At 43.6% G+C, this 62,752-nt stretch overlaps 3 long non-coding RNA genes across 4 annotated transcripts in view; 1 reads left to right on the forward strand and 2 right to left on the reverse strand.

The window, feature by feature from the left end:
- The window catches only part of LOC121817088 (uncharacterized), an 18,439-nt gene extending 9,856 nt beyond the window's left edge, over positions 1–8,583 (forward strand). Inside the window, exon 3 of the long non-coding RNA XR_006056826.2 lies at positions 8,170–8,583. This is a non-coding gene — a long non-coding RNA (uncharacterized LOC121817088). The remainder of the gene's footprint in view (positions 1–8,169) is intronic.
- The window catches only part of LOC121817086 (uncharacterized), a 9,392-nt gene extending 721 nt beyond the window's left edge, over positions 1–8,671 (reverse strand). Inside the window, exons 1-2 of the long non-coding RNA XR_006056824.2 lie at positions 2,883–8,671; positions 572–747 (exon numbers count right to left, since the gene is read on the reverse strand). This is a non-coding gene — a long non-coding RNA (uncharacterized LOC121817086). The remainder of the gene's footprint in view (positions 1–571; positions 748–2,882) is intronic.
- Positions 8,672–16,055: 7,384 nt separating this feature from the next.
- LOC121817045 (uncharacterized) lies at positions 16,056–55,487 on the reverse strand. 2 transcript variants are annotated; one of them, XR_006056772.2, is made up of 6 exons: positions 55,329–55,487; positions 29,354–29,518; positions 27,375–27,448; positions 25,842–25,957; positions 24,639–24,743; positions 16,056–16,566 (listed from the first exon to the last, which is right to left on the reverse strand). It is a non-coding gene; the product is annotated as an uncharacterized LOC121817045 (long non-coding RNA). The 2 variants fall into 2 exon arrangements; XR_006056773.2 differs by lacking the exons at positions 27,375–27,448; positions 29,354–29,518; positions 55,329–55,487 and adding an exon at positions 26,552–26,663.
- Between the last annotated feature and the right edge of the window lie 7,265 nt (positions 55,488–62,752).

The following is a 62,752-nucleotide window of genomic DNA, read 5'->3' on the forward strand; positions in this document are numbered from 1 at the left end:
TCCTTGTAGTGACCGATGTCATAATTTCAGTGGTGGCTTTTCAGGGCTGAGCAATAGTCCACTGTACACAAGTACCACTTTTTCTTTAATCTGTCAGTGGACATTTGCTTGGATCTGTTTCTTGGCTCCTGTAAGTAGTGCTGAAGTGAGTGTGGGGGTGTATGTGTCTTTTTGAATATATGGGCAGATGTGGGTATGTCAGATCCCAGGATTAGCTCCTTTGAAAGGTTTTTTTTTTTCCCCCTGGCATGCAGATACTCTCCTTTCAGTGGCTGTTGCCAGTGTCCATCTCACTGACTGTCGGGTAGGGGAGGCAGCTGTTACATCTCTTTCCAGCTGTCTACTGCATTTATTGTCGGTGGACTTCTTAGAATGGCCATTCTGACAGTGTGATTGGATTTCTTGCTATTTTGATTGACTTTCCTCCTGTAATAATTAGAGATGCTGAGCATCTTGTCCTGCGGCTGTTTGGGAATTGTTTTTCTTCCTTAAATTGTGTGAAGAAAATGTCTTTGTTGCAACTGGCTTCTTAAAAGTCAGTTACGTTTGGAATTTTTTCTACAATACTCACCCCAGGACCTTTCCTGAGGGCAGTTGTCATAAGCAACCTCACAGAACTTGTCAGTTGGAGTTGTCAGTAAGCAAGATGTTTTAAGTTGTAGTTACACGCAAAGGAGGCAGCACTGTTTCATGTCCAACTCTGGTTCTTCAGGCAAACTGAGCCTTCAGGAAAGTTGGCTTCTTGGGCTGAGAATTAGAGTGGAACTCACCTGAGCAAACACTCAATGCCTTGTGTCTCACTACTACTTTCCTCCCCTTAAGGCTTCACCCCTCCCTTTCACACTCATCCCAACCTGGGGCACTGCTCCCTGCTGAAACACCTAAGAGGCTGCACTCTCAGAAAAGAGGCTTCAGCTAGAGACCCCAGCACCAGCGGACCTGGAGGCCAGGTGACTTTTCAAAAGTTCTCGTGGTCAGAGGCTCAGGCTACCATTTTCGATGCACTAGGGTCTATAGTCCAAGCTAGGGAAAACCAGATAGTACAGGTTTAAGAGGGGGCTCAAAATTAAGGATACCCAGCCCTACTGTGTCAGCCCCTCTCCAGTCCAGTCATGGGACCCAAGTCTGCTCAGGGTCCAGGTATGGCAAACAGCACATGTCGGGGAGATCAGAGGGAATAAAAGAGGCATCACTCTTTTCTGTTCTTTAACCTCATGCTGATACAATGTAGCCCTATATTTGATTTGCAGTTTTGTCCTTACTGTCAGTATGCAGGCTCCTTATTCTGTTATGCCATATACATACCGCATATCTGTTCTTTTTTCAATTATTTGCCAGAGAGGTTATTACACAAGGTCCAATAAGCTCCCTGTGCTGAACATTATGTCCTTCTGAAGAATCTATTCTGATTCTATGGGACCCAAGGGCTAAAGCCCACTGGAATCCTCTTTCCATGAAGTCTCCAGGCAAGAACAGGCCTCTACGTAACAGGCCTCAACCCTCAGCTCGTGTGTGACTATGAGGCCTTGAGGCAGACTTTCAGCTCCTTGTGTCCGTGACACCTCCAGGCAGACGCTCAGTTTGTGTCTCTCTAGAGGCCTCTAAGCAGATGCTTAGCTCGTGTCTGACTATAGGGCTTGTATGAAGACTCTCAGTTAGGGTGTATCTAGAGGGCTCAAGGCTGAGGCTCCTCTTGTGTGTGTCTATGAGGTGGATGCTCAGTTCCTGTCTCTCTAGAGGCCTCAAGGCTGACGTTCAGCTCATGTGAGACCATGGGCATCTAGAAAGACTCTCAGCTCTTATCTACATTTTGTCCTATGGCTCTTTGGATTCTTTTTATCTCTTTTCTTTTTATTAAAGGTTGTGAGGCAAATTGACCTCTTAAATTGGCTTTTTGAAAGTCAGTTGTGTTTGGAATTCCTTTCTGCAATACCTGTGACAGGACCTTTTTCTGATAGCAACTGTCATTAACTGCCCCACAGGCCTTTTGAATTGGAGGTGCCAGTAACCGCTGATACACAAGTTGTAGTTTCATAAAATGGCCACAAGGTGGCAGCACCTCTTCATGCCCAACTCTGGTTCCACCTGCAACGAGAGCCTTAGGGAAAGTAGGCTTCCTGGGTTGTGAATTTGGGTGGAATGTGCCTGAGCAAACACCCAAGGGCTTGTATCTCAGGACTCCTTCCCAGGTGAAGCTTTACCCCTCCCCTCTAGGCTCATGCATACCTGAGGCACCACTCCCTGCTGAGGTGCCTAGGAGGCTGCACTCTCAGGAAGAAGTCTTGAACTGGGGACCCCAGCACCAGGGCGCTGGGGTCTGGGTGATTTTCCATGTTCCTCCAAGTCAGAGCATCAGTCCATTAGGATTTGGGTTCACTAGGATTCTGGCCCCAGCCAGGGCAAACCAGACAGTACAGGTTTAAGAGGGGTTATCTAAGATGGGCACCCTGCTCAGCTGTCTCGACCCCACCCCAATCCAGCCCTGGAACTGAAGCCAACTCAGGTTCCACGATTCAGATAGCATCCTAAGTCAAGCAGGTTTCATGGAACAAACTAGGCATTGCTTTCCTTTCGTTTAATTTCAGGCCGATGCTATGTTGAAGTCTAGTTGGTCTGCAGTTTTGTCCTTGTCTACTCGTGTATGTCTCTGAGGGCTCTCAGCAGGTGCTTAGCTCGTGTGTGTCTGTGAGCCCCCTAGGCCGATGCTCAGCTTGTGTCTGTGAGGCCCCAGGCCGTGCACACAGCTCGTGTGAGTCTATGTGGCCTCTAGACAGATGCTCAGCTCATGTGTCCAAAATCGAGCCTGTCAGCTCTTAACACACAGAAAGGACACACAAAACATCATTACTGGCTGAACTAGCTATCGAATTACATATACTTACCCTACAAACAAAATTGAGTCCTTTGACTCTAGAAGATTGTCGTTTCCTTGTCCCAACTGCCAAGTGCTGGGGGTAGCCAGTGCCACTTCAGGGAAGCAGAGGTGGATTCTAGAACAGGATCCAAACGAACTTCTTTACAAACAGAAACAGCTTTACAACATAGCAAAGCCCCTTATAGTTACCAAAAGGGAAAGGTGGTGCACAGTGAGAAACGAGCTGGTGGAGATGTACATACACACACTACTCTTTGAAATAATCAATGCGGACCCCTAGTCACATCGCATAATAAACTCTATGGAAAGAGAACCCAAAAAGGACGTGTACATACCTATGCACAAGTGAATCATATTGCTGTCCACCTAAAACTAAAAAACAAAAACAACACCCTCTTATAACCATGGGTTCTGGGAAACAAACTCACTCAGGACAATGCAGATAGTGGAGTACAGTTTATTACACCAGCGGGCCCAAGGCAGAGTCTCCTCTTAGCCAAGGACCCAGACCAGTTTTTGTGAAAACCTTATACCCTAAGCATATGTGCCCAAACCCACCTCCCTAAATTCCCTGAAACTAGTCTGAACAAAGGAAAAAGAAAGATACAATCAAAGTTAACCCGTAATTCATATGCCTTAAGCCTATGTAGTTAACAGTGGACAATTATCAATAGGCTTGTGGTCATACCAATAAAGCATAATGGAATGTATGATTCTATTCGGTTACACAGATAATTAGAGTATTCTTTTAGGTGATGGAGAGCCCTGGGGCTCTTCCATCCAGGGGGCCTGGTTTTCCAGTTGGTATGTCGTTTCCATAGATAGTGGGCATACAGCTCAGAGTCCACAGTCCGACCCAAGATGGAGTCCTGCTTTCAAGATAGAGCCTGTTCTGTATCTTCCTTCATTCCCCCCTCTTGATGCTCTTAACTCATAGTATGAGCAGAATTCATAAGGATATATTGCACCCTGGCTCTCCGACTGCCAATTTGGGAGAACGACCCCAACCTTTGGTTTACAAAGTTCATAATACATTGTAAAATGCAGGGTCCACAGAGTAGAACTATCAAGGCAACTATTACAGTGGTAAATATAGTTTTTCACCAGTCACCCTTCACCCAAGATAGTACCAAAGTCCAGAAAGGAATGTTTTCATTTGACAAACCTGGTTTTTCATGATGTCGAAAGCAGCTGATACATTGCCAGATGAATCAGGAATGTATACACAGCATTCGACCTTAACTATAGCACAGGTCCCTCCTTGAGCAGTTGTGAGCATGTGCAAAACCATTTTATTTGAATTACCGCTTCTGTTACTTTTATGAACTGGTGTTTACACAATATGTGAGTGACCCCGTGACCTGAGTCTATTGACTGTTAGGTCTGGCTAAAACCAAGAGAGCAGGGAGAGATTATGATTGACAAGAGAAAGCAAAGTCTCTTTTTGTTGTCCCAGAAAATGCAGAGTGGTTTAAAATTTCCTTGGCAGAGTGGTGACACCCACCAGGGAACTCCATCCATCACAGGAAGAAGCATAGCCCCGCGTACCCAACAGTTGGAGGTATTGTGGAAGTCCACGTAGGAATGTGCACGTTGATGAGACCAAGCAGCAGGAGTTGATCATGTGGCTTCATCCTCAAGGGGCTCGTCCGGGATCTTCTTTCCTTCTTCTTATAGATGATCTTGGTCTCTCGACGGTCAGCGGGGTCCCTCTGTGCAGTCCACTCAGCATTTTCTGGGTCTGTGTGGTATGTTCACTTCACCCTCGTATGATGGATCCAAGGGGCAGTACCTGCAACTTTAACTGCAGTAGGGGTAATTAGAATAACAGTATAAGGGCCCTTCCACTGAGGGGCTAGTGAATCACATTTCCAATCTTTGACCCATATTTGGTCACCAAGAGTAAACTCATGAATCTCTTCCCCAAGGGGGAATGGCACCCTTTCTTGTACAGACTTAGTTACCTGATTTATTACCTTACCCAGTTCTATCTGCTGCGAAATCCTATCCCCCCCTTACCTGAGGCAGATTTGTTGACACCCGTATTATTATGGGAGGGGGCCTCACATACGCAATTTCGTGCGGAGAACAGCCTTGGGACTGCGGGGTCATCCTGAGTCTGAGCAGCGCCGTCGGAAGCAAGTCCACCCAGGAGCAGTCAGTCTCTATGATCCACTTGGAGAGTGCCTCTGTAAGTGTCCGGTTGGTCCGTGCCACCACCCCAGAACTCTGTGTGCAGTTTCCGTTTGATGCTTAAAGTTTTGCTTACTTCTTGTACTATATCAGCTACGAAATCCGGACCATTGTCTGATCCAGTGCTGGAAGGAAATCCAAATCTGGGAACTATTTCCCTAAGCAGGCACAGGGCTACTTCTGATGCTCTTTCAGTCCGGGTAGGAAAAGCTTCTACCCATCCCTAAAACGTACATACCATGACCAGCAGGTAACAGTAGTGTTGGTGAGGTTTCATTTCAGTGAAGTCCACTCCCAGGTGTTCAAAGGGCAGCGTGCCTTTCAGCTGAATCCCCAGAGGTTTTTGTCTGTGCTGAGAGGCAGCATTGACCTGTGAACAAGCAGTGCAGTTCTGAGATTCTGTCCTACATAGGGAAGAGGTGGGGAATCAAGAAATATTTTCAAATTAGTTCTTTTAGTTTAACATGGCCTAGGTGGGTCGCTTGGTGTATTTGGCTTACCAGAGTGGGTACCAGCTCCTCCGGTACCAATAATTTGCCACTTGGCAATTCCCACAATCCCTTTTCAATTTTGATGGCCCCTTCCGCTTTGGCTAGTTGGTTTTAGGCTTCGCTGTATTTTGGAGACTCCAGCGTTAGCTCAGGCAGCTCCACCAACATGAGAACTTTAATAGGGGACTCACTTGTCACCCCCAAGCCCTCGGCTGCTTGTTTAGCGGTCCATCTGCCAGTATGTTCCCCTGAGCCTGGGGGGTATCCTCTTTTTGATGTCCTCAGCAGTATATGACTGATGTCGACAGCCATTTATGGGGGTCCCCTTGCAGGGGAGTGTTGATCGAATACAGGACTTTTATCATCAAATCTTGGCCCAAATTTAGCTTGGTTGCCTCCCAGACTAGTAAGGCAACCACCGCAATTGCCTGTAAGCATCCTGGCCACCCAGTGGCAACACTGTCCGGCCATTTCAGGAGATAAGCCACGGGTCTGTCCCATGTCACCACAACACTCCCATAGCCACCTTGTCCTTTTCAGTCACGTAAAGAGTAAACGGCTTAGCAAGGTCTGGCAGGCCCAAGGCGAGTGCTGACGTAATTGCACCAGGTTTGAGTTCTATTACCACTGGGACTTGTTTTGCAAGCCTGGGGTGGGAGGGCGGGGGGATTGTCTTCTGCCCAGACCTCAGGGAATATGTTGACTTAACTCTTTCTCTACACTGTTTAGCCCGGCCGATTTCCCTTCTGGGAGATCATGCAGCCTCCATTCATCTTGAGGCGTTACCGAGAGAAAGAGTAAATAGGTGGTTGAGCCCACTTGAAGAGTAGGTCTTTCGTGGGGGGACAGGTCACTTCTGCCCCCAATTTACACAGCAAGTCTCTTCCCAACAAAGGTACTGGGCATTCAGGGATGTATAAAAATTCATGAATCACTTGGTGCCCCGCCCATCTGACATTTTTGGGGTAGGCTTGAGACGCAAAGGCTGCATGTAATCACCATCTGAGACCCAGCAGCCTCCGTCTGATTCCAGGGTCTCCTTTCCCCTTCCAGTCAGTCCTCACGGGAGAGGCAGGTATAGCTTGGGTGGTTCGGCTGAGCCAGATCCTGGAAGTGTTGGCCAGAGGCTTCTGCCACCGGGATTGGAGCCTGCGGAGGGGGTGGCTTGACGACCTCCGGCAGAGCTGGCAGAGGAGCAGTGGCTGTTGCAGGACTTCACCTGGCCCTGGACTGGGCATTAAGGCAGCCTCCAGTCCTAGTGGAGCACTGGGCCGGTGGGCGCGTCGTCATCCAGTATGGGGGTGGGGGGCAGGTCATCTTCATCCAAATCCTGCCAGATCCCAGAGAGAGAAGGGGGATTGGCGTGCCTTCACCTGCCAGTCAGCACAGCTGAACCAGAAACCACGTGGTCCAAGACTGTTTCTCCCTTAAAGTCCATTCTGCCTTGGTGGCTTGATCAGGTGCGGATGAAAACACAGATGGGTTAAATACCCCATGTCCCAAGCCATCTCCAGAAGAGCCTCTTCATACTCACTTATGTATCTCCCTCCTTCTAGCCCGACAATTCCGAGGGGGGTCAAGAATTTCACAGCAGATGGGATACCTCCTGGGGGAGGGGAGAATATGAGCATACAAGGACCAGTTTCTTTTCCTAAAAATCCCCTGGGGATCACTTGGTAATAATTCCTCCCCAGATGGCACACCTCCTAAATGACCTTCATAAATTCCCTTCCTAAGCCCTAGCATGCTCGTCGACCTATGTACCAAGAAATGGCTGCCTGCCTATTCCAGGCCCCTGTGGATCCGTGCCCCTTCTAGTCCCTCCCGGGGGGTGATCAGGCCCCCTCTTCCACCCTGCCGGGTGGGTTCCTCCTCACCTGAGCACTCAGTTCCCCTGCTGCTGTCCACTACCTGCTAAGGTGAAAGTTCCCAGCGTTGAGACGCAGAATCCTTCCAGAAGGGCAAGGCACCTTCCGCCCTCTAGAAGATTCAAGCCGCAAAGCCTCGGAGTCGTCCCAAATGGAACTTGTCTCAAAGTGAGGAGTTTCCCGGCCAATGCACCAAATGTAGCCACGCCTTCCGGGAAACAAACTCACTCAGAAGGACAATGCAGATAGTGGAATGCAGTTTATTACGCCGGCAGGCCCACTTTTTGTGAAAACCTTATGTACCCTAACCGTACGTGCCCCCTCCCCCAAGTTCCCTGAAACTAGTCTGAACAAAGGAGAAAGATACAATCAAAGCTAACCCGTGATTCATATGCCTTAAGTCTAGGCAGTTAACAGTGGACAGTTACCAACAGGCTTGTGGTCATACCCCAATAAGAACAGAATGTATGATTCTATTCGGTTACACAGATAATTAGAGGATTCTTTTAGGTGATGGAAAGCCCTGGGGCTCTTCCTTCCAGGGGCCTGGTTTTCCACTTGGTAGGTTGTTTCCATAGATACTGGGGTATAGCTCAAAGTCCACAGTTCGGCTCAAGATGGAGTCCTGCTTTCAAGACAAAGCCTGTTCTGTTTCTTCCTTCAACCCTACACCATTGTAAGTCACCTATACACCAATACAAAATACAAATTATAAAGAGAATTCTGACTCTATTCCCCTCAGGCCTTGGTGAGCTGGGCTGCTGTCACATCCCTGAAGCCTGGGCAGGCTGGTTTCCCAAGGATGGACTGTCACGGGGCTGACAGAGCTGGGGAGGATGTGCCAGACAATGAGCCCTGCCCCGTGGACCTAGCCAGCCTCTTCCCCTCTGCATCAGCCCACAACCTCCAAATCCAGGAGGATCCTCCTGCAGTGAAACTACGCCTACTGCACCCAAAGGATGTGGAGCCTCTGGGCTGGAAGAGCTCTGATAAGCCCCGTGGGCTCCATGTCTCCTGGTGGTGGGGTTCCCACCTCCAGCCTCCTTCCTTAGGATCGCCCCACCTATGGATGAAAGCACCTTCCCCAGAGGGGTGGTGCAAGAACTGGGATGTGTCCAGGGGATGGGGTAAGAAAGGAAGAAGGGATGGGATACAAGCCTTGGGTGTTTCTTCTGGCACATTCCTGACAGTCCAGGAACAGGACTTTCCCCAAGGCTCTGATTCCCCCAGGAACCAGAGTTGGTTATAAAGATATGCTCCCATCCTGTGGCTATTTTGCATAGCAACAACTTTAAAACCAAAGCTCAAGAGCACTTAATATTCATAAGGCCTGAGGGGCTGTAAGTAAAAAAATCACCTGCCCTAAAGAAATATTCTAGGCAAGTCATCGGAAAATGGAAAACTATTAAATATAGGTCAGGGTTCAAGAAGTCAACTTCAATAAGTAAGTTTAACTCACATTGTTTAAAAAAAATCACATGAAAAGATGTCAGCATCATTAATATGAGAAAAATGCAAATCAAAACTTCAATGACGTATCACCTCACACAGGTGAGAGTGGCCATAGGCAGAAACTCTACGAACAATAAATGCTGGAGAGGGTGTAGAGCCAAGGGAACCCCCTCACACTGATTCTGGGAATGGAAATTGGGAGCAGCCACTGTGGAGGACAAGGGGCAGGCTCCTTCGCATGAAGGTGAGCATGAAATTAAAAGACTCCCTAACACCATACACAAAATAAACGGCAAATAGATTTAAAAGGTCTAAATAAAAGGACAGATACAATGGGACTCCTCAGGAAAAAAAGCAGAAGGCAGTTTTGACATGAAGTGCAGCAAGTTCTGTTTTGATTCACCACTTAGAATCAGGACAAATAAAAATAAACAAATGGGACCTAACAGACCTTAAAAACATTTGCATAGCTAAGGAAACCAGGGAATTTATCTCCACACATACAAACTCATAAAGCTCAATATAAAAAATCAATCCAATAAAACATTTCTAAAAATCTAAATACACATTTCTCCAGAAAAGGCATAGAGATGGCCATAAACTACGAGAAAAGATTGTCAGCATAATTAAGTTCTTCAGTCACTCAGTCATGTCCAACTCTTTGTGACCCCACGGACTGCAGCACACCAGGCTTCTCTGTCCATTACCAACTCCCAGAGCTTACTCAAACTCATGTCCATTGAGTCGGTGATGCCATCCAGCCATTTCATCCTGTTAGGTAGGTAGAACAGGGAAAAGGAGTCCAAAAGGGCAGTGGCTACAACACAAGAAAGGGAAAAGCCCTTGAAAATGAAACAAAAGGTCCGAGGACCGAAGTGAGGACCTCAGGTAAAACAACACTCCAGGCTGGCCCAATTTACATGGGACAGGCCCAGGGAGAGATGAACATATAAATAGAGGAGCCAGAGCCATCTCCTCTCTCTCTCTCTCCCTCTCCCTCTTTCCCCCCCTTCCCCACCCCCCCGCCCCCCACGCCCTGGGGCCCTCTTCTCGTCTCTTTAGACCGACGTGCCCTCATGCCTCAAAGATGGAATTTCCTGCTATCTTCTAAATAAAATAGAGCTGTAACACTGAGCTGTAACACTGATTTGTCTAAGAGCTATAACACGGTCCATTCGAGACCTGAGAGCTGTAACACGGTCTATCCAAGACCTGAGAGCTGTGACACACCGAGGGGGCTTTAATGTCCGTCACTCCAAATCTTTGTTGTGACGAGACAGAGAATCGAGGCACATACACTCGAGTGACATATACAATGGGCTATTACTCAGACTTGAAAAAACCCATGAAATTATCCCAGTGGTTCCCACAAGGAGGAGCTTTGGAGGATCATAAACTAAGGAAGTCAGCAACAGAGGAAGAAAATAACAGATACTGTCCCTTATAGGCAAAAAAAAAAAAAAAAAAAGGTCCACAGAAGTATTTTATGATATAAAAAGAGACTCTGAGATTCAAACACAAAGAATTTAAAAAAAAAAAGAACAGGCCAGGGATGAATCAGGAGGTCAGTACTAACATACAGACAGGAATCTGTAGTTGTAATAGATAATCTGGAAAGATTATCTCCTTCCTTCTTTCCCTCCACATAGGCACTAAATTCTGTATCTCTAACATACCCACAGAAATATGTACCTGTACTAGGTAAGCTACAAGGCTTACATCCTGCCTTCTTTCCTTCCTACCATTTGGGCAGAAACATTTATCTCTAACATATACATGGAAATCTGCAGCTGTAATAGATAATCCACAAGGACTCTTTCCTTTTTTCCTTACACATGTACACAACATCTATACCTCTAATAAGTGTCCCACAGGGATCTGATGTTCAGCACTGAGAACTTTACTCGACCTTGTTCAATAACCTCTACGGCAAAAGAATCCGAAAAAGTACAAATATGCTGTATGTATACGTCATAACTGAATCAGTCCATTGTACACTGAGGACAAACACAAAAGGCAAATCAAACCATACTTTAAAATAGCATTGGCATGAGAGTAAAGAACAGAACAGGAATGAAAAGTAAAGCCTAGTTTATGCCCACTGACCTCCATAATTTGGGATAGTATGGATCCCTGGAACCTGGGTGGTGTTGAGTCCCATGGCTGGATTGGGGCCAGCAGAGTGCCCTTCATGAGGCACCTCTTAAACCTGTTTTGCCTGGTTTTCCCTGGCTGTGACCAGAATCCAGAGTGTACCCAAAAGATGGTGGCCTGACCCTCAGGCCTAGGGGACCAAGTGAAGTCACCAAGTATTCAGGTCCCCAGCTGAGGCCTCCTTCCTGAGAGTGCAGCCTCCTAGGCCCCTCAGCAGGAAGCAGTGCCCCAGGGTGGGATGAGTCTGGGCGGAGGGGGCGGGGCGGAGGGGGGCGGGTAGAGTTTTGGGGGAAGAAATATTGAGACTTAAGCCCTTGGGAGTTTGCTCAGGCACCGTCCACTCTAATTCAGAGCCCAGGAAGCCGTCTTTCCCCAAGGCTCTGGTTGCATGTGGAATCACTGCTGCTGCTGCTAAATCACTTCAGTCGTGTCTGACTCTGTGTGACCCCATAGACGGCAGCCCACCAGGCTCCCCCGTCCCTGGGATTCTCCAGGCAAGAACACTGGAGTGGGTTGCCATTTCCTTCTCCAATGCATGAAAGTGAAAAGTGAAAGGGAAGTCGCTCAGTCGTGTCCGACTCTTCGCGACCTCATGGACCGCAGCCTACCAGGCTCCTCTGTCCATGGGATTTTCCAGGCAAGAGTCCTGGAGTGGGGTGCCATCGCTTTCTCCGTGTGGAATCACAGTTGAGCACAAATAAGTGCTGCCTCCTTGTGGACAGTTCCTATAACTACATGTTGGCCATGATTGCTTCCCAGCAACTCCAATTCACAAGACCTGTGGGGCTCTCAGTGACAGATGCCCTCAGGAAAAGCCCTGCGCCTGGTATTCTAGAAATAAATTCCAAACACAACTGACTGTCAAGAACAGATAAAATGTGCCTCACACCCTTTAAGGAAAAAAATATAAAATAAAAGACCCAAATCACCCAGGACAAGATGCTCAACCTGTGATTACCATAGGAATCCCAATCATAAATGACAACAAATGATCAATTACCATCTGACAGAGTGGCCACCCTGACTGTATGCAAACAGTAAATGGGGGAGAGCACCGGGAGATGATGGAACATGTTCCACTGGAGCCCTGGAACTGTTGCCAATGGAACTGGCAACAGCCCCTAGAAAAGACAGCCTCCACAGGCAACAGTGAAAATTTTCCAAAGCACAAAGTCTAGGGTTTCAATACCCACACTTGAGCCTATATTACAAAAAAACCCATCATCCAAATGACACAGGCACCCCAGCGTTTACTGCAGGGCTACTTCCAATAGCCAAGACAGACCAAAGAAACATTCCATTGAAAGATTAAATCTTAAAGAAATGTGGTACATATATACCTTAGGCTCTTACTCAGACATGAAAAACCGTCATGAAATTATGCCACTGATCCAAACAAAGTTGGATGTTAGAGGATCATATGTTTAGTGTAGTCAGCAACATAGAAAAAACATAGCAGATGATGTCCCTTCTCCACAAAAATAAGACATACAGGGGAAACAATTAACCACACAACAGAAGACCCTAAGATTCAAACACAAAGCTTTTGGGAAAAAAAGAGGGAAGGGCCAAGTATGAATTAGAAGTACTAATGTGTGCACAGAAATCAGTATCTGTAATCCACAAGAGTTCTCTTTCCTTCCTTCCTTCCACATGTGTACTGAAATCTGTCTCTAACATACCCACAGAAATCTTTACTAGGTAATTCACAAGGATTATCTGTCTTCTTCCTCCTTTTTCTTTCTTTTCCTCCAAGCACATAGACAAAAAAATACTTATCTCTAACATATACATAGAAATCTGTAGCTGTAATAGATAATCCAAAAGGACTATCTCCTTCCTTTGTTTCTTGCATATATACAAAATAAATCTGTATCTCTAATAAATACTCCACAAAGATTTGATCACTGAGAAATTTACTCCACCTTGTTCAATAACCTCTATGGCAAAAAAAAGTTAAGTACAAATATGCTACATGTATATGTCATAACTAGTCCATTGTACACAGCAGGCAAGCACAAAACTGCAAATCAACTATACTTCAATATACCATTGGCTTGAGATTAAAGGAAAGAAAAGTAATGCCTAGTTTAGTCCCTCCAACCTCCCTGACTTGGGATGCTATCTGACCCCCGGAACCTGAGTAGGCTTGAGTCCTAGAGCTGGACTAGGGTGGGGCTGACACAGTCAGGCAGGGTGCCCTGCCTTGAGACCTCTCTTAAACCTGTACTGTCTGCTTTTCTCTGTCTGGGACCAGAATCCCTAGTGCACCCCAACGATGGTGGCCTGGCTCTCTGGCCTCGAGGGCCAGGGTAAAGTCACCAAGTATCCAGGGATCTGGTGCTGGGACTCCAGCTGAAGCCTCGTTCCTGAGAGAGCAGCCTCCTAGGCACCTCGGCAGGGAGCGGTGCCCCAGGTAGACATGAGTCTGGAGGGGAGAAGTAAAGCTTTAGGGGGAAGAAGTAGTGATATTTAAGCCCTTGGGTGTTTGCTCAGGCACTGCTGCTGCTACTGCTGCTAAGTCGCTTCAGTCGTGTCCGACTCTGTGCAACCCCATAGGCGGCAGCCCCCCAGGCTCCCCCGTCCCTGGGATTCTCCAGGCAAGAACACTGGAGTGGGTTGCCATTTCCTTCTCCAGTGCGTGAAAGTGAAAAGTGAAAGGGAAGTCACTCAGTCGTGTCCGACTCTTCGCGACCCCATGGACTGCAGCCTACCAGGCTCCTCTGTCCATGGGATTTTTCCAGGCAAGTGTACTGGAGTGGGGTGCCATTGCCTTCTCATTCCACTCTAATTCCCAGCCCAGGAAGCCAACTATTCCTAAAACTCTCGTTTCTACACGAGTTGTGTATGAAGAAGTGCTGCCACCTTGTGGTCATTTCCTGTAACTGCAACTTGACCACTGGTGCTGAGTGGCATCTCCACTCCAGTTCACAAGACCTGGAGGGCTGTTAACAACTGCCCTCAGGAAAGGTCCTGCAGCCAGTTTTGCAGAAATAAATTCCAGAAATAGCCAAATTTCAAGAAGCCAGCGGCAACAGGTAAATTTTCCTCACACCCTTTAAGGGGAAAAAAAATATGCAAACGGCCACAGGACAAGTTGCTCAGCATCCCTAAATATTACGGGAGAAATGCCAATCAAAATGACAAGAAGAAATCATACCCCATCTAACAGAATCACTATCCGGTCTGCAAACAGTTAATGGGGGAGAGAGCCGGGAGATGATGGATTACCCCTACAGGCTTCCGTGGGAATAGACATTGGAAATAGCCCCTTGAAGGGACACCCTCCACAGGCCAGAACAAAAAATTTCAAGAGAATTAAACCTAAGATTTTAACATCAACACCTGGCCTATATTACGAAAAAAACATCATTCAAAATGACACACATATATAACCCAACATTCACTGCAGTGCTACCTCCAGTACTCAAGATACAGACCCAAGAAGTCCATGTACAGGTTAAATCTTAAAGAAATGTGGTACATATCTATAATGGGCTATTACTCAGACATAAAAAAACCACTGAAATTATAAAATTATGCCAATTTTTCCCACAAGGATGGACCTTCAAGGATCATACGCTAAGTAAGTCAGCAGCAGCGGAAGAAAACAGCAAGTGATATCCTTTCTAGGCAAAATAAAAGAAAGAGATACAGGGGAAATAATTTACAGCACAAAGAGAGGCTCTGAGATTCAAATGCAAATGTGTATCTGATTTAGATAATCCACAAGCATTATCTCCTGACTTCCTTAAATGCACAGAGTCACAGAAATATTTTTCTCTAATATATATAAAAATCTGTCACTGTAATAGATATTCCACAAGGACCTGATGTTCAGCACAGAGAAGTGTACTCAACCTTGTTCAATATACTATGTCAAAAGAGTAAAAAAGAGTGCAAATGTGCCTTAAATATATTTCATAACTTAATCAGTTGGCTGGACACGGAGAAGCACAAAACTGCAAGTTGGCTATACTTCAAAAGAGCATTGGCATGAGATTAAAGAAAAGAAAGGGAAAGAAAAGTAATGGCTATTTTATTCCCTCCGACCTCCCTGACTTGGGCTGCTCTCCCATTCCTGGAGCTTGAGTAGGCTTGTGTTTGATGTCTGACTTGGGTTGGGGTCCAGGCACCCAGGTTATGACAATGAAAATTTTAACAGAGATGGGTGACCCTATGATTTTTGCCCCACTAGGTACAATGGCCAACACAGGGAAGCAAGTTAATTATGAATGGAAACAGAGGATGGGGCACATGTACACAATGCAATATTTCCAACCATGAATAAGTAAGAAACAATGCCAAGTCCAGCTTCAGCAAAGAAAGTAGAGATGATCATCCCAAGTGAAGTAAAGGAGCCAAGGACAGGCAAGTATCCTATGATATCACTTCCAGGTGTAAGCTAAAGATGGATACAAATGAGCTTATTGCCTGAGACACAGCCTCGCAGACTTAGAAAGGAAACTTCTAGTCAGCAGGAAATAAAGATGTGGGGCATGGAGAAATGAGCTGCTTCAGACTAAGCTATGCACACTACTATTGATAAGGTAAGTGACCGGGACCCACCGTGTACCACAAGGAAACTCACTCCATGCTCTGCGATAACCTATAAAGAAAACATCCCAACAAATCATATCTACACCTATGTGGAAGTGAAACAAGCTGTAGTGGAAGGAAACGGAAAAACAAACCACCCACAAGATTGTAATTCACTGCACACTCAGTTCAAATGATGGGATGAAAACAGAAAGAACAAAAAAGACATTCTGACTCTGTTCCCCTCAGGACATACTGAGCTGGGCTGCTATCACATCCCTGGAGCCTGACTGGTTTGGTTCCCAAGGCTGGAGCGTCCTGGGGCTGAGAGCGCTGGGAGCATGTAGCAGGCAGTGTGCCTCCAAAAAGGACCTTCTAAAAGCACCTGGTTGGGGACATCTGGAGAGCCCCCAACCTCCAGGTACATTTGGGATAAATTAAGAGACTTGAATTAACATATACACATTAATATACATCAAAGAGTTGATAAAAAGTACCTACTGAATAGCAAAGTTTATTGAACACACTGTAATCACCTATATGCAGAAAAGAAGGCTAGACTGAATAAATGTCTATGTATAACTAAACTGAGTTTCTATACATCTGAAACATACACAATATCAGAAATCCATTCTATTCCAATAGGAAATAACAAGGAAATTACATGGGGTTGGGGGGAAGAGTGTGGCATGAAGTGCAGGCTCCCCCATCCCTGGGATTCTCCAGGCAAGAACACTGGAGTGGGTTGCCATTTCCTTCTCCAATACATAAAAGTGAAAAGTGAAAGTGAAGTCACTCAGTCCAACTCTTCGCGACCCCATGGACTGCAGCCTTCCAGGCTCCTCCATCCAGGGGATTTTCCAGGCAAGAATACTGGAGCCGGTTGCCATTTCCTTCTCCAGAAGAGTTGTGCTGCTGGGCAGTTAATATTCACAAGGATCCAGGTGGGTAGTAAAAAAACAGTTGCCCTCAGGAAATGTCCTAGGGGTTATCACTGAAAAAGAATCCAAAACAAGGCAGGCATTAAAAAAGCCTATTTTAAGATGTAACTTTAACTCACACCCTTAAAAAAAAAAAATCTTATGAAACAATGTCAACATCGGTAAACATTAAAGAAAAGCAAATATAAACCACACCCAGATATCACATCACACTGGTCAGAATAACTATCGCCAAAATCTGCACAAATGATAAGGGCTGGAGAGAGTGTGGAGACAAAGGGAACACTCTTCCACCCAGGCTTGAAATGTAGATTCGTAACAGCCATTATGAAGGCTCTGTGAGGGCTCCTTCAACCATGAGAAGGGGAATGAAATTAGAAAACTCCTTAACACTCTACACAAAATAAACCCCCAACAGTATAAATACCTAAATGCAAAGACAGATACTATGAAATTATTGAGGAAAAAATATAAACAGAATATGATTTGACATACATACAGCAAACTCTTTGTGGCTCCACCTCTTAAAATAGTGGAAAATAAATCACAAATCAGAAAATGGGACCAAATTAACCATACAAGCATTTGTGTACCAAAAAAACACTAAAGGAGAGAGGACAGCCCTCAAAATAGGAAGAAACATTTGCAAAGAAAGATACCCACAAGGGATTCCTCTCTAAAACACAGAAACAGCTCGAGCAACTCAATATCAAAAATCAGTACAATCCAAGAAAGAAATGGACCAAAGATCAAAAAGGGTATTTATCCAAGGAAGGCCTACAGATTGCACTTGGGCACATGAAAAGGTGCTCAGCATCACTATTAGGAAAATGCAAATCAAAGTCCAATGAGCTAAGCACTCACATTGGTCAGAATGGCCATCTCAAACCATCTTAAGGAATAAAGGCTGGGACTTCACTGGTGAGCCAGTGAATGAGCCTGCTGATGCTGGGGACACAAATCCAATCCCTGGTCTGGGAAGATTCCACATAAATGGGGCAACTAAGCCCATGTGCCACAACTGTTGAGCCTGTGCCCTAGAGCCCTTGAACCACAACTACTGACCCCTTGCGATGCAACTACTGAAGCCTGGAGCTCTAGAGCCCACTTTCTGCAATGAGAAGCCTCCCCAGTGAAACTATAGAGAGTAGCCCCTGCTTGCTGCAGACAGAGAAAGCCTGCGCTCAGCAACCAAGACCCAGTGCAACCAAAGAGAAATGAGTAAAATTATTTTTTATAAAGAATAAATGCTAGAAAAGATGTGGAAACAAGAGAACCCTCCTGCATTGTTGATCACAATGTACCTAGGTACATACAGTAGGGATAACGTATGAAGGTTCATTTCAAAAATAACATAGAATACTTTAGGACCCAGCAATTCCATGCCTGGGCATACATCTGGAGTAATTCCAAAATGCAAATCAAAATTATAATGAGGTATTTCTTCACATGGTTCACAATCATCATTGTCCAAAAGTCGACAAACAATAAATGCTAGAGAAAGTGTAGGGGAAAGGGAATCATCCTACACTCTTCACGAAAAGGTAAATTAGTAAAAGCGACTGTGGAGAATGGCGTGCAGGTTTTATAAGAAGTGATAATGAGAATGCAACTACAGTACTCCCTGATGCATACACAAAAGCAAACTCCAAATAGATTAAAGATCTAAAGAAAAGGATGGATACAGTGAAACTCCTGAGGAAAAGAGAACACATTTTGACAAAAAATGCAGCAAGTCCTTTTTTGACCCATCTCTTAGAATCATGAAAAGTAAAACCAAAATAAATAAATGGGACCTAATTCTCCTTAAAAGTATTAGCACAACACAGGAAACCAGAAACACGACAAACAGACAAACCTCATAATGGAAATAATATTTGCAAACAAAGACACTCACAAGGAATTGACCTACGAGATGTACAACCAGTTTATGCACCTCAACATCAGTGGAAAAAACCCAGTGAAATAGGGGCACAAGGTTTAAGTGGACATTTTCCCAAAGAAGACATAGAGGTGGTCCAGGGAGCACATGAAAAGATGCTCAGCATCCATAAGTATTATAGAACTGTGGATCAGAGGTACAATGTGGGATCACCTCACAAGGGTCAGAATGATCAGCATCAAAAAATCTACAACAATAAATGCTGGAAAGGGAATGGAAGAAAAAGAACCCTCCTCCCTGTTGGTGGGAATGAAAGTCAGTAAATCCACGAAGGAGAAAAGAAGAAAGGTTCATTAAAAACTAAGGAGAGAAGTACCACAGGAGCTGGCAATCCCATTCCTGGACACAGATTCAGAGAAAACCGTTACTTTAAAAGACAGTGAACTCAAATAAACTGGAATGGGTGAATTTAACTCAGATGACCATTATATCTACTACTGTGGGCAGGAATCCCTCAGAAGAAATGGAGTAGCCATCATGGTCAACAAAAGAGTCTGAAATGCAGTACTTGGATGCAATCTCAAAAACGACAGAATGATCTCTGTTCGTTTCCAAGGCAAATCATTCAATATCACAGTCATCCAAGCCTATGCCCCAACCAGCAACGCTGAAGAAGCTGAAGTTGAACGGTTCTATGAAGACCTACAAGACCTTTTAGAACTAACACCCAAAAAAGATGTCCTTTTCATTATAGGGGACTGGAATGCAAAAGTAGGAATTCAAGAAACACCTGGAGTAACAGACAAATTTGGCCTTGGAGTACAGAATGAAGCAGGGCAAAGGCTAATAGAGTTTTGCCAAGAGAATGCACTGGTCATAGCAAACACCCTCTTCCAACAACACAAGAGAAGACTCTACATATGGACATCACCAGATGGTCAACACCGAAATCAGATTGATTATATTTGCAGCCAAAGATGGAGAAGCTCTATACAGTCAACAAAAACAAGACCAGGAGCTGACTGTGGCTCAGATCATGAACTCCTTATTACCAAATTCAGACTCAAATTGAAGAAAATGGGGTAAACCACTACACCATTCAGGTATGACCTAGATCAAATCGCTTATGATTATACAGCGGAAGTGAGAAATAGATTTAAGGAACTAGATCTGATAGAGTGCCTGATGAACTATGGATGGAGGTTCGTGACATTGTATGGGAGACAGGGATCAAGACCATCCCCTTGGAAAAGAAATGCAAAAAAAGCAAAATGGCTGTCTGAGGAGGCCTTACAAATAGCTGTGAAAAGTGACATGAGGCAAGACAAGTATCATGTGATATCACTCAGTGCTGAATTCTAACAGATACAAATGAACTTCTTTAACAAACAGAAACGCCTCACAACATAGCAAAGCACCTTATAGTTACCAAAAGGGAAAGGTGATGGGCAGAGAGAAATGAGCTGATGGAGATGAACACGCGTGCCCACGCACGCACACACACCCCTCTTTATAAATAATCAGCGAGGACCCCTACTCAACACTGCATAATAAACCATACGGGAAAAGGACCCAAACAATGACACGTACACATCTATGCATAAGTGAATCATGTTGCTGTCCACCTAAAACAAAATCAGACAGACCCCACAACACTGTAAGTCACCTACACACCAATACAAAATACAAATTACCAAGAGTGAATGTCAACTCCGTTCCCCTCAGGCCTTGGCGACCCAGGCTGCTGTCACATCCCTGAAGCCTGGGCAGGCTGGTTTCCCAAGGATGGACTGTCACAGGACTGACGGAGCTGGGAGGGCATGCCAGCCAATGAGCCCTGCCCCATGGCCCTGGTGAGCCTGTTCCCTTCTGCTGCAACCCACAGCCTCCAGATCCAGGTGGGTCCCCCTGCACTAAAACTACGCCTACTGTACCCAAAGGATGTGGAGCCTCTGGGCTGGAAGAGCTTTGAAAATCCCCATGGGCTCCATGTCTCCTGGTGTTGGGGTTCCCACCTCCAGCCTCCTTCCTTAGGGTCACCCCACCTATGGACGAAAGCACCCCCCTAGAGTGGTGTTGCAGCAACTGGGATGTGTCCAGGGGACAGGGGTAAGGCAGGAAGAAGGAATGGACACAAGCCTTGGGTGTTTCTTTTGGCACTTTCCACCTTGACAATCTAGGAATAGGACTTTTCCCAAGGCTCTGGTTCCCCTAGGGAACAGAGTTGAGCATAAAGACATGCTGCCACCTTGTGGCCATTTCTCATAACAACAACTTTGAAACCATTGCTCATGGGCACTTAATACTCAAAAGGTCTGTGGGACTGTAGGTATAAGACACCCCCGTCAAGAAATGTCCTAGGCAAGGTCATAGGAAAATATCCAAAATATGGCACGCATTCAAGAAGCCAGTTTCAATAAGTTTAACTGACACTGTTTAAAAAAGACACATGAAAAGATGTCAACATCACCAAATGTGAGAGAAATGCAAATCAAAACTTCAATGAGGTATCACCTCACACAGGTCAGAATGGCCATAGGCAGAAACTCTACAAACAATAAATGCTGGAGAGGGTGTAGAGCAAAGGGAACCCTCCTACACTGATTTAGGGAATGGAAATTGGAAACAGCCACTGTGGAGGACACTGGGCAGATTCCTTTGCAATGAAAATGAGAATGCAATTAGATGACTCCCTAACATACACAAAAATAAACTTCAAATAGATTAAAGGTCTAAATAAAAGAACAGATACTATGAAATTCTTAAGGAAAAAAGCAGAACACACTTTGACATAAAATGCAGCAAGTTCTTTTTTCATCTACCTCTTAGAATCAGGAAAAATAAACAAAAATAAACAAATGGGACCTAATAAATGTTAAAAAAACATTTGCACAGCAAATGATACCACCAGTGATAGAAAAAGACAATCCTCAGAATGGAAAAAATTCTAGCAAGTGAAGATCAGTTAGTTCAGTCACTCAGTCGTGTCCAGCTCTTTGCGACCCTATGGACTGCAGCATGCCAGGCTTCCTTGTCCTTCACCAGCTCCTGGAGCTTGCTCAAACTTATGTCCATTGAGTTGGTGATGCTATCCAATCACCTCATCCTCTGTCATCCCCTTCTCCTGCCTTCAATCTTTACCAGTATCAGGGTCTTTTCCAATGAGTCAGTTCTTTGCATCAGGTGGCCAAAGTATTAGAGTTTCAGCTTCAGCATCAGTCCTTCCAATGAATATTCAGGACTGATTTTCTTTAGGATTGTCTGGTTGGATCTCCTTGCAGTCCAAGAGTCTTCTCCAACACCACACTTCAAAAGCATCAGTTCTTTGGTGCTCAGCTTTCTTTATAGTCCAACTCTCACATTCATACATGACTACTGGAAAAACCATAGCTTTGACTAGACAGACCTTCACTAGCAAATTAATATCTCTGCTTTTTAATACTCTGTCTAGGTTGGTCATAGCTTTTCTTCCAAGGAGCAAGCATCCTTTAATTTCATGGCTGCAGTCACCATCTGCAGTGATTTTGGAGCCCCCAAAATAAAAGTCTGTCACTGTTTCCATTGTTTCCCCATCTATTTGCCATGAAGTGATATAACTGGATGCCATGATCTTCGTTTTCTGAATGTTGAGCTTTAAGCCAACTTTTCCACTCTCCACTTTCCCTTTCATCAAGAGGCTCTTTAGTTCTTCTTCACTTTCTGCCATAAGGATGGTGTCAGCTGCATATCTGAGGTATTGATATTTCTCCCAGCAATCTTGATTCCAGCTTGTGCTTCATCCAGCCCAGCATTTCTCATGATGTACTCTGCATAGAAGTTAAATAAGCAGGTTGACAATACACAGCCTTGACGTACTCCCTTTCTGACTTGGAACCAGTCTGTGTTATGCCCACGGTCCGGTTCCCTAAGACTGAGAGAATAAGACGCTCACAGCAATGCAAAAGCACAAAGGGGTTTTATTGCTAGCTTGAGCTAGTGCCCAGGTCTCATCCAGCGCAGTGGAGTTCTGACAAGAGCCCGGAGCTCTGAATCACATCTACTTTTATACAGACGGTTCTTTGTTCCTGTAACAGCATAGCTGATTGGCTAAACCATACGCACGTGGGACTTTTAAACCTCGCATCCCTATCCGGATTGGTTCAGGTCTGGCACGGGTTGGGGGCTACGGGGATTTTTTCTGATTGGTCGAGCTACACTGCCTGCGGGAGTTCCCAGTGCCTCAGCTTTCCCAGAGACTAAACCTCATGCCTAGCCTGCCCCTTAGAGCCTGTCCTGGCTCCAGTTTGGTCCTAACATCTGTAGTTCCATGTCCAGTTCTAACTGTTGCTTCTTGACCTGCATGCAGATTTCTCAGGAGGCAGGCAAAGTGGTCTGGTATTCCCATCTCTTTAAGAATTTTCCAGTTTGTTGTGATCCACACAGTCAAAGGCTTTGGCATAGTCAATGAAGCAGAAGTAAATGTTTTTCTGGAACTAGTCTCAGAAAACTGGAATGCAGTCAATAAAGCAGAAGTACATGTTTTTCTGCAAATGAAGATACCCACAGGGAATTTATCTCCAACACATACAAAGAATTTGTGCATCACAGTATCAAAAAACAAACAATCCAATAAAAGATTGCCAAAGATCTAAATGCACATTTCTCCAAAGAAGGCATAGAGATGGCTATAAAGCGCAAGAAAAAATGCTCAGCCTCACTAGTTCTCAGAGAAAGGCAATTCAATTGTCCAGTGAGGTATCACCTCACATCAATCAGAATAACCATCTCAAAAAATCTACAATAAAATTTGCAGATAGTGTGGAGAGAAGAAAACCCTCCCAATGTGGCAGGGAAATGTAAATGGGTACATCCACTAGGGAAAACCTTATGGAGGTTCTTTAAAAAACAAAACATAGAAGTATGAAGTGACCCAGTAATCCCACGCCTAGATGTAGATCTGGAGAAAACCAAAAATTTTAAAAATAACTGCAACCAAATGATCACGCAGCACTAGGTACATTAACTAAGATATGGAAGCAACTTAAGTGTGGAAGGACAGATGGATGGATGCAGAAGAGGGGTGCATATATACAATACCATATTACTCAGAAATTAACAGGATGAAATAACGCCAATTTTAGGGAGGAACACTCAAGGTGATCACACCAAGTGAGGGAAGTGAAACAGGAAAGACAGTTATCGTAGGATATCATTTTGGTGGGATAACAATGAACTTTTTACAAAAGAGAAACAGCCTCACAGACTTAGAAAAGAATCTCACGGGTACCAAAAAAGAAAGTTGAGAGGAGGCAGGGAGCAATTAGCTGGTTCAGATTAATAGACACACCATGAAACAGGTGCAGAAGGTCTCTTAATAGTCAGAAGTCCACCAGGGCTGTAAATGACACCTGCCTCAAGAAATGTCCTGCGGTAAATCACTGGAGGGGAGTTCCAGACAGAGCCACCTTTCAAGAGGTAAACTGTACTCACAAGGCGTAAAATAATACAAGCACATGGAAAGACACTCCACATCAATAATCATCAGATCAATGCCAAGCAAAACTGCAATGAGGTATCACCACACACTGGTCACAATGGCCGTCACTGAAAAGCTCTACAAAGAAAAAATACTGGGGAGGATGTACAGAAAAGGGAATCCTCCTACCGTCTTGGTGGGAGTGTAATGGTGAGGCCACTGTGGAGAACACCATGGAGTTTCCCTGAAACCCCCTGCAATCCCACGCCCAGGCTTAGAGCTCCAGAAGTTCATCATTCGAAATGACACGTGCCCCTCGATTTTCAGAGCAGTACTGTTTACAATAGCTGAGACAGAATCCACCAAAATGTCCACTGAAGAAAAATGACGATTCCGTGATACAACCATACAAGTGAATACTACTCTGCCATAAGAGAGAAAAAATGATGACATTTGTGGCAGCATGGATGGTCTGAAGAATTTTCATACTAAGTGAGGTAAGTCAGACACAAAAAGACAAATAGCCTGTCATGTACAAGTGGAATCTGAAAATTCAGAGATGAACTAATGTCCCAAACAGAAACAGACCCACAGACTGAGAAAACCAAATTATGATCATCAAAAGAAAGCTAAAAGGGAGGGTAAATTCAGAGTTTCAGATTAATGTATACTCACTAATATTTATCAAATTGATAATCAAATAGGGCTTACTGAATACAATCAGGAGCTCTACTGAAAAAAACTGTAATAACCTATATGAGAAAAAAATGGGAAAAGAGCAGCTAAACCTCTCCTGTCTGCTGATCCTGCTCACAGTGCCAACAGTTTCGCTGTATCTCTGTTCATTGAACGCCATTCGTTGAACCCACGGTAGGCAAGGCAGGAGAGGGGAGCTGCAAGAAGGCACGAAGAGCTGCAGAAACTGCAGAAGCATTTACTCTCCCCTGGCTGACCCAGCAGCCATAACATAACCTAGTACAACGCAAGGGCTTTCAATGGAGGCATACATGCTTACAGAGCAAAAGTAGCCCAAGGCCAAGCGAGCGCCTCCAGACGCACACGCCCAGCGTTATAAGCGATCTCAGCTGTTACGTAATCATTATTTACAAAACGTGGAGCCCGGAGCTAGAGGCTGTGGGGAGAGCGAGCCTGAGCACACCATCTTGGCTAATTTGCTCTCTCCCTTTCCCTAGAGAGAAAGAAAGTTGCTCTGTTGTGTCCGACTCTTTTGTGACCCCATGGACTGTAACCCACCAGGCTCCTCTGTTCATGGAATTTTCCAGGCAGGAATACTAGAGTGGGTTGCCATTTCCTTCTCCATATGTATACGTAAAATCGAATCAAGTTCCTGTACATATAAAATCAACAAAACAATGGAAATCAACTCTACTCCAATATAAAATAAAAATTAAATCACAATTAAACCACCTGAGCTTGGTAAAGGGGAAACCAGACAGTGGGATCTCGATGAATTAGATATGAGATATGCTATGATATTAATATGACACCACCAAAGGTTTACACTCAGAACACAGAGCAGCGAAAAGGTGCCTGACCTCATGTGAATGTGACAAGGTGAAGAGAAGGAAAAGGACCACAGGCTAATCAGGGCAGCGCCCTCAGTTCAGATGTTGGGAATCCCTGATGGACACACTGCAGGTAAAGAGCAGATATGTAACCCATGTGGATGGAGACCCACAGAATCCCCAGACTCTGCACCTGGGGCACACTTCCACACTCTCCAAGGTGACACCACCTCCCTAGACCCAGGACCTGGGGTCCCACGACCCTTGGTTAGGACCCCAGGTCTCTGCTGGTTGGGATTCTAAGGTGGAAATGAGTGGGTTCCTGTAACCTCCTGGGATGGTAGAAAGAAGTGTAGGGTCGGTCTCCTCTCCCCACACTTGTCCCAGAAAAGCCCTCGTCTCTTCCCTTTGGTTCTGTGTGATATTAACTGTTTTTACAGCTGTTATGATAATGTTGAACACTACCTTGGTTCTGGCAGGCTCAGTCCTTTCTTGTTCCACTGAGGTGTTGAGAAAACACACCAGGTGCAGGGCTGGGAGACGAGGGGCAGGTCTGGTCTCTGCTAAGTAGGGATGGTCAACTGGAAGGAGATCACAGCAGCAACGTCACCTGCTGCCCATTGGCTTTTTGCCTGATCCATGTGCCCTGCAGTCAACTCACCAGGTGAACCTCCCTCCCTTCCTGCCACGCTCATGCTGGAAAATGGAATAATCACGAAGTAGCCACCTGAGGAGTCTCCAGGAGCCCCAGGGAGGGTGAACCTCATAGGGGTAAAGAGGCAGACAGGCACAGGCCTGTATAAAGCGAATACTGTGAAATATTAATTCCTGAACACAAGCAAAGCTCTCATTATTCATCCCTTTTGCTTAGCTTTGTTTGTGGTCTCCTCGCACACATGACCCTGGCCCATGCAGATGGGGTGAGACTCACACAGTCCCCAGACCCCCAACCTGGGGTCACATGTCCCCTCGGTCAGGACACCATGGCTGTGGCCAGTGGGCCCTCAATGTATGAACAAGTCAGGTGCCCGGGACCTCTGGGGGCCTTAGAAAGAAGTCTAGGGTTGGTCTTGTCTCCCCTCGGTTGTCCCTGAGAAGTCAGGCCCCTCCTGTTTTCACTTTGGTTCTGTGTGATTTTTGCTGGTTTGAAAGCTCGTGCTAGAGGTGAACACTACCTTGGTTCTGGCAGGCTCTGTCCTTCTTGTCCCGCTGAGGTGCTGAGAAAACAGGAGAGCTGGGCTGAGAGACGAGGGGCAGCTCTGTTCTCATTCGAGGAGAGAGTAGACTGGGAGGAGGTCACAGCAGCAACCTCACCTGCTGCCCATTGACTTTTTGCGTGATCCCTGTGCCCTGGAATCAATTCACCAGGTGAACCTGCCTCCCTACTCAACCTGAATGTGCTGGAACATTGGAGTAATTACCAGGGAGCCCAACTGAGGGGTCTCCAGGAGCCCCAGGGAGATGAACCTGGCAGGGGACAGACTAGGAGCCCGACCGCAGCACTGACCCCCGGGAGGGCCAGGGAAGCCCACTCAGAGGAGAGCATCGCTCCCAGAGAAGCCTACCCAGCCCCAGAGCCCAGACATCTGAGCACTGACACTCAGATGCAGGCACGGAGTTTCCCAGACAGAGGCCAGGCCAGGCCTCCACCCGGGTCCCCATGTCCCAGTGCAAAGAGTACAAGGTCAAGGCTAAATGTTCCCACTGCAGAAAGTGCACAGTCTCATTAAGCATCATCAGTGCAGACAGGACTTGGAGAGGTCTCCTGTGTAGACAGAACCTGGTCAGGTTCAAACTAGTTTAGGGCTGGTCTCCCAGGAGGCACAGGTCACACATATGCAGGGGGTCTCACTGTTGAACAGGGAGCTCACCCTCGTGTGGAAACTAGAATGTACATTTCTTGAAGAAAGTATCACTGGGTTCCACACTTCACACACATCAGGAAACTGAAAGGATCTATGTTATTAAACATTTCAACAGACAAAACAATAACATTACCAATTTCTCTGGTCACATGATGGTCAGGATCCAGGGGAGATTCAGGGGAATTTCATAAAGTGCAGCTCAGTGTCCTGTAAAAATAGACAAGTGGTCTGATTGCAGCATCGAGGCTTCCAGCATGAAGCAACCACACTGGAAGCCTTCTGGAAAGGATATTTTTTATCAGAATAAAAATATATTGTTGAAATTGCAAGCATACTAGTCATTACTTGCAAACCTAAAATATTCTTAAAAGCTTGGCACTTTGATCTTTGTGATTTCCATTGTTTCCTTTGATTCTCTAGGTAGGAGCAAGGATCACTTCAAACTACTTTCTTCTAATTCTGTTATTTGTTATTACATGAATAAAAGGTCACACTTAAAAAAGAAATAAAAGAAAATTCCTGCAAACAGTGACTCAATGAGCACACAAGCTGCAGGTACTTTTGCTTCTAACAGTTTTTCTCCATGAAGAAAACAGAAAACATAGGCCCCCTGATTCTTTGCTTCTCTATTTAAACTGAGCTAGATTGAAATTGATGTTCATATCAGCAAGTAAGTTTTTGAGGTTTGAAATGTCACACCAGGGAAACAGGACCTGGAAAAAAGGGAATGTTCCTAGACTGCTGGAGGGAAAGCACATCTGAAAAATAAAGCTAACATTCAATTTGGATTTAATTATGACAATATGTCCTTACATGGACTATGAACCAAGAGTTTAAATATAGCAGACAACATGTAAAAGCAAATTTGATATCTCGGCTGTGAGAGTAAAGGTTTCCTGTCACATCCGCAGCTGGTACCCACAAATTCTTTCAGAATATAGCATGTATCTTTTCGAATTAGAGCCTTGTCTGGATGTTTGGCTAGAAGTGGGATTGCTGGATCATATGGTAACTATTTTCAGTTTTTCTGAGGAATTGCCATACTCTTTTCTACAGTGACTGCACCAATTTACAGTCCCAGCAGCAGTGTAGGAGGGTTCCCTTTTCTCCATACCCTCTGCAACACTTGTTATTTCTAAAGTTTTAAATGATGGCCATTCTGACCAGTTTGAGGTGGTACCTCATTGAAGTTTTGATTTGCATTTCTTAATTAACAGTGAGGAGCATTCAGGATGGATCTTTAATTTTCATATGTGTAAAATAAATTAGGTTTGACATCTCACCAATTTTTTCACAGATAAGGATTTATTTATTTCTTAGAAAGAAAATAACTATAGGGACATGTCTTCATGTCTAACTATAGGGACATCCATTGTCATGTTACTCAAGGTGATGAGCACAGTTATGCATCTTTAAGCAGTTATAAAGATGTTCATTTGTGTAATGATATTTTAAATTGACTTAAACTTTAAATATTTGTATCAATGATACGTGGACTGTCTTTTTCTATCAAAAACTGGTGCATTTTAATGAAGAATAGTTGTTTCATGTTGTTGTATTAGTTCCAGGTGTATACCCAAGGGATTCAGTTAGATAAATTACATGTGTATTGTACATAATAAACATATTATATATAATACATATATATAAAACACACCTACATACATGCTCTCAGATTATTAGGCTATTACAAATATTGAATATAGTTCCCTGTGCTATACAGGAAGGCCTTGTTTATCAATTTTATATATAGTAGTGTGTACCTGTTAATACCAAGTTCCTAATTAATCCCCCATCCCTTTCCCCTTTGGTAACCTTATGTTTGTTTTCTCTGGACTGTTTGTTTTGTCAAGAAGTTCACGTGCATCACAGTTTAGAGTCCATACATAAGTGATATCATGATATTTGTGTCTTCACTTAATGAGCTAATCTCTACATCCATCCTTGTTGCTGAAATGGCATTATTTCATTTTTTATGACTGAGTAATGTTCCATTTATTCTGTGATATGTGGACTCTTGATTCAGGCCTTACAGATGTCACAGACAGACCTGTTACCATGAACATCCTCTCATGGTGAGGGCTAAACCACGATTCCCCAGAAGAAACTGACCTGATGGTCTGGGCCTCCTGGAAGAATTCATCTGACATGGAGCTCTCCCTGGTCACCTTAACAGAACACACTGCCCCTTCCACCTGCCCAGATGGACCGCTCCACATGGGGCACTTCCCAGCTCCTTCAGCACAGTAATCTCTTCACTTTGCAGTTCCCAAATTCCTAATAATGCAAGACAGGTGCACTTTAAGGGGAGAATAGAAGGCTTTGGGGCTAACAGCTTCAAAAGCAACTTTTTCTCCATGAGAATTTAACACTGACAAGATGAAGTACAGCACAACTCGTTTTTAAGTTGCTCATTCAAAAAGAAACCCCTTGTTTTGAAGGGCAGAGGGAGGTTTTGATAAAGCTTTTTCATGAAAACTAAAAGAAAAAAAGAAAACCCTCGGTAATGTGGTCTTAGGATCTGTTGGACCACGTGATATTGCTACCAGAACAATGTTGTTCCTCAAACAGCTACAATTAGTGACAAGAGTGGGTTCCCTTGTGGTTCAGCTGGTAAAGAATCCACCTGCAATGTGGGAGACCTGGGTTCAATCCCTGAGTTGGGAGGATCCTCTGGAGAAGGGAAAGTCTACCCACTCCAGTATTCTGGCCTGGAGAATTTCATGGACTGTATATAATCCGTGGGGTTGCAAAGAGTCGGACACAATTGAGCAACTTTCACTTTCAGTGACAAGAGAAGTTAAAGAAACCTTTGCCAACCAGAGTCATCTTGGAAAACCTTGGTGACAAAATGTGCTTAGTGCCCTTAGCTGGGCAAGGTTTAGTGTTAGGTAGATTAATTGGCTTGTCTTGACTAAGAAGTTCTTGGAAAGCAAAAAGTATAAGAGTTAAGCTAGTTTATGTGATTCTCAAAATTCTCATCTAAATCCATCATTTGACAGAATCTTCTATTTTTAAAAATGTCCCATTTTTATTTCACTTATGTTTTATTTCTTATTGTTTTTGTAGATAGCCATCAACAATTTTTAAGTATAGTTTATTTACAATACTATTTTGGGATATACAAAATAGTGATTCAACATTTTTATAGATTATACTCCATTTAAAAGTATTACAAATAAAGGCTATATTTCTTTGTGCTATATAATATATCCTTATGGCTTATTGATTTTATACATAGTCATCTCTATCTCTTAGTCCCCTACACCTATCTTGCCCCTCCTATCATCCTCTCCCCACTGACAAACACTAGTTCTCTGTATCTGTGAGTCTGTTTCCATTTCATAGGTAAGTTCATTGGTGGCATACTTTAATTTCACATATAAGTGATATTATATGGTATTCCTTTTTGCCTTTCTGACTTACATCACTATGATAATCTCTAGGATTATATTGCTGAAAATGCCATTATGTTAATTGCCTTTAGAGCTAATTAGGTATATATTTCACTTATGAAAACCTAGGTATGTATTTTAAATATGAAATCCTAGGTATATATTTCATTTATGAAAACACAAGTGTATATTTCATATGTCAAAATATGCATGTATGTTTGCAGAGTACATTCATTTGCAATTGTTCTGTAACCAAAAGAATGAAAATTTTACTATAACTCATAATGATATGAAAATTTAACTATAACTCATAATTCGTACAACTTGGGCTTGGTAAAATATGAGTTTTGCCAACCTTTCCAGGGCAATAGTTCTCAAACTTCAGTTTGCTTCAGTGCCTCAGATTCACCTGGAGGGCTTATTAACTAAAATTGTAAGTTGGCAGTTCCAGAACTTCTGATTTAGAAGTTTTGCAAATACCAGACCAGGGACCATAACAAAAGTCATTACTGTGCCTTTTGAGTAATGCTTTTAGAGACTTAAGATAACCCTTCTAACTCAAGTACACTCTCTTACATCTTAATACTTACCAAAGACTTAATTTGAAACTAGACGATTGCTGCTGCTGCTGCTAAGTCCCTTCAGTCGTGTCCGACTCTGTGTGACCCCATAGACGGCAGCCCACCAGGATCCTCTGTCCCTGGGACTCTCCAGGCAAGAACACTGGAGTGGGTTGCCATGTCCTTCTCCAAGAAGATTGCTAAATTATTTCTATTTATAGAGCGCTGTGAACTGAAATCACTATGTAGGCACCAACACTAATGAAAATAAAGTGTTTTGTCAGAGAACATTGACAGAAGCATCTTAAATAAAAAAATTATCTTATATTTAGATTAATTGCCTTGACTTCACTGATAAATTCTTTGTAAAGCATAACTTAAAAGAGTGAAACTACTTAATGTGATTTTTAAAAATCTCATTAAAATCAGTATCTTGATGGAATCTTCTATCTTCAAAAATTTCCCATTTTCATTTTGCTATTTTGCTGAGTAGTATTCAATATATATTTCATATATGAAGATAGATATATATTTCATATATGGCAATATAGGTACATGTGTATTATGTGAAAATATTAGTATATATCCCTTAATGACAATATAGGTATGTATCTCATATATAAAAATAAAGGTATATATGTCACACATAAAATAAGGTATATCTTTTCACATCATAAAATTAAAAACTTTCAAGAATTAAAGCCTTTAATTGTGTGGATCACAACAAACTGTGGAAAATTCTTAAAGAGAGAGGAATACCAGACCACCTTACCTGCCTCCAGAGAAGCTTATATGTAGGTCAAGAAACAACAGTTAGAACCAGACAGGCACAACGGACTAGCTCAAAATTGGGAAAGGAGTATGTCAAGAGTATATATTGTGATTCCACTTACTTAACTTACATGCAGAGTACATCAAGTGAAATGCCATGTGAATGAAATAAAGGCTGGAATCAAGATGCTGTGAGAAATATCTACAGCCTCAGATATGCAGATGACACCATCCTAATGGCAGACAGCAAATAGCCTCTGTTGCAAGGTAGTCTTGGCAAAATGTTAAAGAAAGGGGAAGGAAAGCACTGTCTACTGTATTGTGTCCAACCTCCCTGACGTGGGATGCTATCCCATCCCTGGAGGCTGAGCAGGCTTGGGTCCCACTGCTGAACTCAGGTGGGGTTGACACAGCCTGGCAGGGTACCTTTCATTGAACACTTTTGAAAGGTCTACTGTGTGCTCTGTCTGGCTAGGACAAGAGTCCCGCCTGGCATCAGGCCCCAAGGAACTTCAAGGCAAAATTCAGCTAGTCTCAAACTCCCCTGGTGCTGGGGGTCCCAGTCCAAGCCTCCTTCCTGAGTGCAGCCTCCTAGCACCTAAGCACCCTCAGCAGCGTACTGTGGACCCTGAAGGGATTAGTCTGGACACAGTGTTTGTGTGAGGCTTTAGGGGGAAAAAGTAGTGAGACTCAAGCCCTTTCCTGTTTGCTCAGGCACATTCCAACCATCTCACAGCCCAGAAAGCAAACTTGCCCTAAGGCTCTGGCTGCCTTCAGGCACTAAGCTGAGCCTGAAAAGTGCTGCCGCCTTGTGGACATTTCCTGAAACTAAAACTTGATCATTCTTGCTCACAGGCACCTCAGTTCACAAGGCCTGGGGTTCTGTGAATGACAGCCGCTGTCAGGAAACGTCCTGTGGCAGGCGCTGGAGAAATAAATTTCAAACACAGCCAACTTTCAGGAAGCCAATTCTCAAAGCTAAATTGTCCTTACACTCTTTAAGGAAAAAAAAAGAAAATACAAACCCAAACCTCCCCCACCAAACAAGATGCTCAGCATTCCTATTGCTGCAGAAATGCCAATCAAAAAGATGATGGAAAATCAAATCCCACCACTCACAATGGCCAACATCACAAATTTGCAACAATAAATATGGGATGGAGTCTGGGGGACAAAGAATTGCCCTAAGCTCTAGATGGGAATATACATCGGCAGTAGCCAGTATCATGGCCAATCTCCAAATGCCTGAAAAAATCTATCAAGTCCTGCTAAGTGGAGGATTGGACATTCCCCCACTTTAGCCTGTATCCTGAGAAAGCCATCGATCAAAGACACAAGCACCCCAACAAATCTCCAGCACGACTTCCAGTAGCTGAGACACACAGCCACCAAAATTTCCAACCAGAAGTTAAAGCTTAAACAAGAAGTATACGTATATACAGCAGACTATTTCTCACTTATTAAAAATCACCACTGAAATTAGGGAATTAGGACCCTGGGAGCCACAGGGATGGTCCTTGAAGGATCATACACTAAGGGGAGTCAGTCAGGCAGAGGAAGACCATGGTATATGAGGTGCTGCTAAGTCACTTCAGTCATATCTGATTCTGTGCAACCCCACAGACGGCAGCCCACCAGGCTCCCCCGTCCCTGGGATTCTCCAGGCAAGAACACTGGAGTGGGTTGCCATTTCCTTCTCCAATGCATGAAAGTGAAAAGTGAAAATGAAGTGGCTCAGTCGTGTCCGACTCTTAGTGACCCCATGGACTGCAGCCTCCCAGGCTCCTCTGTCCATGGGGTTTTCCAGGCAAGAGTACTGGAGCGGGGTGCCGCTGCCTTCTCCATACGAAGTACAATCTGGGCAAAATAAAAACAGACATGCAAGTCAACAAATTTACAACCCAAAAAGAGACTGCCCAGGAAACCAACTTTCCCTAAGGCTCTGGTTGCCCCAGGAACCAAATATGAGTATGCAAAAGTGCTACCGCCTAGTGACCTTTTTCTGTAACTACAACTTGATCACCAGCTGTCCTCAGGAAATGTCATGGTGTGATACTGGAGAAATAAATTCCAAACAGTCGACTTTCAGGAAGCCAACTGCCAAACAAACCCAAACGTCCACCGCAGGACAAAATGCTCAGTATCCATAATTGCTGTAGGAATGCCAATCAAAATGACAATGGGAAATCAAATTCCACCAGTCACAGTGGCCATCCTCACAAATCTACAAACAATAAATGTGGGAAGGAGCCTGGAAGTTCAGTTCAGTTCAGTTGCTCAGTCGGGTACGACTCTTCGCGATCGCAGCACGCCAGGCCTCCCTGTCCATCACCATCTCCCGGAGTTCACTCAGACTCACGTCCATCGAGTCCGTGATGCCATCCAGCCATCTCATCCTCGGTCGTCCCCTTCTCCTCCTGCCCCCAATCCCTCCCAGCATCAGAGTCTTTTCCAATGAGTCAACTCTTCACATGAGGTGGCCAAAGTTCTGGAGTTTCAGCTTTAGCATCAGTCCTTCCAAAGAAATCCCAGGCTTGATCTCCTTTAGAATGGACTGGTTGGATCTCCTTGCAGTCCAAGGGACTCTCAAGAGTCTTCTCCAACACCACAGTTCAAAAGCATCAATTCTTCAGCGCTCAGCCTTCTTCACAGTCCAACTCTCACATCCATACATGACCACAGGAAAGACAATAGCCTTGACTAGATGGACCTTAGTCCGAAAAGTAATGTCTCTGCTTTTGAGTATACTATCTAGGTTGGTCATAACTTTTCTTCCAAGGAGTAAACATCTTTTAATTTCATGGCTGCAATCACCATCTGCAGTGATTTTGGAGCCCAAAAAAAATAAAGTCTGACACTGTTTCCACTGTTTCCCCAACTATTTGCCATGAAGTGATGGGACCGGATGCCATGATCTTAATTTTCTGAATGTTGAGCTTTAAAAGCCAACTTTTTCACTCTCCTCTTTCACTTTCATCAAGAGGGCTTTTTAGTTCCTCTTCACTTTCTGCCATAAGGGTGGTGTCATCTGCATATCTGAGGTTATTGATATTTCTCCCAGCAATCTTGATTCCAGCTTGTGTTTCTTCCAGTCCAGCGTTTCTCATTATGCACTCTGCATAGAAGTTAAATAAGCAGGGTGACAATAGACAGCCTTGACGTACTCCTTTTCCTATTTGGAACCAGTCTGTTGTTCCATGTCCAGTTCTAACTGTTGCTTCCTGACCTGCATACAGATTTCTCAAGAGGCAGGTCAGGTGGTCTGGTATTCCCATCTCTTTCAGAATTTTCCACAGTTTATTGTGATCCACACAGTCAAAGGCTTTGGCATAGTCAATAAAGCAGAAATAGATGTTTTTCTGGAACTCTCTTGCTTTTTCCATGATCCAGTGGATGTTGGCAATTTGATCTCTGGAAGTTAAAGAAGCCCCTTAAGTTGTCGGTAGAAAACAGCTAGTATGTGAATGGTTTCCAAAACCCTCAAAAAAAAAAAAAAAAAACTATCAAGATGGGCTAAACCTGGGATCTCACATTTCCACACTTGGGCCTATATGCTGAGCAAACCATCAATCAAAAGGTACATGAACCCCAAGAAATACTGCAGGACTACTTCCAATAGCCAAGACATACAACCAGCAAAATCTCCACTGAGATTAAAGCTTAAACAAGGTGTTGTACATATATACGGTAGACTGTTTGTACATGTATATGGTAGACTGTTTCTCACTCCTAAAAAACCACCACTGAAACTAGGGAATTTGATGCTGAGAGCCATAGGGACGGACCTTGAAGGATCATGCCCTAAGAGAAGTCAGTCAGGCAGAGGAAATCTATGGTATGTGATATACTTGCCAGGAAAAATAAAAATAGACATACAAGGCAACAAATTTACAAGCCAAAGAGGGACTCTGAGCATTTCAGGTCAAACAAAGTGTTCCAGAAACAAAAAAACTGAAGGGCCTGGAATGAATTAAGAGGTAGGAACCTACATAGATAAGAAATCTGTATTTGTAATAGATAATCCACAAGCATTATCCTCTTCCTTCCTACTTTCCTTCCTTCCACATATACACAGAAATACGTATCTCTAACCTATACAAAGAAATCGTTATCTCTAAGAGATAATTCACAAAAATGACCTACTACCTTCCTTCTTGGTATTACAGAAGTGTATCTGAGATAGATATTCCACAAGGACCTGATGCTCAGCACTTCCCTTGAACTTCTATGGTAAAGGTCCCCCGCCATCCCCACCCCACCCCCCCACCCCCCCCCACATGGCCTGAAGGCCTCCAGGAATCTGAAGGCAAAATTCAGCTAGCCGCCACCTCTCTTGGCACTGAGGTTCCCAGCACAAGCCTCTTTCCCGAGAGGGCAGCCTCCTAGGCACCTAAGCACCCTCAGCAGTGTGCTCTGGACCCGGAAGGCATTAGTCTGGACAGGACGCTTGTATGAGACTTTAGGAGAAAATAGTAGTGAGTCTCAAGCCCTTTCCTGCTTGCTCAGGCACATTCCACTCTATTTCACACCCCAGGGAGCCAAGTGGCTCTAAGGATCTGGCTGCCCCAGGAACCAACGTTGGGCACGAAAAGTGCTGCCACCTTGTGGACATTTTCTGTAACTACAACTTGATCACCAGTGCACACAGACACCTCAATTCCCAAGGGCTGTGGTTCAGTAAATTGTCAGCTGCCCTCAGGAAATGCTGTGGGGAAGGTACTGGAGAAATATATTTCAAAACCAGCCAACTCTCAGGAAGCCAACTGCCAAAGGTAAATTGTCCTCACACCCTTTAAAGAAAAAAAACTAAAAAAACAAAATCAAATGTCCGCCACAAGACAAGATGCTCAGTATCCCTAATGGCTGCAGGAATGCCTATCAAAATGACAATGGGAAATCAAATCCCACCAATCACAATGGCTGTTGTCAAAATTCGACAAACTGTAAATACGGGAGACAGAATGGAAGGAAAAGAATCCCTTAAGCTGCTGGCGGAAAGATACATTGGCTACAGTCAGTATATGGATAGACTCCGCATGTTCAAAAAAAGCTTTCAAGAAGGACTAAGGTGGAAAAAGTAATGCTATCAAGAAGGGTGTGTGTGTGTGATGCTCTAAGAGGAAAAAGCAGTGAGACACAAGCCCTTTAGTGGTTGCTCAGGCACATTCCAAGGCAATGGCAATCCACTCCAGTACTCTTGCCTGGAAAAATTCCATGGACGGAGGAGCCTGGTAGGCTGCAGTCCATGCGTCACGAAGAGTCAGACACGACTGAGCGACTTCACTTTTACTTTTCACTTTCATGCACTGGAGAAGGAAATGGCAACCCACTCCAGTGTTCTTGCCTGGAGAATCCCAGGGACGGGGGAGCCTGATAGGCTGCTGTCTATGGGATCGCAGAGTCGGAACACGACTGAAGCGACACAGCAGCAGCAGCAGGCACATTCCACTCTGTTTCACAGCCAGGAAGCCAACTTTCCGGAATCTTCTGCTTGCCCCAAGAACCAGAGGTGGGCATCAAAAAAGTGCTGCCACCTTGTGGACATTTCCTGTAGCTACAACTGACCTCCAGTGCTTACTGGCATCTCTAATTCACAAGGGCTGGGTGACTGCTCATGACCTCTGCCCTCAGGAATTTTGTCCCGTTGCGGGCACTGCAAGATAAATTCCAAATACAAACAACTTTCAGGAAGCCAACTGCCACAGGTCTATTTTCCTCACACCCTTAAAGGGTAAAAACCCCAACAAACCCCATACCTCCACCTAGGACAGGATGCTTAGCATCCCTAATCATTACAGGAGGAATGCCAATCAAAATGACAATGAGAAATCAAATCCCACCAGTCAGAATGGCCATACTCACGTCTACAAACAATAAATGCAGGAGTGAGATTGGAGTGAGGGGAAGCCTCCTACACTGTCAGTGGGAACATACATTATCAACAACCACAATAAAAGACAATGTCTGCTGAATAAAAGCTATCAAGACACTAAGCCTAGGATCTGACATTATCATAGCTGGGCTTATATTATCCTATATGAAATGTAGAAAATTCTATTTTCATATATGAAATATTCAACTGCATTTTCAACTATGATATATGGAAAACTCTATTTTCATATATAAAATTTGCACCTAACTTTTCATTTATGAAATATAGAAAATTCTCTTTCACATATGAAAAATGCACCTATATTTTCACCTATGAGATATAGAAAATTCTTTCATATATGAAATGTGTACATGTATTTTCATCTGTGAAATACAGAAAATTCTCTTTTCATATATGAAATACATACATACAGTTTTCTCTGAAATGTGAAAAAATGTTTTCATTTACAAAGTATGCATCTATATTTTCATTTATGAAATATAGAAAATTCTGTTTCTATGTATGACATGTACCCATATTTTCATATGAGAAATATGGAAAATTTTATGTTCATATATGAATATGCACTATGTCATATATGAAATATCAAAAATTCTATTTTCAAATATGAAATATGCACCCATGTTTTCATATATGTAACACAGAAAATTCTATATTCATCCATAAAATATACATCCATGTTTTCATATATGAAATATTAAAAATTCCATTTTCACCCATGAAATATACACTTATGCTTTCACATATGACATATAGAAAGCTCTATTTTCATCCCTGAAATGTGCACCCATGATTTATATGAAATATAGAAAATTCTATTTTCATACATGAAATATACACCCATGTTTTCATATATAAAATTTGAAAATTTCATTTGATCCATGAAATATGCACCCATGGTTTCATATATAAATTATAGAAAATATTTTCATTCATAAAATATGCACCCATTTCTTCATATATGAAATATTGAAAATTCTATTTTTATCCATGAAATATGTACCCTTTTTATATATGTAAATTCATGCATACTTTCATATAAAGAAAATTCTATTTTTAGACATGAAATATGCACGTTTTCATATATGAAATATAGAAAATTGTATTTTCATTCATTAAATTTGCACTCATGTGTTCATATAGGATATATTGGTTTTCAGTCGCTCAGTCATGTCTGACTCTAAAATCCCATGGACTGCAGCACGCTAGGCTTCCCTGTCCTTCACCAACTCCAGGAGCTTGTTCAAACTTATGTCCGTTGAATCCGTAATGCCATTCCTCCTCTATATGAATATTGTGAATATTAGATGCATCCAACAATCTCATCCTCAGATATGAAACATTCACCTGACTTGGGCTTCCATCCCATTCCTGGAGCCTCAGCAGGCTGTTTTCATGGCTGGACTGTAGCCTATCAGGCTCCTTTATCCATGGGATTCTCCAGGCAAGAATACTGAAGTGGGTAGCCATTTCCTTCTCCAAGGGATCTTGCGGACCCAGGGACTGAACCTGGGTTTCCCACACTGCAGGTGGACTCTTTACCATCTGACCAACCAGGGAAGCTCTTGCTCTTCATTAAGGCCCCTCTTAAATCTGTACTTTCTGGTTTGATCCGGCAGGGACCACAGTCCCCAGGACATACAATCGATGGTGTCCTGACACTTTGGCCTCGATGACCTTGGAAAAGTCACCCAGCTTCCGCATCTTCTGGTGCTGGGGTCCCCAGCTCAAGCCTCCTTCTTAAGAGTGCAGCCTCCTAGGCACCTCATCAGGGTGCTGCGGTCCAGGCTGAGATTAGTTTGCAGGAAAGGGGTGAAGCTTTAGGGGGAAGAAGTATTGAGACTAAGCCCTTGGATGTTTGCTCAGGCACACTCCACACTAATTCGCAGCCCAGGAAGCCTCTCTTCCTTAGGCTCTGGTTGCCTGAAGGATGATTTGGGTGTGGAAAAGTGCTGCCGCCTTGTGGACATTTTCTATAACTACAACTTGACCCCCTGCGCTTACCGGTACCTCGAGTTCAACAGACTTCAGGGGCTGTTAATGACAGCTGCCTTCAGGAAACGTCCTGAGGAGTATACTGCAGAAAAAAATATAAACACAACTGACCTTTTTTTTAAATCTCCACTCCTACCGTTTATTTTATTTTATTTTTTTTAATTTTAAAATCTTTAATTTTTACATGCGTTCCCAAACATGAACCCCCCTCCCACCTCCCTCCCCATAACATCTCTCTGGGTCATCCCCATGCACCAGCCCCAAACATGCTGTACCCTGCGTCAGACATAGACTGGCGATTCAATTCTTATATGATAGTATACATGTTAGAATGCCATTCTCCCAAATCATCCCACCCTCTCCCTCTCCCTCTGAGTCTAAAAGTCCGTTATACACATCTGTGTCTTTTTTCCTGTCTTGCATACAGGGTCGTCATTGCCATCTTTCTAAATTCCATATATATGTCTTAGTATACTGTATCGGTGTTTTTCTTTCTGGCTTACTTCACTCTGTATAATCGGCTCCATTTTCCTCCATCTCATCAGTACTGATTCAAATGAATTCTTTTTTACGGCTGAGTAATACTCCTTTGTGTATATGTACCACAGCTTTCTTATCCATTCATCTGCTGATGGACATCTAGGTTGTTTCCATGTCCTGGCTATTATAAACAGTGCTGTGATGAACATTGGGGTACATGTGTCTCTTTCAATTCTGGCTTCCTCGGTGTGTATGCCCAGCAGTGGGATTGCTGGGTCATAAGGTAGTTCTATTTGCAGTTTTTTAAGGGATCTCCACACTGTTCTCCATAGTGGCTGTACTAGTTTGCCTTCCCACCAACAGTGTAGGAGGGTTCCCTATTCTCCACACCCTCTCCAGCATTTATTGCTTGCAGATTTTTGGATCGCAGCCATTCTGACTGGTGTGAAGTGGTACCTCATTGTGGTTTTGATTTGCATTTCTCTAATAATGAGTGAGACGCTGAGCATCTTTTCATGTGTTTGTTAGCCATCCATATGTCTTCTTTGGAGAAATGTCTATTTAGTTCTTTGGCCCATTTTTTGATTGGGTCGTTTATTTTTCTGGAATTGAGCTGCATAAGTTGCTTGTATATTTTTGAGATTAGTTGTTTGTCAGTTGCTTCATTTGCTATTATTTTCTCCCATTCAGAAGGCTGTCTTTTCACCTTGCTTATATTTTCCTTTGTTGTGCAGAAGCTTTTAATTTTAATTAGATCCCATTTGTTTATTTTTGCTTTTATTTCCAGAATTCTGGGAGGTGGATCATAGAGGATCCTGCTGTGATTTATGTCTGAGAGTGTTTTGCCTATGTTCTCCTCTAGGAGTTTAATAGTTTCTGATCTTACATTTAGATCTTTAATCCATTTTGAGTTTATTTTTGTGTGCGGTGTTAGAAAGTGATCTAGTTTCATTCTTTTACAAGTGGTTGACCAGTTTTCCCAGCACCACTTGTTAAAGAGATTGTCTTTACTCCATTGTATATTCTTGCCTCCTTTGTCAAAGATAAGGTGTCCATATGTGTGTGGATTTATCTCTGGGCTTTCTATTTTGTTCCATTGATCTATATGTCTGTCTTTGTGCCAGTACCATACTGTCTTGATGACTGTGGCTTTGTAGTAGAGCCTGACGTCAGGCAAGTTGATTCCTCCAGTTCCATTCTTCTTTCTCAAGATTGCTTTGGCTATTCGAGGTTTTTTGTATTTCCATACAAATCTTGAAATTATTTGTTCTAGTTCTGTGAAAAATGTGGCTGGTAGCTTGATAGGGATTGCATTGAATTTGTAAATTGCTTTGGGTAGTATACTCATTTTCACTATATTGATTCTTCCAATCCATGAACATGGTATATTTCTCCATCTATTAGTGTCCTCTTTGATTTCTTTCATCAGTGTTTTATAGTTTTCTATATATAGGTCTTTAGTTTCTTTAGGTAGATATATTCCTAAGTATTTTATTCTTTTTGTTGCAATGGTGAATGGAATTGTTTCCTTAATTTCTTTTCTACTTTCTCATTATTCGTGTATAGGAATGCAAGGGATTTCTGTGTGTTGATTTTATATCCTGCAACTTTACTATATTCATTGATGAGCTCTAGTAATTTTCTGGTGGAGTCTTTAGGGTTTTCCATGTAGAGGATCATGTCATCTGCAAACAGTGAGAGTTTTACTTCTTCTTTTCCAATTTGGATTCCTTTTATTTCTTTTTCTGCTCTGATTGCTGTGGCCAAAACTTCCAAAACTATGTTGAATAGTAGCGGTGAAAGTGGACACCCTTGTCTTGTTCCCGACTTTAGGGGAAATGCTTTCAATTTTTCACCATTGAGGATAATGTTTGCTGTGGGTTTGTCATAGATAGCTTTTATTATGTTGAGGTATGTTCCTTCTATTCCTGCTTTCTGGAGAGTTTTTATCATAAATGGATGTTGAATTTTGTCAAAGGCCTTCTCTGCATCTATTGAGATAATCATATGGTTTTTATTTTTCAATTTGTTAATGTGGTGAATTACATTGATTCATTTGCGGATATTGAAGAATCCTTGCATCCCTAGGATAAAGCCCACTTGGTCATGGTGTATGATCTTTTTAATGTGTTGTTGGATCCTGATTGCTAGAATTTTGTTGAGGATTTTTGCATCTATGTTCATCAGTGATATTGGCCTGTAGTTTTCTTTTTTTGTGACATCTTTGTTAGGTTTTGGTATTAGGGTGATGGTGGCCTCATAGAATGAGTTTGGAAGTTTACCTTCCTCTGCAATTTCTGGAAGAGTTTGAGGAGGATAGGTGTTAGCTCTTCTCAAAATTTTTGGTAGAATTCAGCTGTGAAGCCGTCTGGACCTGGGCTTTTGTTTGCTGGAAGATTTCTGATTACAGTTTCAATTTCCGTGCTTGTGATCGGTCTGTTAAGATTTTCTATTTCTTCCTGGTTCAGTTTTGGAAAATTGTACTTTTCTAAGAATTTGTCCGTTTCTTCCACGTTGTCCATTTTATTGGCATACAACTGCTGATAGTAGTCTCTTATGATCCTTTGTATTTCTGTGTTGTCTGTTGTGATCTCTCCATTTTCATTTCTAATTTTATTGATTTGATTTTTCTCTCTTTGCTTCTTGATGAGTCTGGCTAATGGTTTGTCAATTTCATTTATCCTTTCAAAGAACCAGCTTTTGGCTTTGTTGATTTTGCTATGGTCTCTTTTGTTTCTTTTGCATTTATTTCTGCCCTAATTTTTAAGATTTCTTTCCTTCTACTAACTCTGGGGTTCTCCAATTCTTCCTTTTCTAGTTGCTTTAGTTGTAGAGTTAGGTTATTTATTTGACTTTTTTCTTGTTTCTTGAGGTATGCCTGTATTGCTAGGAACTTTCCTCTTAGCACTGCTTTTATAGTGTCCCACAGGTTTTGGGTTGTTGTGTTTTCATTTTCATTAGTTTCTATGCATATTTTGATTTCTTTTTTGATTTCTTCTGTGATTTGTTGGTTATTCAGAAGTGTGTTGTTCTACCTCCATATGTTGGAATTTTTGATAGTTTTTCTCCTGTAATTGAGATCTAATCTTAATGCATTATGGTCAGAAAAGATGCTTGGAATGATTTCGATTTTTTTGAATTTATCAAGTTTAGATTTATGGCCCAGGATGTGATCTATCCTGGAGAAGGTTCCATGAGCACTTGAAAAAAAGGTGAAATTCATTGTTTTGGGGTGAAATGTCCTATAGATATCAATTAGGTCTAACTGATCTAATGTATCATTTAAAGTTTGTGTTTCTTTGTTAATTTTCTGTTTAGTTGATCTGTCCATAGGTGTGAGTGGGGTATTAAAGTCTCCCACTATTATTGTGTTATTGTTGATTTCCCCTTTCATACTTGTTAGCATTTGTCTTACATATTGCGGTGCTCCTCTATTGGGTGCATATATATTTATAATTGTTATATCTTCTTCTTGGATTGATCCTTTGATCATTATGTAGTGGCCTTGTCTCTTTTCACAGCCTTTGTTTTAAAGTCTATTTTATTGGATATGAGTATTGCCACCCCTGCTTTCTTTTGGTCTCTATTTGCGTGGTATATCTTTTCCCAGCCCTTCACTTTCAGTCTGTATGTGTCCCTTGTTTTGAGGTGGGTCTCTTGTAAGCAGCATATAGAGGGGTCTTGTTTTTGTATCCATTCGGCCAGTCTTTGCCTTTTGGTTGGGGCGTTCAACCCATTTACGTTTAAGGTAATTATTAATAAGTATGATCCCGTTACCATTTACTTTACTGTTTTGGGTTTGGGTTTATACACCCTTTCGTGTTTCCTGTCTAGAGAATATCCTTTAGCATTTGTTGGAGAGCTGGTTTGGTGGTGCTGAATTCTCTCAGCTTTTGCTTGTCTGTAAAGCTTTTGAATTCTCCTTCGTATTTGAATGAGATCCTTGCTGGGTACAGTAATCTGGGCTGTAGGTTATTGTCTTTCATCACTTTAAGTATGTCTTGCCATTCCCTCCTGGCCTGAAGAGTTTCTATTGAAAGATCAGCTGTTATCCTTATGGGAATCCCCTTGTGTGTTATTTGTTGTTTTTCCCTTGCTGCTTTTAATATTTGTTCTTTGTGTTTGATCTTTGTTCATTTGATTAATATGTGTCTTGGGGTGTTTCGCCTTGGGTTTATCCTATTTGGAACTCTCTGTGTTTCTTGGACTTGGGTGATTATTTCCTTCCCCATTTTAGGGAAGTTTTCAACTATTATCTCCTCAAGGATTTTCTCATGATCTTTCTTTCTGTCTTCTTCTTCTGAGACTCCTATAATTCGAATGTTGGAGCATTTCATATTGTCCTGGAGGTCTCTGAGATTGTCCTCATTTCTTTTAATTCGTTTTTCTTGTTTCCTCTCTGATTCATTTATTTCTACCATTCTATCTTCTATTTCACTAATCCTATCTTCTGCCTCCGTTATTCTACTATTTGTTGCCTCCAGAGTGTTTCTGATCTCATTTATTGCGTTATTCATTATATTTTGACTCTTTTTTATTTCTTCTAGGTCCTTGTTAAACCTTTCTTGTATCTTCTCAATCCTTGTCTCTAGGCTATTTATCTGTGATTCCATTTTGATTTCAAGATTTTGGATCATTTTCACTATCAATATTCAGAATTCCTTCTCAGGTAGATTCCCTACTTCTTCCTCTTTTGTTTGGTTTGGTGGGCAACTCTCCTGTTCCTTTCCCTGCTGAGTATTCCTCTGTCTCTTCATCTTGGTTATATTGCTGCGTTTGGGGTGGCCTTTTTATATTCTGGTAATTTGTGGAGTTCTCTTTATTATGGAGCTTCCTCACTTTGGATGGGGTTCTATCAGTGGCTTGTCAAGGTTTCCTGGTTAGGGAGGCTTGTGTTGGAGTTTTGGTGGGTGGAGCTGGGTTTCTTCTCTCTGGAGTGCAGTGGAGTGACCTGTAATGGGTTATGAGACATCAAAGGTTTTGTGATAATTTTGAGCTGCCTGTATATTGAAGCTCAGGGGAGTGTTCCTGTGTTGCTGGAGAATTTGCGTGGTATGTCTTGTTTTGGAACTTGTTGGCCCTTGGGTGGAGCTTGGTTTCGGTGTAGGTATGAAGGCATTTGATGAGCTCCTATTGCTTAATGTCCCCTGAATTCAGGAGTTCCTGATGTTTTCAGGCTTTGGACTTAAGCCTCCTGCTTCTGGTTTTCAGCTTTATTTTTACAGTAGCCTCTAGACTTCTCCATCTATACAGCACTGATGATAAAACATCTAGGTTAAAGATGAAAAGTTTCTCCACATTGAGGGACACTCAGAGAGGTTCACTGAGTTACAAGAAGAAGAGAAGATGGAGGGGGTAGTTAGAGGTAACTGGAATGAGATGTGGTGAGATCAAAAGAAGAGAGAGCAAGCTAGCCAGTAGTCACTTCCTTATGTGCGCTCTATAGTCTGGACTGCTCAGAGGTATTTACAGAGTTATACAGGGAGGAGGAGAGGGAGGAAGTAGACAGAGGTGACCAGGAGGATAAGAGAGAGGAATGAGTAGGAGAGAGACAAATCCTGCCAGTAACCAGTTCCTTAGGTGTTCTCCACCGTCTGGAACACACAGAGACTCACAGAGTTGGATAGAGAAGAGATGGGGAGAAAAGAGACAGAGGCCACCTGGTGGAGAAAAAGGAGAGTCCAGAGGAGGAGAGAGTGGTCAAGCCCGTAATCTCGCTCTCAGGTAAACTTGGGTAGTGAAGTTTGGGTTTTTAAATGTACAAAATTGACAACAAAAACCAAAGAGCAAAGATTAAAAATCTAGAGTAGAGGTTGGATTTTCAAAGATACAATATTAAAGAAAAGCAGAAGGAAAAAGGAAGAAAGAAAAAAAAAGAATTATTAAAAAACAAACAAACAAAAAAAACCAACAACAACCATCCAAAGACTATATATGGTGTTTGCCTTAAAAAAAAAAAAGTCTTTTTTTTTTAAATAGAAATAAAAATTAGAGGAGAAATAGAAGATTAACAATTAAAAAAAAGTTAGAAAAAAAAACAAAAAAAAACCCAAAAAAGCAAAAAAAAAAAAAAAAGGAATGATTTTAAAAATACTAAAAATAAACTGGCCCTTCTCTGATGTTATGGGCCGTGTGGGATCACTTCCAAGGTGGTTCCCTCTGTTTAACTTCTTCTGTTTGCTGGTTTTTTAGGCTCACTAGTTCAGTCGCGCTGTGGGGAGGGGGGATGCTGCAAACAAATAGCACTGTCGTGTGCACACAGTATCTCAGCCCCCCTTGACCTGTCCTTTCTCACAGCGCACAAACCGCTCCGGCTCTACGATGCTCAGCCGGGAACCGTCTGGGGCCGGCCCTAGGCTGCGTGCACTTCCCCGGTCCAAGCCGCTCAGGTTCCGTGCTCAGGCAGCCCTCAGATGCACAGATTGGGCTGGGACTGCGCTTTGTGCCCTTCCCAGGTCCGAGTAGCTCAGGAGTTTGGCGAGTGCGATTGCAGCGGCTTGTCACCTTTTCTGCCGCTGCTGCTCAGCTTTCTGGGTGGACCGCTGGCGCACCCCGTGAGGCAGATTGTGACTGTCCAGCACCCCCAGAAGTCTTAGCAAATGAGCCTGCTTGCAGTTAGGTAAGTAAAGTCTCTCCGGGTCTGCAATTGCCCCTTTCCAGTCCTTACGGCTCTGGCTGCCTGTCCCCGGCGGGGAATGGTCTGCAGCCGGCTTTTTCCGTTCCGTCCTTTGTTCTGTGCTCGGTCCTGGCGGTGTCTTATGTTCGAGCTTTTCGCGTGGTAGCTATCCCACAGTCTGGTTTGCTAGCCCAAGTTAGATAGTTCTGGTTGCGCGTGGGGCGTTCCTGCCCAATTCTTACAAAGCTCTGCAGCCCGCGCCTCCCGCGCGTCCCTGCCCTGCCCCCACTTCCCAATGGCGGATGCAGGCGTCTGTGCTGCTTTTCCGCTGGGGGCGTTACTGTTGGGCTTGTAATCTCTTGGTTTTAATTATTTATCTATTTTTCCTTCCTGTTATGTTGCCCTCTGTGTTTCCAAGGCTCGCCACAGACTCGGCAGGGAGAGTGTTTCCTGGTGTTTGGAAACCTCTCTTCTTAAAATTCCCTTCCTGGGACGGGCTTCCCTTCCCGGGACGGAGCTCCGTCCCCACCTCCTTTGTCTCCTTTCTCGTGTTTTATATTTTTTCCTACCTGTTTTTGAAGACAATGGTCTGCTTTTCTGGTTGCCTGATGTCCTCTGCCAGCCTACAGAAGTTGTTTTGTGGAGTTTGCTCGGCGTTGAAATGTTCTTTTGAGGAATTTGTGAGGGAGAAAGTGGTCTTCCCGTCCTATTCCTCCGCCATCTTTCCCTCACAACTGACTTTTAAAAAATCAACTAAACTTGTAAATTTTCCTCACAACCATGAAGGAGAAAAAAAAACCGAAAACTGTCACAGGACAGGATGCTGAGCATCCCTGATTATTACAGGAGGAATGCCAACCAAAATGACAACGAGATATAAAATCTTACCAGACTGGCCATCCTTGCTGCTGCTAAGTCGCTTCAGTTGTGTCCGACTCTGTGCGACCCCATAGACGGCAGCCCACCAGGCTCCCCGTCCCTGGGATTCTCCAGGCGAGAACACTGGCCATCCTTACACGTCTACAAACAATAAATGCAAGCTAAACCTACCATCTGATATTCCCACACCTAGGCCTGTATCCCAGGAAAACCATCTTTCAGGAAGCCACGTGCACCCCAACGTTCACTTGAGCACTAAAGCAGCTGAACACAGACCGAGCAAAGTGTCCACCTTCAGATTAAAGCTTGAAAACAATGTAGTACATACAGGAAATGAACTATTACTCAGGCATGAAATACTACTACTAAAATCATGAAATTATGCCACTGGTAGTCACAGGGATAGACCTTGGAGGATCAAACACTAAGGGAAGTCAGCCAGGCAGAGGAAGACTAGCATGGGATGTCCATTCTAGGTAAAAGAAAGAAAAGAGATACAAAGGAATTCAATCACAACATAAAAAGAGACTCAGAGAATTCAAACACAAAGAATTCCAATAAATAAATAAATAAATAAAACCAAAGGGCCAGGGATGAATTAGGAAGTCCGGACTAACATATACACAAAAACGTGTATATTAGTAGATAATCCACAAGGATTATCCCCTTCCTTTCTTTGTTCCTTCCACAGAAATCTGTACCTGCAACAGATACTCTGCAAGGATGCGATGTTCGGCCCAGGGAACTTTGCCCCACTCTCTGCAAAAACTTCGACAGCAGATGGATCTGCAGAAGAAACTTATGCTTTGCATGCATGTCATAGCTCAGCCAGTGGCTGGACACTGACAACAGGCCCAGCACTGCACACCGACTGCCACAGGCATGACAGCAGAGAACAAAAAAGAAAAGCCTTGCCTAGTGCATTCCTGCCGACTCTCCTGACCCAGGCTGCTATCCCATCACTGCAGCCTGGACAGGGTTTGGTCCAAAGGCTGGACGGGGGTGGGGTTTAAACCACCAGACAGGGTGCCCTTAATTGAGCCCCCTTTTAAACTTACACCTTCTGGTTTGCTCTGACAGGGACCATAGTCCCTAGTGCACCAAAGGATGTTGTGACAACCGTCTGGCCTCAAGAACCTTGGAAATGCCACCTAGCTTTCAGTTCTCCTGGGGCTGGGGTTTCACACCTTAAGCCTTCTTCTTGAGAGTGCAGCCTCCTAGCACCTCAGCAGGGTGCTGTGGCCCCGGTTGGGATAAGGAAAGTCTGAGGAACGGGGTGAAGCTTTAGGGGGAACAAGTAGTGAGACACAGGCCCTTGGGAGTTTGCTCAGGCACATTGTACTCCAGTTCACAGCCTAGGAAGCCAACTCTTCCTTAGGTTCTGGTTGTCCCAAGAATCAGAGCTGGGAATGAAAACTGCTGCCACCATGTGGACAGTTTCTGTAACTACAACTTGACCACCTGTGCTTACCTGCCAGGCTCCTCTGAACATGGGATTCCCCAGGCAAGAACATTGGAGTGGGTTACCATTCCCCTCTCCAGGGGATCTTCCTGACCCAGGGATCACACCTGGGTCTCCTACACTTCAGGCAGATTCTTTACCATCTGAGGCACCAGAGAAGCCTGACCTGTGCTTACTGGCACCTCCAATTCACAAAACCTTGGGGCCATTAATGACAGTTACCCTCAGGAAAAGTCCTACGGAGAATACTGCAGAAACAAATCACAAATACAGCCCACTATCAAAGAGTTAACTGCAACAGGTATATTTTCTTTGCAACCATGAAAGAGGGAAAAAAGAAAAAGAGAAAATCATACCTTCACAGGACACGATGCTCAACATCCTGAATTATTACAGGAGGAATGCCAATCAAAACAACAATAAGAAATCAAATTACACCAGTTAGAATGACCATTCTCACAAGTCTACAAACAATGAATGGGGGAGAGGGCAAGGACGAGAGGGAACTCCCCTACATGGTTGGTGGGAAGGGACACCGGCAATAGCCACTAGAAAAGACAGTCTTCACGTGCCAAAAAAAGAAAAACTTTCAGGGGAACTACGCCTAGGATCTGACATTCTCACACCTGGGCCTGGTGTCCTGATAAAACCGTCATTCAAAATGACACACACACCCCAACGTTCGCTGAAGCACTACTTACAAAAGCCGAGACAAACACCTGGCCAAAATGTCCACTGACAGATTAAAGCTTAAAGGAGATATGTGTACATACAGGCATGTGGAGCTTTGCTCAACCGTCTGCAGTAAATTCTATGGGAAAAGAATCTAAAGAAGAACAGACATCCCGTGTGTATCTGTCAATACTGACAGTAAGCACAAAACTACAGATTGACTCTACTCCAGCAGAGGATTGGCATGAGGAAAAGAAAAGGAAAAAAAAAATCAATGCCTAGTTTATTCCTTTCAACCTCCCTCTCTTTGGCTGCTATCCCATCCCTGGAGCCTCAGCAGGCTGTGTCTCATATCTGAACTGGGATGGGGTCAAGAAAGCTAGGTGAAGACAACCAAAATTTTAAAAGAGATTGGTCATCCTGCGATTTTGGCCCCACTATATGCCACAGCCAAGACAGGGAATAAAATTATTTGCAGAAGAACAGATGAATGGATACAGACAATGGGGTACATACATAACACAATATTTCTCAATAATAAAGAAGTAGGAAATAAAGCCGTGTTCCGCCATGGGAAAGAAAATAGAGATGATCATTCCAAGTGAATTAAGGCAGACAGGGAGAGACAAGTATCATATGATGTCACTCCTAGGTGGAATCTAAAGATGTGTAAAAGTGGGTTTCTTACCTGGAGACACTGCCTCACAGACTTAGAAATTTCCAGTCACCAAGATATAAAGACGTGGGGCATGGAGAAATGAGCAACTTCAGACTGATATATGCCCAATATTGTTTATAAAATAAAAACCAGGACCCACTGTATAACACAAGGAACCTTACTCCACACTCTGTAATAACCTATATGGAGAAAAACCAAAATATATACACATTTATGTGTTAGATATATACGCATTTGAAACAAGTGATAGAAGGAAAAGGAACAAAAAACACCCACAAAATAGTAATTTACCTACATACTGCAGTTCAAATGGTGGAAAAAAACAGAAAAGAAACGCTGACTCTGATCAAAGACACCGATGTAAAGAACAAACTTGGACTCAGTTGGGAGAAAGGTGAGGATGGGATGATTTGAGAGAGAGAATAGCAATGAAACGTGTATATTACCGTATGTAAAACAGATGACTAGCGCAACTTCAATGAATCAGGGCACCCAGAGCTGGCGCTCTGGGACAACTCAGAGGGATAGGATGGGGAGGGAGGTGAGGAGTGTTCAGGATGTGGGGGCCACATGGATACCTGTGCTGATTCATGTTGATGTATGGCAAAAACCATCACAATATTGTAAAGTACTTATTCTCCAACTAAAATAAAATTAATTAAAAAAATAGAATTTTTTAAAAAGAAAAAAAAAGACTACGAAAGGGTCAAAAAAATAAAATAAAGGCTGGTGTCACACCCCTGGAGCCTGATTGGCTTGGGTCCCAAGGCTGGAGTGTCCTGGGGCTGGGAGAGCTGGGAGCATGTGGCAGGCTGTGTGCCTCCACAATGGACCTGGAGTGCCTGTGGTCCTCCAGATGCAGGCGGGATAATTTAAGGGATTGTAATTAACATAGACACATTAATGTACATCAAATAGATGATCAACAAGTACCTATTGAATAGCATAGGGAAGTTTATTGAAGACACTCTAATCACCTATATGAAAAAAGAACCCAGATGAGAATAGATTAATGTTAAGTATTAATATTAACTGTGGAAAATTCTGAAAGAGATGGAAATACCAGACTATCTGACCTGCGTCTTGAGAAATCTGTATGCAGGTCAGGAAGCTACAGTTAGAACTGGACATGGAACAACAGACTGGTTCCAAATAGGAAAAGGAGTACGTCAAGGCTGTCTATTGTCACCCTGCTTATTTAACTTATATGCAGAGTACATCATGTGACATGCCAGGCTGGATGAAGCACAAGCCTGGAATCAAGATTGCTGGGAGAAATATCAATAACCTCAGATATGCAGATGACACCACCCTTATGGAAGAAAGTGAAGAACTAAAGAGCCTCTTGATGAAAGTGAAAGAGGAGAGTGAAAAAGTTGGCTTCAAGCCCAACATTCAGAAAACTAAGATCATGGGATCTAGTCCCATCACTTCATGGCAAATAGATGGGGAAACCATGGGTGGGGGGCTCCAAAATCACTGCAGGTGGTGACTGCAGCCATGAAATTAAAAGATGCTTACTCCTTGGAAGGAAAGTTATGATCAACCTAGACAGCATATTAAAAAGCAGAGACATTATTTTGCCAACAAAGTTCTGTCTAGTCAAGGCTATGGTTTTTCCAGTGGTCATGTATGGATGTGAGAGTTGGACTATAAAGAAAGCTGAGGGCTGAAGAATTGATGCTTTTGAACTGTGGTGTTGGAGAAAACTCTTGAGATTCCCTTGGACTGCAAGGAGATCCAACCAGTCCATCCTAAAGGAGATCAGTCCTGGGTTTTCACTGGAAGGACTGATGTTGAAGCTGAAACTCTAATACTTTGGCCATCTGATGCAAAGAGCTGACTCATTTGAAAAGGCCCTGATGTTGGGAAAGATTGAGGGCAGGAGAAGGGGATGACAGAGGATGGGATGGTTGGATGGCATCACTGACACAATGGACATGAGTTTGGGCAGGATCCGGGAGTTGGTGATGGACGGTGGGCCTGGAGTGCTGCATTGCATGGGGTCTCAAAGAGTAGAACACAACTGAGCGACTGAACTGAAGTGTTAATATAACTCAACCAAGTTCCTGTACACTTGAAACAAACAAATACAAATCACTAGTACAGCTAAATATAAACAACAACAAAAAACTCAATAAAAAAATCGCCCAAAGATCTAAACGCATATTTCTCCAGAGAGGTCATAAAGATGGCCATAAAGCACATAAAAGATTCTCAGCATCATGAGTTCTTAGAGAAAAACAATCAAATATTTAATGAGGTGTCACCTCACACTAATCAGACTGGCCCCATCAAAACACCTATAGCAATGAATCCTGCAGAGGATGTGAAGAGAAGGCAACCCTCCTACATTGTTGGTAGGAATATAAAATGGTACACCCACTAGGGAATACATTATGGAGGGTCTTAAAAAACTAAACACAGACGTACCAAGTGATGCAGCAATTTCATACCTAGCCTTAGATCTAGAGAAAACCAAAATTTAAAAACACACCTGCACCCCAAAGATCATGGCAGCACAAGGTACAATAGCCCAGACAAGGAAGCAACTCCAGTATACTAGGACAGATGGATGGGTACAGGAAATGGGGTACATATACCCAGTGCGGTATTACTCAGACATACATAAGGATGAAATGATGCCATTTCCAGTTATAGGGAAGAAACCAGAGGTGATCATACTACATGAAATGAGTGAGACAGGGAAAGACAGATAATCATAAAATATCCCTTCTGGTGAAATCTAAAAATGGATACAAATGAACTTCATTACAGAAGAGAAACAGATTCATAGGCTTAGAAAAGAAAGTTATTGTTGCCAAAATGGAAAGGAGGGAGCAGGGAATAATGGGCTGGTTCAGATCAATATATAAACCTTAAAACAGGTGTGGTTGTTGTTTAGTCGCTCAGTTGTGTCCGACTCTCTGTGACCCCATGTTCTGCAGCCCACCAGGTTCCTCTGTCCATGGAATTCTCCAGGCAAGAATACTGGGGTGAGTCGCCATTTCCTTCTCCAGGGGATCTTCCCAACCCAGGGATCGAACCCATGTCTCCTGCAAGTCTATATACCTAAAACAAACAAAACACCAGAGATCAACTCTGCTCCAACATAAAATAACAAATTAAATTACCCGAGTTTGGTCTAGGGGACACCAAACAGTGGTTAACCTCTCTGATAAGATATGGCATAGGCTATGATACTAATATGACACCATCAAAGATTTTCACTCAGCATAACAGAGCAGCAACCCACCCAAAGGTGCCTGACGCCATATGAATGCAACAAGGTGAAGGGAAGAAAAAGGAAGACAGGTTAATCAGGGCAACACCCCTAATTCAGACGTTGGGAATCTCCAAGGGGACAAGACACACTGCAGGTAAAGAGCAGATATGGGGTCTCTGGGTTCAGGATCCTGACCCATGTGGATGGAGTGAGACCCACACAATCCCCAGACCTGGGATCACACGACCCTTCCTTAGGACACCAGGTCTCTGCTGCTTGGGCAGCTAAAGTGGAAGTGAGTGGGTTCCTGTAACCCCCTGGGATGGTAGAAAGAAGTGTAGGGTTGGTCTCCTCTCCCCACACTGTCCCAGAGAAGTCTTCCTCTTTTCCCTTTGGTTCTGTGTGATATTAACTATTTTTACAGCTGTCATGATAATGTTGAACACACTATCTTGGTTCTGGCAGGCTCAGTCCTTTCTTGTTCCACTGAGGTGTTGAGAAAACACACCAGATGCAGGGCTGGGAGACGAGGGCCAGGTCTGGTCTCTGCTGAATAGGGACGGTCACTGGAAGGAGATCAGCGCAGCAACATCACCCGCTCCCCATCGGCCTTTTGCCTGATCCACGTGCCCTGCAATCAACTCACCAGGTGAACCTGCCTCCCTTCTCGCCATGCTTGTCCTGGTAAACTGGAATAATCACCAGGTAGCCACCTGAGGTGGAGAAGGCAATGGCACCCCACTCCAGTACTCTTGCCTGGAAAACCCCATAGACGGAGGAGCCTGGTAGGTAGGCTGCAGTCCATGGGGTCGCTAAGTCGGACACGACTGAGCAACTTCACTTTCACTTTTCATTTTCATGCATTGGAAAAGGAAATGGCAACCCACTCCAGTGTTCTTGCCTGGAGAATCCCAGGGACGGGGGAGCCTGGTGGGCTGCTGTCTATGGGGTTGCACAGAGTCGGACACGACTGAAGTGACTTAGCAGCAGCAGCAGCAGCCACCTGAGGAGTCTCCAGGAGCCCCAGGGAGGGTGAACCTCCCAGGGGTAAAGAAACAAACAGGCACAGGCCTGTATAAAGTGAATACCATAAAGTATTAATTCCTAAACACAAGTGAAGCTCTCATGTATTCTTCCTTTTTTATTTTTGTGTGTGTGGTCTCCCCCCCCCCCCCACATAATCCTGACGCATGTAGATGGGGTGAGACTCACAAAGTCCCCAGAGCCCCCACCTGGGGTCACACGTCCCCTAGGTCAGGACACCATGGCTGTGGTCAGAGGGCTCCCAATGTGTAAACAAGCCAGGTCTCTGGGACCCCCTGGGATCCTAAAAAGAAGTGTAGGGTCTGTCTCCTGTCCCCTCAATTGCCCCTGAGAAGTCAGGCCCCTCCTGTTTTCACTTTGGTTCTGTGTGATTTTTTGCGGCTTTGAAAGCTCATGCTAGAGGTGAACACACTACCTTGGTTCTGGCAGGCTCTGTCTGTCTTGTCCCGCTGAGGTGCTGAGAAAACAGGAGAGCTGGGCTGGAAGATGAGGGGCAGCTCTGTTCTCTTCAGAGGAGAGAGTGGACTGGAAGGAGAGCACAGCGGCAGCCTCACCTGCTGCCCATTGACTTTATGCCCGATCCCTGTGCCCTGGAATCAATTCACCAGGTGAACCTGCCTCCCTACTCAACCTGAATGTGCTGGAAAATTGGAACAATTACCAGGTAGCCACCTAAGGAGTCTTCAGGAGCCAAGGAAGGTGAACGTGTCAGGGAGAAAAGGCTAAGAGTCCTGCTGTAGCATTGACCCCTGGAAGGGCCAGGGAAGCCCACTCAGAGGAGAGCACGGTTCCCAGAGAAGCCCACCCAGCCCCAGAGCCCAGATATCTGAGCGCTGATGCTCAGACGCAGGCACGGAGTTTCCCAGACAGAGGCCAGGCCAGGCCTGCATCCGGGTCCCCATGTTTTAGTGCACACAGAACAGTCAGGTCTAAATGTTATTGAAGAAAGCACGTGGTCTCGTTAAACATAATCAGTGCAGAGAGAACTTGAAAAGTGAAATGAAAGTGTTATCAAGTCTGACACTTGTGACCCCATGGACTGTAGCCTGCCAGGCTCCTCTATGCATGGAATTCCCCAGGCAACAATATTGGTAGTGGGTAGCCATTCCCTTCTCCAGGGGATCCTCCCAACCCAGGGATCAAACCAGGTTCTCCTGCATTGCAGTCAGATTCTTTACCATCTGAGCCACCAGGGAACCCCTAGACAGGACTTGGAGAGGTGTAAATCTACCATGTAGACAGAACTTGGTCAGGTTTAAACCAGCTGAAAAAGGCACAGGCCACACACATGCAGGGTCTGTCATTGCTGGACAGAGGAATCACCCTCAGGTGGGAACTAGGATGTACATCTCTTAAAGAAATCATCACTGGGCTCCACACTTCAGCCACATCAAGAATTGAAAGAACGTTTGTCATTAAACATTTCAACAAGCAAAACAAAACTGTTACCAATTTCTGTGGCCCTGTGATGGTCCAGATCCTGGGGAGAGCCAAGATATTCTTAGAGTGCAGCCCAGTGTCTTGTACAGACAGACAGGAAGTTGCCTGATTCCAGCATCCCAGGCTTCCAGCAGGAGGCAGCCACACTGATAGCCTTCTGGAAAAGTTTATTATTTATCAGAGTAAAAATATACTCTTGAAAAAACAAGCATACTAGTTATTATTTGCAAACCTAATATACTCTTAAAAGCTTGGCACCCTGATCTTTGAGGTTCACATTGGTTCCTTTGTGTTCAGATTTTCTGGGTAGAAGCAAGCTATCATTTCAAATTTGTTTCTTCTAATTCTATTATTTGTTATTATATGAATGAAAGATCACACTTGAAAAAAAGACAAGAAAATTCCTGCAAAAAATGAATAACTCAAAGAGCCTACAAGCTGCATGTACTTTGTCTTCTAACAGATTCCTTTCTCTCCCTAAAGAAACCGGAAAAAACTGGCCCCCTCATTTTTTTGCTTCTCTGTTCAAACTGAGCTAAAATGAAATTGGTAATCATAACAACAAGTAAGAGTTTCTGAATTTTGAGATGTCATACCAGGGTAACAGGAGCTAGAGAAAATGGAACATTCCTATGCTGCTGGTAGGCAAACCACATCCTTAAAATAAAACTTTGTTTCTAATTGTATTTATCACACTACATGGTAACATGGAGTATGAACTAAGAGTCTAAAAATAGCAGACAATGTGTGAAGACAAATTTGATACCCCATATGTGAGAGTCAAAGCTACTTGTTTTTCCAGCAGTCATATAAGGATGTGAGAGTTGGACTAAAAAGAAGGTTGTGCAGGGAAGAATTGATGTTTTCGAATTGTGGTGCTAAAAAAGACTCTTGAGAGTCCTTTAGACTGCAAAGAGATCAAACCAGTCAATATTAAAGGAAACCAACCCTGTATATTTATTGGAAAGTCTGATGCTGAAAATAAAGCTCCAATATTATGGCCACCTGATGCAAGAGCCAAATCAATGGAAAAGACTCTGATGCTGCAAAAGACTGAGGGCAAGAGGAGAAGGGGATGATAGAGGATGAGATGGTTGGATGCCATCACTGACTCAATGGACATGAGTTTGAGCAAACTGGGAGATGGTGAAGGAAAGGAAAGGAAAGCCTGGTGTGCTGCAGTCTATGAGTTCGCAAAGAGTCAGACATGACTGAATGGCTGAAGAAACATTTGTCATAGCTTGTCTTTCAAGGAGCAAGTGTATTTTAATTTTATGGCTGCAGTCATCATCTGCAGTGATTTTGGAGCCCAAGAAAATAAAGTCTGTCACTGTTTCCATTTTTTCCCCATTTATTTGCCATGAAGTTATGGGACCAGATGCCATGATTTTAGTTTTTTGAATGTTGAGTTTTAAGCCAAGTTTTTCACTCTCCTCATTTACCCTCATCAGGAAGCTCTTTAGTTCCTCTTCGCTTTCTGCCATTAGAGTGGTATCATCTGCATATCTGAGGTTGTTGATATTTCTCCTGGCAATCTTGATTCCAGCTTGTGATTCATCCAGCCCAGCCTTTCGCATGATATACTCTGCACATAAGTTAAATAAAGCAGAGTGACAATATACAGCCTTGACGTACTCCTTTCCCAATTTGGAACCAGTCCATTGTTCCATGTCCGGTTCTAACTGTTGCTTTTGACCTGCATACAGGCTTCTCAGGAGGCAGGTAAGGTCGTCTGGTATTCTCATCTATTTAAGAATTTTTCACAGTTTGTTTTGATCCACACAGTCGAAGGCTTTAGTGCTGTCAGCGAAGCAGAGGTAGATGTTCTTCTGGAATTCCCTTGTTTTCTCTATGATCCAACGAATGTTGGCAGTCTCTGGTTCCTCTGCCTTTTCTAAATCCAGCTTGTACATCTGGAAGTTCTTGGTTCACATACTGTTGAGGCCTAGCTTGAAGGATTTTGAGCGTTACACTGCTAGTGTGTGAGATGAGTGCAATTGTGCAGGAGTTTGAACTTTCTTTGGCAATGCCTTTCTTTGGAATTGGAATGAAAATAGACATGTTCCACTCCTGCGGCCACTGCTGAGATTTCCAAATTTACTGGTATATTGAGTGCAGCATTTTAGCAGCATTATCTTTCAGAATTTGAAATGGCTTACCTGGAATTCCATCACCTCCACTAGTTTTGTTCATAATAATCCTTCCTAAGGTCTGATTTCACACTCCAGGGTGTCTGGCACTAGGTGAGTGACAATACCATCATAGTTATCCACGTCGTTAAGACCTTCTTTGTACAGTTCTGTGTATCCTTGCCACCTCTTCTTAATATCTTCTGCTTCTGTTAGGTCCTTGACATTTCTCTCCTTTATTGTGCCTGTCTTTGCATGAAATGTTCCCTTGGCATCTTCAATTTTCTGAAAGAGATCTTTAGTCTTTCCCATTCTTTTGTTTTCCTCTATTTCCTTGCATTGTTCACTAATGAAGACCTTCTTATCTCTCCTTGCTATTCCCTGAAACTTTGCATTCAGTTAAGTGTATCTTACCCTTTCTCCTTTGCCTTTTGCTTCTCTTCTCAGCTATTGGTAAGGCCTCCTCAGACAACCATGTTGATTTGTTGCATTTCTTTTTCCTTGGGGATGGTTTTGATCATAGCCTCTTGTACAATGTTACAAACCTCCATGCATAGTTCTTCAGGTACTCTATCGGCTCTAATCCCTTGCATCTATTTGTCATTTCCACTGTATAACCATAAGGGATTTGATTTAGGTCATACCTGAATTGTCTAGTGGTTTTCCCTACTTTCTCTAATTTAAGTCTGAATTTGGCAATAAGGAGCTCATGGTCTTGCTTTTGTTGACTATATAGAGCTTCTCCATCTTCAGCTGCAAAGAATATAATTAATCTGATTCAATATTGACCATCTGGTGATGTCCATGTGTAGAGTTGTCTTTTGTGTTGTTGGAAGAGGATGTTTGCTACAATCAGTGTGTTCTCTTAACAAAACTTTGTTAACCTTTGCCCTGCCTCATTTTGTACTTCAAGATCAACCTTACCTGTTACTCCAGGTATTTCTTCTGACTTTTTCATTCCAATCCCCTCTGATGAAAAGGACCTCTTTTTTCTGCTGTTAGTTCTAGAAAGTCTTGTAGGTCTTCACAGAACCGTTCAACTTAGCTTCTTTGGCATCAGTGGTTGGGACATAGACTTGGATTACTGTGATGTTGAATGGTTTGCCTTGAAAATTAAATGAGATCATTCTGTAATTTTTCACAGAATATCAAACTTTTGACCCTTTAGAAAGAATCTCATGAAAAGATGTCAACATTGTTAAATACTAGAAATGCAAATCGAAACCACAGCAAGTAATCACCTCACACCAGTCAGAGTGGCCATTCTCAGAAACTCTACAAACAATAACCGCCAGTGAAGGTGTGGAGAAAAGGGAATATCCTCCCCTAATCCTGGGAATATAAATTGGTAACAGACACTGTGAAAGATGGTGTGATGGTTATTGAGGCAAAGAAAACAAGGTTAGAATACTCCCTAACACCATACACAAAACAAACTCCAAAGAATATAAAAATCAAATGTGAGGATGGATACTGTGAAAGCTTAAGGAAACATAGGCAGGATACACACAGACATAAATCACAGCGAGGTCTTTATGGACACACCTCTTGGATGAATGAAAAATAAACTAAAGGTAAGAAAATGGGACCTAATTAACCATAAAACATTTGTACAGCAAAGGAAACCCTAAATGAAAGACAATCACAACCCAGAATGGGAAGAAACATTTGCAAACGAAGATACCCACAAGGAATTCATCTCTGAAACATACAGACAGCTCATACAACTCAATATCAAAAACACAAGCAACCCAAGACACAAATGGGCCAGACATAGAAATGGGTATTTCTTAGAGGAAGACATGTAGACTGTGATTAGGCACATGAGAACATGCTCAGCACCACTAATTCTTAGACAAACACAAAGCAAAGTCCAACCTCCACGGGGCAGAATGGCCATCTCAAAGTGTATCCAAAAATAAATGCTAGAGACAGTGTGGAGAGAAGTGAATTCTCCTGCACCGTGGTTGGACATGTGTAATGGAAATCCACTAGGGAGAACAGTATGGAGATTCTTAAAAAGCAAAACAGAGAAGTACCTTCAGACCTAGCAATCCTATGCCTGGGCAAAGACACCAAGCAACCTAGGTGCAGAAGCACAGATGAACAGATAAGGCAGATGGGGTGCATAGACACGAAGCAACGTCCCTCAGCCATAAAGAAGCAGAGTGTAATGCTATGTCCAGCCTTAGGGAAGAAAGTAGAGATGACCATATTAACTGAAGTGAGGGACACAGGGAGACATATTAGCATATATTACTTCTAGCTGAAATCTAAAAATGGATACACATGAATTTCTTTACCAAACAGAATCAGTCTCACAGACTTAGAAAAGAAACTATGGTCCCCAGAAAATAAAGGTGTGGATCAGGGAGAAAAGAGCTGTTTTAGTCTAACATAGGGAGGCTAATATAAAAAGAAGCCACCAGGAGCCACTGTGTAACACAGGAATCCTATTCAACACTCTGTAATATCCTGCACCAGACAAGAACACGGAAAAGAACACGTGTGCATCTCTGTGTAAGTGAATCTAGTTGCTGTAGACCCAAAATGGAAGAAAAAAAAAACAACCCACAACCTAGTCATTCAGCTATATATTCCATTTCAAATTAGGGAATAAAAACACAAAAAAGAAAAGCAATAAAGAATGCTGACTCTTGCCCTCATACCATGTGACCTGGCCTGGTGTCACATTCCTGGAGCCTGAGCAGGCTTCGGTTTCAAAACTGGAGGGTCTCGGGGCAGACAGAGCTGGGAGCATGTGGCAGGAAACGTGCTTCCTATGATGGACCTGGAGGGCCTCTTGCTATCTGCATGAGTAGCCAATCTCCAGATCCAGGTGGGCCCACCTGAAGAGAAACCAGACCTACTTCACCCCCAAAATGGTGGGGCCTCTGGGCTGGAAAAGCTTTGCACGCTCCCCTGGGCACCGTGTGTCCCCTATTTCCCAACTCCAGCCTCTGTCTTTAGGGCTGCCCCACTGACAGATGATAGCACCCTCTGCAGAGTGGTGTTCCAAAAATTGGTGTGTCCTGGGGATAAAGGGTTAGGGGGAGGAGAAGGGAGACCCAAGCCTTGGGTACTTCTGGCACATTCCCCTTAGCTGATGATTCAGGAGCAGAGTTTTCCTTAAGACTCATTGCCTGAGGACCAGAGTTGTGCAGGAAGTAATGCTGTTTCCTTTAGGACCGCTTTCCAGAACAACTTTAAAACAGGTGCTGTCGGGCTCTGAATATTCACAAGGCCCGGAGGTCTGTTAATGACACCTGTCCTTCAGTTTTGTCTTGGGATAAATCATCGTAAAGGAATTCAAACAGGGCCAACTTTCAAGAAGAGAATTTCAAGAGGCAAACTGTACTCGTGCTGCGCAAGATCAAAAAGTGCCGGGAAAGGGTCTCTGCTCACTAACTACTGAGCCCAGGCAAATCAAAACTACCATGAGAAGTCCCCTCACACAGGTCAGAATGGCCACTGTTAGGTAGGCAGGACAGGGAAAAGGAGTCCCAAATGGTGGTGGCCACAGACAAGGAAGGGAAAAGCCCGTGAAAATGAAACAAAAGAAGGTCCGAGGACCGGAGTGAGGACCTCAGGTAAAACCAACAACACTCCTGGCTGGCCCAATTTACATAGGACAGGCCCAGGGAGAGATAAACATATAAATAGAGGAGCCAGAGCCAGCTCTCTCTCTCTCTCTCTCTCCCGCGCGTTGGGGCACTCTTCTCCTCGTGTCTTTAGATTGACGTGCCTTCACGCCTCAAAGATGGATTTTCCTGCTATCTTCTAAATAAAATAGAGCTGTAACACTGAGCTGTAACACTGATTTGTCTAAGAGCTATAACACGGTCCATTCGAGACCTGAGAGCTATTACATGGTCTATCCAAGACCTGAGGCTTTAATGTCCGTCACTCCCATCTTTGTTGTGACGAGACCAAGAATCGAGGAACATACACTTGCCTGACACCACCGTCTAACGCATACACAGAGAATCCGACTGGCAGAGCACGGAGGCAAAAGGGAGCACTCCTGGACTCTTGGTGTGGGTGTAAACAGGTGTAGAAACTATCAAAACCAGCAAGGAGGTTCCTTATAAACTAAACATCCAGAAACTATATGGTCCAACAGTCCCAAGTCTGGGCTTAGACCCAGAGAAGGTCAGAATTCACAATGACCCGCGCACCCTTCTTTTCAGGGCAGCACGGTTGACAATGGCCAAGAACTAGAATTGCTGCTGGCCAAAATCTTGGCTTTCTCTGCCGGGTGAAGCCAAAT

Source organism: Ovis aries, chromosome 18 (genome assembly GCF_016772045.2).
Source record: "Ovis aries strain OAR_USU_Benz2616 breed Rambouillet chromosome 18, ARS-UI_Ramb_v3.0, whole genome shotgun sequence".
NCBI lineage: Eukaryota > Metazoa > Chordata > Mammalia > Artiodactyla > Bovidae > Ovis > Ovis aries.